Source organism: Equus asinus, chromosome 16, assembly GCF_041296235.1.
Source record: "Equus asinus isolate D_3611 breed Donkey chromosome 16, EquAss-T2T_v2, whole genome shotgun sequence".
NCBI lineage: Eukaryota > Metazoa > Chordata > Mammalia > Perissodactyla > Equidae > Equus > Equus asinus.
This window is the reverse complement of record NC_091805.1, coordinates 37,218,095-37,290,183: the sequence shown is the minus strand read 5'-3', so window position 1 is coordinate 37,290,183 and position 72,089 is coordinate 37,218,095.

The following is a 72,089-nucleotide window of genomic DNA, read 5'->3' as shown; positions in this document are numbered from 1 at the left end:
GCAGTAAAGGTACTACTACCTATAAGCATACTAGCTAGGAGTGGAAACATATTTTGCCAAGTTTAGAACCATATATAGCCCTAAAAAGATTTAAAATTCTTCTGACTGAATTTATTGCCAATTAATAGAAAATTCCTACTTTTAGACTAGAGTGCTTTAACATTTGATATGTTTAGCGCTTTAAAATAGCACTTTAAATATTAAAATGCTTTATTTGTATATATGTAATTACAATTTTTTTAATGCCCATAAATGTGTATAGAACTCCAGGTTGATAAAATAAAATGGCAGTGGATAATAGTCAAGTGTTTTAAATACATAAATAATATCTTTCTTTTCTTTTCTTTTTTTCTTTCCTTCTTGCTTTCTTTCTTTTTTTGACAAAGAAAGTATTTATGCATGGTAAAAAGTCAAGTGAATGAAGCTATAATTTTATTTCATTACTCTTAGTATATCCACAATGATTTCCACTTAGATAGATCTTTAAAATAAGCATACACAAGTATTTACTGTTTTCTACAAATATTTATTGTCGCATCTGAATAGAATTACAGGTTAGCATGATGTATTTATTATTAATGAATTGTATCTAATATGATATACTTTCATTAGAATTTAAAATAAGTATACCTAAAAGATTTTCCAACACTGCTGTTCTAATTTCATTTACCACTGATAACAGACGATATACATTGTTTTCATCTTTATGTATAAGAGATTCATATTATGGAGCACCAGAAAGTAATATCTTTTCGTATTGCAGCATAGATTTTTTTCTAAAACTGTAACTTTCTCTATGTGAGAGTCAATTAAAGATTTGGTTGAAAATTCACTAAAATTTAAAATATTTTCAAGTTAAGTTATTGAAAGAAATAAGCACATTTAGCTTTTATTATGTGAGAAGAAAAAGATTAGTCATTTATTTTTTATACTTAGCTTCAAGTTAGCATGTAACAATCTAAAAAAGCAATATGTGTTAGGGTTTTCCAAAGAAATAGTATTATCATTTTCTTATATCTTTTTACTTTATCTTTATTCCCAGGTCATTGGCTTATATGTCTTTTTCTTATCATAAAAGTCCCTTATATATTTGGAGGACTAGTTCTTTGTTAGTTATATATATTGGGAACCTTTTCCATTTACTGTATTTTCACTTTCAAAATTTCTTTTGTTGAGCAGATATTCTTAATGTCATCAACTTTATTAACCATTTGCTTTAAGGCTAGTGCTTTTAACTTCATTTAAGAAATTCTTCCTACACTGAGATCACAAGATATTTCTGCTATTTCTCAGAAGTTTTATAATTTGGCATCTTAAGTCATTAAACGTGTCATTGTTTTGATATGTAGCTTATTTGTTATTAATTTTTCTGTTGACACGTGATTTTTTTTTAAATATGCTTATCGGTTTCCAAATAGGTTAGATTTTTCTCCTTTGATTATTGGCTTAAAACCTAACTACCTTGTGAACAGAGATTATGAATCTTTTAAAATGTGTTGAAATGTTCTTCCTTGCCAGATTGTCATCAAGTTTCTTCTTATAGTTCTGTCAACTTTTGTCCTCATACATTTTGTGGATATGTGATCTGGTATATTCAAGTTTGTAATTTTTGCTTCACCTTGGTAAATTGAAATTTTTATCATGATGGAGTTTTCCTTTATATCTATAACAATGCTTTTTGCTTGGAAATTTTTTGTCTGATATTAATATAGCTGCACCAGCTTCACTTATTAGTCTGAACCTGGTTTATCTTTTTATCAGTTCGTTACTTTCAAACTTTCTGTGACCTTATTTTTTAGACGTAGTTTTCACAAGTAGCCTATATCTGAATTTAGTTTTTTAGCCCATTGTGATAAATTTTGACTTAATTGTAACATTTTCTCCATTTTATGTTTGCTTTAATCACTAATATTTGTCAATTTATTTCTACCATTTTATCCTTTTTATTTTTCCCAACTTTCCTTTCTTTTACTACCCGTTCTTGCTTCTTTTGAATTGATTAGTTTTTCTCTTTCTACACTGTTTGGTTTGCTTGAATAAATAGTCATAGGTTTTCTTTGGAAATGGATTGGGGGAATCATTACAATACACTTATGTGGTATTTAAGGGTTCTTCCACATGGGTGCCTGGCCTCTCCAGGATTCTGAGTCTAAGAAGTGATTCATATTCAGAAATTGAGCAAGGGATGATCATTTTACTGGAGAAGTTTCCACAGGCTCATGATCATTCATTCTTATTTTCTTTTGGTTGTTTAAATTGAGCACTATCCTTTTTGGCTGCTCATCTGTCTCATCTCTAGGAACATCTGGTTTCCACTCAGACCTTCCTGATAAATGTGCTCATCTTGCTCCTGACCTTTAGTCAATATCACCTTGACTCTATTGTTTCAGGATCCTATTATCTCTGTTGAAATTAGGATTCCAGATCGATAACAAACCTGGCTACAGATGACAGCTACCACTTAGGTTCTCAACAATGCTGATGCCTTCTCACTTTTATCGTTTCAATAAATGGAGCTCTCTTGTGGAACATAGATGGCTGTGAATTTCTGGTCTCATGCATTTTATCCATTCTACCATGCCGCTTCTCTAAGACTTTTGGTCCCTTCTTCCACCATCTACTATGGTAGTTCTAGCATTTCTACATAACTTAGTGTGGAGTATCACTTTTTTCAAGCTTCCAAGAGCCAACAAAGCAGTATGTTATCATAGTTTCACAAGGTTCTTGCCCAGATATTTTATCCTACATCTCAGAAAAATTTTCCCATTTCAAAAAGCTATGCTTTATCTAACTTTATATTCTTTCCTTGACCCAGCCCCCTCAGTATCCATTACATACATTGGCTTATTGTTCTCTTCTTCCTCCCTTAGTAGGCTCAGCACTTCCCCAGCTGGGTGACTTGACCAAAATGATTACGCTAATAGGCATAAGGAGAGGGGGGACAGATGCTCCTGTAGGTACATGTTGTTTTGCAAGCCAAAATTTCTGTATCTTCTTTAACATGGAAGAGGCTAGCTAGCCTTCCATGTGACCCAGGAGTGGGCCACTTCTGCAGAATGTTTCAGGGAAATCTGGAGATTCAGTATATTCAACTGTATCAATCCAGTTAGTTAATCTAAATCTCAGTGTCCTACATCTCTCCAATTAAGGACCTGAACTTGGCATAACGGACTAGCCAGACTTGACAATGCCAACTTGTCTTGAACTCTGCTACCCTTATAATTAAGTTTTAGGCTTCATCCACAACATTTTTCTGCATTTCCACAACTGGAAATAAGAGGCCCTTTATTTGATGCCAAGAAGACCCTCAACTCACACTTTGTCTTCAACTGGTGATTAATAACCCTTAGCCTTAGACAATAAAAGTCTTTCACTAGTGCATGAATATTGCTCAGCAGTATTCGTTGGATTTTATAGTCCTTGTGTTTATTATTCCTCATGCACCTCTCAAATACCTACGATACAGAAACCGCTGGAATATCCCCTTTTTCTGGTATCCATCCCAGTTCATCACTGGTAAAAGTGATGGCACTGATACAGCATAACAGGAGCTGTCAGTTGTCCACTCACCACTAGTTATGGTGTCTTCACTGCCTGTTACCTGATGGTTATCCAACTACAAACCCATTTTAGGGTCTGCTTCCTAGGATCGCTCCTTATATCAATTGTCTTACATTTTGTTTCTCAGGATATAGGCTCTGAATTGGTTATCAAGTATGATATATTTCTTTTGGAGTGTGGTTTGAGTTATCTATTGCAACATAACAAGACAGCTTAATGGCTTAAAAAAATAACCATTTTATTATATTTCACAATCATTTGGGTCAGGAACGTGGGCAGAGTTTAGCTGAGTGATTGTTCTTCTTCATGTGGAGTTGATAGTAGTAGGTTGGGGCTGTATTCACTTGGCAGCTGGACTGGTCTTCAGGCTACTCACGTGCCTGATGTCTTGGCAGAGATGACTATATAACTATGCTTATCTGGGCTCTTCCCTCTAGCCATATAATCTCAGGACCTCTTAAATTTCTCATTCCTCTTAAAGACTAGGCTTAAATTGGCCTAGTATCCCTTCTATAGTCTGATAGTTGATCAAAGTAGTCATAAAACATACCAGTTTCAAGAGGAAGAAACACAGACCTTACTGCTTGGTGGGAATAGTGTCAAAGAATTTGTGGCCATCTCTTATTAGCCACAAATACTCTCAGGAACAAAGTATATTAGGCAACAAGGGAAGCAGGATTGGAAAGAGGGAGAAGTTAAACTGCAATTCAGTTACAGTAAAGGTCTCAACCAATTCCATGGGGGATTTCTGAAGCTGCGATGACTGTTTGAAGTTGGCCTGAATCGTGACAAGAAGGCCAAGTGTGGGTGGCTCCCACAGGCCAGTCATTGGACATGGACTATCCCTGGGGGAAGGAGGCATGTAACTTTGGTTTAGGAAGCTCCCTTTGGCCCAAGGCAGTTCTCAGAGAGAAATTCACTTGTGAGCCATTGTCACTCAACACTCCTACCAACTGAGCACCTCTCTCATGAAGAGGCAATCAGGGTAGTGTATCATAGCATTCATTACACACATCAGGAAATAAATCGAGGCTACAAACAACATTATCATGGCCTAAATAAATGAATTGAAAACAGAAATATACAATATAAACAACATTGAAATTAAAATACTGATATAAAGGAAAGGGTTGATATAAATGCAATGCATACTTTTTTGTGTGTTTGTGTGAAGAAGATTGGCCCTGAGCTAACATCTATTGCCAATCTTCCTCTCTTTTTTTTTTCTCCCCAAAGCCCCAGTGCATAGTTGTGTATCCTAGTTGCAAGTCCTTCTAGTTCTTTTATGTGGAATGCTGCTGCATCATGGCTTGATGAGCAGTGTGTAGGTCTGTGCCCAGGATCTGAACCGGTGAACCCTGGGTCACTGAAGCTGAGTGTGCGAACTTAACCACTACACCGCTGGACTGGAGTCTACATTTTTTAAAATAGATAAATATGTTAAAGAAGAGATGTTTCAGTAAAGTATAATTAGTGTCCCTTAAGGAAGAACCCAATCAATGGAACAGAGTGATTTATAAAATATATATCAAGAAAAAATTAGGAAAAAAATAATTCTGAAGATGAAAAGAGCACATAGTACGCAAGGAGACTTTGTCACAGACTGCTGAACATAAAGACATATTCTTTTTACGCTATTGCATTTCAGAAGTAAAAATGGAATTTGTTACTTTTAGTAAATGGGTGGTTGAACTCTTTCCCACTTTTCTTTAGTACATCTTATAAAAACAACAAGGCAAATAGAAAAACTGCAATTTCCTTTTACATTGGAAGTTGAAAACAGATATGCCCCAAAGATTTTTTTTAAGTGTAAGGGCTGCTAAAAACAACTGAAATTGGCACAAAACTGAGTGGACTGAAAGGCAGCACAAGGCACCCAGGGGAAGGGAAATAGCAAAGTGATCCAGAAGCAACAGATCTCAGGAAGGCCAACATGGAACAAGAGCTGTAAGGACAAAGCAGAAACTGAAAAGACAAATAGGTCAAATGGAATGACAGAAATGTACAGGATAGAATAATGGATCAGTGGTGAAATGTCTTAGAAAATACCAGTAAAGATACACACCCTAAAGGAAACTCTTGTAATAGCCAGACAAGAAAAATCTAGCTTGTTTCACTGTTAGAAGTAAAATTGGGGCTGGCCCAGCATTGACACAAAACTATTAGAAGGAATAAAGTGAGAAAGACTTTCCCAAAGAATGCTTCACAAAATGGGAAAGAACAGATGAAAGTTCTTCCCTAATATTTTATCATGAACTAAAAAGTAAAAAAATAAAAATGAAATAATCACTTTTATGAAGGAAGATCCCAAAGTGAAAACATAAGATTTTAGGGAAAATATGGTGAGAAACAGGGAACAATGAAATGTACATTGGCAGAACTCAGGAAAAAAAGTGGAAAGAACAAAAAGAAAATCACAGAAATATAAGACAAAATTGGAAGGAGCACAGGGCAACACAAACATTGAAGATAACACAGGAAAGATTCTAGAGTATAGAATGCAAAAGTGACCAAAATAAAATAGAAATACAGAGGAGTTAAAAAGAATTAAAGGGAATAGTTAGATATACAAGAAAGGCAAAGGAGATCAAATGCACATAATTGGAGTTCCCCAAGAAGAAAGCCAAAAAAATGGAACAGAGTATAGAAACATATAATTTAAGAAAACATTCCTGAAATAAAAGAAGACTTGGATCTACATTTTTGAAAAGACATGTCAAATGCCAGGGCAATTTGACCAGAATGGTGAATAATGAGATACATTTGATAAAGTATTAGTCCTTAAAGTTAAAGAAGGAATCCTTTGCAAAGCTAAGCCAAAATATCAAGTCACTTAGAAGAGAAAAAACCAAATGAACCAGATTTCATATTTTCCTTAGCAATATTCAGCATCAGAAGACAATGGAGCAATATTTATATGACAGGCAAAGGAAAATGTATAAGCCAAGGATTATGTTTGTGCTTCCAGTGCAAATTCAACAGACAAATTGTTTGGAACACCCAAACACTCGGGGGTTCGTGCTCCCAAAAGTCATTGTTGAGGAAACTGCTTGCAGGTGATCCTCAATCGAACAAGGAGTAACTGGAAAGCAATGGCAAAGTCATGAACTTTGGGTATATCTTATTTAGAACCAAGGCTAAAGGAAATGAGGAACTGAGGGTGACAAATCAAATATAAATTTTATATGCTTTGACAATGGGAAATGTTAACTGCTTATAAAATGACACAGGAAAAGAGAAAGAAGATGAAAAATAGAGCAAGTCCATTACCACATCTGAAATATCTGGGAATCAAAGAATATCATGTCAAATTTATAAAATTAAATAATGGATAAATAAGCATATTGAATCACACAAATGTATACTGGATTATCTGTTGTCAAATTGGCATTACTGCTACTGTCTAAGCTGGAAACTGTTTCCTAGATTCTTCTTCATTCTATGGTACCTGGTTAGAGTTGATGAAAAACAGGAACTCCTGGAAGGTCTAGGGTGCAGAAAGGAAGGAGAAGCCATTTATTTTGAAAGGCCGTAGTGGTCAGACATGATAATGACCAAATGCAAACATACATGGTAGTCCTCAGCTTGTTCTTGTCCTCTTCCTGCTGAGTCAGAGTGTCTCCTAAATCCCTGGTCTCTTGACCACGGCTAGTTCAGAGCTCACCACCAGGGCCATGGCTGTGTACATGCAGAGGCAGCAGTTTCCTTTGACTTCCAGGAACATCCTCATTGCAGACCACATTTGTAGACGGATGTACATGGCTGCTTGGATTTTCTCATGAGTTCAGACGTTTTCGCTGATGCAGTGCTTCGGGCAGTTATGATTGGTGACTGTTTCTCTGATCCTTCAACTCCTCCTTTCTAGACCTTCACTATTTTACCTCCTGCCACATGGGCGTACATTCTAATTCCTAAATTAAACCTCTTACTGACATAATACTTATAATGGCTTTGGTTTTCACTGATACAAAGAGTGAATGCTTAGCAAGGTAATTTTATTGACTAACAAAAATAAACCAGGCAAAAAAATATTTTAAAGAAAAAGTAGAAGTTATGATCTTATGAAACAAATGGAATTCAGACCCAAAAGTGTTAAACTAGATAAGGAAGGAAAATTTCTTACACTGAAAGTTCTATTTATAATTAAAACAAATTTATGAATATATATATGCACAGAATAGCACAATAGCAACAGTAACTATTGGTGCTGATACTGGCATTTTAAATTTTTATTTTACTGATAGTGCTTCCTGTGAAGTGGCAGTATTTTCCCATTAAGCATGATAGTGGATTTGGACGAGAGATATACATCTTTTATTTTGAGGAGGTATTAATCTATTACTAATTTATTGTTGATTTTATTTTTAAAAACACAAATGGTTGCTGAATTTTTTCAAATGCCTCATTAGCATCTATGGAGATGATCATATGATTTTCTCCTTGGAGTTACTATAATTAATATTGATCCATCTGTGCATTTCTGGGATAAATCCACAGGGTCATAATTCTTTTATTGTGATGTGGGGTTCTTGTTGTGAGTATTTTAGTATCGAATTTTGCATCAATATTCATGACTATGTTTGGTCTGTATTTTTGATGTTGAGATTTCTGTTAAGTGTTAGGATCAATTTTATGCTTCTTTTATATAAGTATTTTAGAATTACAGAAAAATCTTGAAATTAAAAACTTTGTATTACCTAGTCTTTACAATTTTGAAACTGGATGGATCTTTTTCTCTTTGGAGGGGTAAGGAAAGCCTTTTCAATTATGGAACCTGATCATTTTATGTTTCTTTACTTTGGAATTTCTTTGGTAAAATTTTATTTTCCTGGAAAGTTGACAATTTCATCCATACTTTCAAATTTATATAATAGGAATTATAAAAGAAATATTGGAGAGAACAAGTTGACTCAGTTCTAACTCAGGCTGAAGATCTTAAACTTTGATATCATATAATAATCACTTCATTAATATTGGTTGAATGAATAAATATGTGAATAAATATGTGATATTACATAAGCCAGGATAAAAAGAGAATTGCAAGGAAGAAATGGTTAAAAAGTCAAACATCACAAACAGATTATATACAATGACTGCAAAGCACTCATTGGATTTCCTAGATAGAGACTGTTAACCATGGAGACAGCCATTTCAATGGATAAACCCAAGTTTCGGTGAGTTGAAAGTGAGGGTGCTGAGAAGGAAAGTAGAGAATAAAGAATAGAAATAAAGAACAGATTTTTGTTTATTTATGCTTTTGTTTTGGGGTTTGTGGTTGTTAATGTGGGAGAAACTGAGCACATTTTTAGACGGTAAAGAGAGAATTAGATGAAAGAACAGACTTAATGACATGATGACAGTAGGGCATGATGGAGACAAAAGAAAGAAAGGCAGACCTTGAACAGGAGCAGGGAAACCTCCTTTGAGAATGAGGTTAATAGTAGAGATGGCTGCAGCTAAATCTGGTGGTGGGTTAGCAAGAAAACTGATGAAATTCTGCTTAAGTGACCTCATTTTATTTTACAAAATGAGGAATGTAGACTGTGGCTGAAAAAGGGAAGAAAACTGTGCTGTTTGAGAATAATGAAGTTTGGATTAGATTACAGTGAAAACAAGAGTGAGCAAGCTGACTCAGTTCTAACTCAGTTTGAAGACCTTATTTTTTTTGGTGGCAGAGATATGGACGTGCAATTTTTCTGTAGTGATGTTTATACACTGAGGTAGAGAGTACATTGATGGAGGGTTTGGAGTTTTTAAATGAGTGTGCAGATGTAAAGTGAAAGACTAGTTGAAGCAGTGAAATTGGAGAAAAAGCCTTAGAGAAAGGCATTCGTGCCTGCAAAAGAGTAAGATGAAGCAGCATTCTATAAGAAATTGGAAATCTAGTGGAGAATGTTTAGAGTGGAAAGGAATTCCAGAAGGAAAAATATGAAGGACTAAGGGAGCAGTAGGAGGATGGGTAAGGAGAGAAGAAAGATGGAGCAGTATGAAGATGGAACTATGGGAAAAAGAGTAAATCAGAAAAGTAAGAAGAGTAAATCCACCTGGATGATAGAAGGGTGGTAGGCATGAGATAAGAGCATGGTGCAATGTACTCATTGGCCAGATGCTAAATGGACAGCAAAGTAAAATTACTTAAATGTCAGTGCTGGCTGATTCTTCTTTTGGTGATGAAAACTGGGGGATGCTAGAGGCATGAGGATGCCACATATATATGATTGAGACTGAAGATATGGAATATTTTAGACATTTTTAAATTGTTTTAGAACTGTTAGGATGGGTAAACTCAAATAACTAAAATTATATTTCAAATGTAAACATGAGTTTCTCAAAGCTGTTTTATTTACTTAAGTAACCTCGGAAGAAAACATAATTAAAATAGTGAAGAAACTTGCATGTTAGGTAGAGTAAAATATTTTCCTGAGATTTAAGTTGGCTGGCTAAATTTTCTCATAAACTTCCATTTACATTTTTAAAATAATGATCATGCCAAAATCTTGGGCATACGAAATTTGCATTTTAATGCTGAAATAATATTTAAAAGAGACTGAAAATAATGCAAGCATTGAAATATGTACTTTTTAGACAGTACTTAAGAATTTTAATTAGAACTCAGAGCTGACAGATTTTCTTTGTCAGCCTTGAAGAACTTGTAGGCAGCCGGCTGCATAGGATTCATCAATACATCTAGAGGCTTGCCCTTCGCCTGCCTGCTGCATGGGAGGCTTGATGACTGGCAGCTCCACAGGCATCAAAATGGAAACAATCGACTATCATCTGGATATCATAATCACGTATTAAAATCTCAGTCATTTGCATTCTTCTTAAAATATCATATTTAAGATATCCATTAATAGTTGGAACATAAATTTTTTAAGGCTTCTAAAATGATGTAAATAAACCGTAGTAATGATTAAATTGTTCATTTGGAAATTATTTTGTAACTAAGTAGGTAGTGGCATTAAAAAACCAGATTAATAGTGTCATTTATAATAACTTATACACTATAGATTTAGTAGATTAACCAAAAGTTTAAATGCAGTAGTTACTTAATGCTACTGGGAAATATATGCCCTCAAATTCGACAGATCAGTATTTACACCCTTCAAAACAGGGAAACTTTTTCATTTTGGTCTGACAGCCAGTAATTGGTTTAGGTTTCATATAAATTGGCATTTTCTGGGCTCACGGCAGCCACCTCATCTTGTAGACAGTACTGTTCTTTACTGCCACAGTGGAGAGCTAAGAGAACTGGGAGCAAGCACAAAGTGACCTGATATTTGGTTCAAAAACAGCAATTCCCAAACAGTTACGAAACTTTCCTTAACTTTTCTAAGTTACTAAACTTTTCCTTTTCAGAAGGTGTGAGGCTGGTCAGGACAATGAGCACTTAACCAACAAGGAATTGTTTTCTCCGTTTTATAGAAACCCTAGAAATTTCTCCCAGTAACATAACCCATCTCATAGAAGTCCACAAACAGTGCTGACTATCTTGTTAGAAACAAATGAGTACATCCATGAGAAGAAAGACAAAGATTGTACCACAAGAAGAAAGAATCATTTAGTTCAGCATTTCATAAATTTTTCATGGCACATCTATACAACTTTCTAGAATTCTCTGAAAAATATTTTGGATTAAGAAAGAGAGAGAAGATTGTTCTCTGTTCTTCATTTAGCTTTAATGGACAAACCATAAATAAACACACTCACCTGCCTATACATACCACGCCACACCATACAAGTGCCAGCCATTATGTATCTTTCCTTACTGTTACTCATTCTAACTTTATATTCCATATGTTTGCTCAAAAATTAACGCAGAGACCGTGATTCCAAGGACTTCAAAAAAGATATTCAGAAGTATTTTCAAATGCTAACTTCATCAGGACCGTAGGGCACCATCATCTCTCACTGGATTATGGCAATAGCTTCCTAACTTGTCTAGCTATGCCCATTCTTCCTCTCCTGTGGTTTCAAGCAGCGAGAGTGAGCATTTAAAAATGTCAAATCATGTCTCAAAATTCTCAAAGGAACTCTCATCTAACTCAGAGTAAAAGCCAAATCCTTACATGGCCTGTGGGTTCTACAGAGGACCTGCCCTTATCTCCACCTCTACCATTTTACTTGCCCTGCTCCAGGCATACTGGCAACTTTGATGTTTTTGAGTATTTCAGACACACTCACACCTAAGAATATTTGCACTGGCTGTTCCTTCTGTTGGGAACGTGCTCCCTCCAGATGTGGGTATGGCTTGCTCGCAGATCTCCAGATCTTGATGCTGACCTTCTCAATGAGCAATTATGTGAACACATACTTTAAAATTGCAGCCTATTACTCTGAAATTCCTTATCTTACTTAACTTTTCTCCATAGCACGTAGCATCTTCTAACAGACTTCTGATCCACTTATTTTGTTTTTTATCTGCCTCTCCCAACTATAATGAAAGCTCCACCAGGAAAAGTGCTTTGTTCCCGGTTCACCACTGTGCCTTTAACACCTGGAACAGTGCCTGGCACGTAGAGTGTGTCTAATAAATATTTGTAAAAAGTTGTTGGAATTGAGAGGCCTATTTTCAGGATTATAGTTATGAGAGAATTTCTCAAATTTCAGCTCTACTTAAATAATTTAAATTATTATAAAGTTTTTAATGATATGCTTATATTAAAAATGTATTTATTCACTCTCCTATTGATTAACATTTAGGTTGTTTCCAGTATTTTTCCTGTTATACAGTTATAATTTTTTGCACACCCATCATTGTGAACATGTGTGAGAATTTCTCTAATGTACCCAGAAATGGAATTTTTAAATCAAAGCTTACACATTTTCAGCTTCATTAGATACTACTAAATTAGCCTCCAAAGTGGTTATACCGATATATACACATAAAAGCAAAGTTGAGCTTTTTTACTCCAGATCCTCATCACTACTTGTTATTGTCAGATTTTATTTTTTTCCACTTTGACACATGTGAAATGGTGTCTAACAGTTGCTTTATTTGCATTTCCCTGATTAATCGTGAGGTTGAGAATCTTTTCATTGTTGATTGACAATACAAGTTTTCTCTTGAGTGAATTATTTGTTCAATAGCTTTACCCACAGTCCTCTAAGGTAGTCTTTTTTTTGTAGAGTTGTAAGTGTTCTTCATAAATTTGGTACATAAATTTTTGAAAGTTTTAGTTAGCGTGACCTTCTAAACCAGACAATTTTCAAGAATGGAAGGGTAAACTCTTAACAATTATGTCCAGATAACAGAAGAAAACAAGGATTATCCTGGGCAAACTGGGCTGTATGATTATCCTAGTTGTAAGCATGAACATCTGTAGCTTCTCTTTTAACTTTGTTTACAACATGTTACACTGAAAAGATGATTTTAACCTGGGTGTAATTAAATTTATCAATTTTTAAAGCCAGTCACAAAAAAACAAATGCTGTATGATTACACTTATATGAGGTACCTGGAATAGTTAAATTCATAAAGACTGAAAGTAAAATGGTGGTTGCCAAGGGCTGAAGAGGAGAGGCGAACGGGAGTTATTTTTTAATGGATACAGAGTTTCAGTTTTGCAAGATGAAAAGAGTTCTGGAGATGGATGGTGGTGATGGTGATTGACAACAATGTGAACATATTTAATGCCACAGAACTGCACCCTTAAAAATGTTTAAAATGGGTAAATTTTATTTTATGCATATTTTACTACAGCAAAAATATAAAATAAAAATCAGTAAATGAGTATAAAGAAAAAAGTCACTATTTTGTTTGTTAGTAGTTAATTACATTTATTGTATCTCATGCATTTCTTCCTTTAGTGAGTGAGAGATTTAAAAAGTAATCGTTTTGGGGGCTGGCCCCGTGGCCGAGTGGTTAAGTTCGCGCGCTCCGCTGCAGGCGGCCCAGTGTTTCGTTGGTTCGAATCCTGGGCGCGGACATGGCACTGCTCATCAAACCACGCTGAGGCAGCGTCCCACATGCCACAACTAGAAGGACCCACAACGAAGAATACACAACTATGTACCGGGGGGCTTTGGGGAGAAAAAGGAAAAAATAAAATCTTTGAAAGAAAAAAAAAAAAAAAGGTAATCGTTTTGGTTTGTTTTAGTGACTGAAGATCTTCATTTAGTCCTCTCACTTGGTAATTTAGCTGAATATAAATGTCTAGTGGATGATATTTTTCTTTAGCGCTTCCTTTGTGTTCAACCTGATGACCAGTTTTTTGCAGGAAATATTTTTCTCTTTGATAACTTTGTATTTTTTTTCACATTGCATCTTCTGCAGTTTCATGGCAACATTCATTAGCTTAGATTTAGCTTAATTTAATGTTCTTCATGATTAAATTTCAGTCTGAAGATTTGAGTCTTCTTGTAGTTTTGGAAAATATTCTGCCATTATTTTTTTTTTAAATTGTTTCTCCATTAGTTTTTATGCAATTCTATTTAGATCATTTGAATCTTCTTAATTGATCCTACAATTTTCATAATTGCATTTGTTTCTCTATGGTAAAAATCTGGGTAAATATTTTTAGATTAATCTTTTATTCAAATTTGCTCTTGAATATGTGGAGTTTATTACAGGTTTTGAGTTTTTCTCCCCCAAGAATATGACTTTCATTTCTAATATTTCTGCTTGGTTCATATTTTATTTTATATCTTCTGAGTTTTTAAAATTAGATTTTAATAGATGTTATTCTTTATTTTATTTCTCTGATCAACTAAGGCATTTTTTTGTAAACTTCTTAGGAGTACTCCGTGAGATTATTTTCATCTGGAGTGGGTTCATATTTTGACTCTTAACTTTCTTGTCCACCTTTCTTAGCATATAATTTTTTTATAGCTAATGGAATTTCGATATCTTGGTTTGTTGATCCATGAGGGGTGAAAGTTTTTGAGTTTGAGTTTTGTTTTGTTTTAATTTTCCTTCTCTTTCTTTCCATATAGAAGGTACTTGAGTTTTATGTTTGCCTGTACCTGTCCCCTGGGACCTTACTGAAGTATCATCTCATGTACTGTTGCTTTGTGTTTTCTGCTTTACTGTAATATGGAGGAATCTCAAGATCTGGTAATATAAATAGTGGGTAGTTGATTGAATTCCTGAATTGTGAGGCTGTGTCTTTTTCTTCTCACCATCCTAAATATAGAGATTCCCTTTAAAATCTAGCCCAAGGCACTGTATCAGCAGCTTTTTTCCCCCCAAGATCTTTTGTATGAATAAGGAGTCTCGTATTTGTCCTGGCCCAAGCAGGGAGTTTGGCTTTTGTCTTCTATTCTTTATGGAGAATTTTAATCTCTAATACCACATAATTACCAAACTGTTAAGCAACACTGCCTGCTTCCAGTTTTGAACCCAGTGAGCCTACGATTTTTTCCCAGGTCACTAATTTGTATTTCCATTTCAGGTCTGTGTTTCATTTGATTTTCCCTTATGTTTTATTGCTATTGCTGTGTTTTGAGTAGAAGCAGTACATCTAACCATACACTTAATATCTTGATGAGAATCATTTATTAAATAAGTCATAAGACATCATAGAAGGGAATGGAAACAAAGATTGTGATTTTATCTCCCAAGGTGTAAAATGTATTAAGCAATAGTTTAAGGGCTAAATAACCTTCTAAGTGAAGGGATCCATTGGCAGCTTTTCTTGACTATTTCATTGTTCTAATCATCATAGTTTTGTTCATTGTCCCATCTTTCTCTCTGGAGCATTTAGTCACAGTGGATACTAAGAGATGAGGAATAAAGTGAGGTAGACAGATGAGTGAACTTTTTTTAAAATATTTTTTTCCATTTAATTCATTGGAGATGGCTTTTAGTATTAGGTACCAGAGCCTATGCAAATTCACAAAATATGTTGTGTTTTGTTTGTATAAAGGGAAATGGAATATATATTGATTTTGAACAAAATATTTGGACATTTCTCAGACATTCCAAAATTCCCACAAGGTTTAGCTCTTAGGAAATCAAACCACTGTGACAATGAGCTAGTCTATTGTTCCCTTAACTGATCCAGTTTTCCTGTGGAGATATTCAACAGTCAAAATAGATGATGCTGCTTGAAAATTAAATACGAATTTTAGTGAAATAATGTGAATATAAAACGGAAAACTGTGTACTCAAAATTTAAAAGGTCAGTTGTGGGCCTCTAGTGATCCAAACTGGGTTTGTTGTTATTGTTGTTATTGTTTTTAGTGAATAAAAAACATATTCTTTGGCATAGAATGACTGTTAAAAGTCTGGTAGAAAAGATAGATGACATCAATACATAAAGGAGATAAAGAAGAGTATGTCTAAGTTCTTATTTTCTACTGACTATGCCATAGCTTGAAATGTTGTATAATTCTAAGATGGCTAACATTTATTAAGTACTTAATATCAAGTAATGTGCTAATGCTGTTCATGTTTTATCTTACTTAACCTTCCAAACCATCCAACGAGGTGGGTATGATATTTATTCCAATTTTAGAAATAAGAATATTGAGACTTAGAGAGGGTGGTTTACTCACCCATGAGTGTACACAGTTCGGTAGATTACAGATTCAACATTTAACTCAGGTTTGCTTGAGCTTAGCCATTATCCTAAATTGTGTCTCAATAATTTAATATATTAAGATTAGATAAAAGAACAAAAGTGATGATATAAATTTGTTTCATTCAAATATTAGGACCAGATTAAAAAATAAAACTTGAAAGCAGGAAATTCTCCAAAACTGATGGAAACACATTAAAAACAGAAGAGTCAGCTTTAGGTGGCTCCCACTAACCAAATGTGGGATCATTTGAGCATCAAGAATTATTATTATAGCTTTAAATAAAAAGGACAAAGGAAGGAAGGAAGGAAAGCTTTTTATAGAAGAATGTCAATTAATAAATGTCAAAGGAATGATAGAAAATCGCCATTTACAAGCATCATTGTAGTAATTTATTGAGGAAAGGGCTATTGATGAATACTAAAACCTTTGGGTGAAAGATGTTAGGAGCATCATATTTATAAGGATCAAAGAATTACTCAGGAGATTACTTATTAACTGGAGTAATGATGGAGTGATGGTGAAATTTGATAGACATGACCATGGACATGGCGATTTGATGGACATAACCTAATGATCAAATATACTATCACCAGTAGTTAGAAAATAACAATTTGTACCTCCTGATACAACACAGGGAAGTACACAATATCAATTATGAAATATTTTTGCCAAAAATGTTTAATGTGTACATAATCAAGAAGAACCAATTAGACAATTCTGGATTGTGGGATGATCTACTAAACAGCTTGAACTGACTGGGGGGAGGAGGAGGCCAGGGAGGGAAGAAGGAAGGAGAAAAAAAGGAAAACGAGTTGACAAACAGTTTTAGGAGACTAAGGAGACAGGATAACTTAAATGCAAAGTTATATTTGATTGGATCCCAGACTGAAGTTAAAATGACCTAATAATGATATTATTAGGACAACAGGGAGATTTGAATGTAAACTATACATTAGATAATATTTCTGAATCAATGCTAAATATTTTGGATGTGATAATGGTATTATCAATATATATAAAAATATTTCATTCTTAACAGATACGTGCTGAAATATTTAAGGGTGAAGTATGGTATCTGCATCTTACTTTTTGTATGTGTGTGTGAGGAAGATCCACCCTGAGCTAACATCCGTGCCAATCTTCCTCTGCTTTGCATGTGGGATGCCTCCACAGAATGGCTGATGAGCAGAGTAGATCCGCACCCAGGATCTGAACATGCGAACCCTGGGCCACCCAAGCAGAGCATGCAAAACTTCAACCACTTGGCCACAGGGCCAGCCCCCTGCATCTTACTTTTAAATGGATCAAAAAAGGTCCATCTAGATAAGGTGTATGTGTGTTCATTGTACTGTTTTTTTCAACTCTTCTATGGGTTTGAAATTTCGCAAAGTAAAAAAAGTTGGGAAAAAAATAAAACATTTATTTGTGTGATTGATTTCATCAATTTATTTGACTGTGTTAATGATTGAATGCAATAATGACTGAAGGTATGTGGTGAAAAACTCTGTTAGTAAAACTTCATCACCATTCATGGTCTGACTCTCTTCCAACAATTTTCTTTTTTATTTTTTTCTTTTCCTTCCCTTTCCCTTTCTTTCTTTCCTTCTTTCTCTCTCTCCTTCCTTCCTTCATTCTTTTATTTTATTTAGGAAGAAATGTAGACACATACTCACTGGCTCTAAGCAACATAATTCCAGGCTATGTAGCACCTTTTCTGTTGTGACTGCAGAAAGTTTCTTTCTACCTTATTAGTCAAACTTGGCTAATGCAAGGCAATCTTAAAATGTTGACATTTAGACTTGGCAAACACAGAATTCCCTTAAATATATACTTAGAAATAGCAGATGGAAACTTTACGGTTTCCTAGGTTTTTCAAGAAGCAGGTCATTTATCACTTAGGATTTAAATTTTAAAAAGCCACAGTAAACTATTGAAACAGTTCCACTTAAGTAATCACATATTTTGATTAAAAATATTTCTGCTTCATTCTAGTTTAGTTTATCTATGTTCCTAGTTTAAATCTTATGCTAAAGCAATAATTGCTATCACTTATTGAATGTGTATTATATGTCAAACTCTTTTTGGAACTTTATTTGTCATCTCTAATACAAAAATTTAATACCCAATATAGGTATTATTTCCCCACTTTAAAAATGAGGAAACAGACTCAGAGATGTTAAGTGTCTTGCCTAGGGCCCTGCAACTTGCCTAGTGTTCAAGTTGGGCTTCAAACCAGATCTGTCTTGTTCCAAAGCCCTTACCCTATCTACTACCACATACTACCTCCTTGATGAAATGTATCATTTCATATAATATAAAATGCACAATTGCCAAGAGTAAAAAATCACGTATTTGTGTATGTGTGTAGATATTCATGGCCTGCTACCTGGTGATATCAGGTAAATAAAAAAGTGAATCTATATTTTTTAATCAACACTTGTGCTCTTGCTTTATTCAAAGTAAATCACTAGACGGTAATGAAAAGATAAACAAGCCATGGCCTCCTCCTTTCATGAAACTTCCAGATAAAGAATTTAATTTTAAAATATTACCATGACACCAAAAGCAGAGATGGCTTCTCAACCAACACAAATTTTCTCTTTCTATTATATAGAATTGTCACTGGGAAATCGTGTCTAGCTAAAGGCTACATTTCTCAGACCCCTTTGCATCAAGGCATGGTTGAGTTCTCACTCACAAATGGAAAGCAAAAAATTGATGTGTTTTACTTTCAGGACATAGTTTTTAAAAAAGTCAATGTGTTTTTCCATACTTTTTTTCTTCTCCTGAAACCTTCTTCCATCTTTGTGTTAAGCAGGGAGAAAATAGATGTTGTAGACTGAAACTATGAAGACTCTATTATATGAATCAAAATCTTTGACAAATTATTTTCTTTTCTGATGACCAAGACAGACCTGGTACTTACAGAACCTATAGCTCTAAATGAAGAGATTAGAAAAATCGAGAAAGCTATTGTGTATTGATTATTTGTTGTGTTTACTAACAAGATACTAGATAAAGAGGTGAGCCCAGGTACTATTAACTGATGTAAGAAGGGAAGCGAAAGAGAATCAGGGAAATCCAGGGACTTTGATCTTGTAGGGTTGAAAAAAATCATCTGCATCTGGATTCCCAAACAGCAGAAAATAACCTTGAAAAAAGTATTGTCCTTTTTTCAAAGCCCGTTAAAAGGTCTCAGTTAAAGAGAGTTTCCACAGACCTGGAATAGAGATTGAAGTAAGGAGTTTCCTGCCAGTCCAAGTCTCTTGTTCAGAAGGCTAAAGCTGGTAGGTATCATAGAATTGAAAAGAGACAGTTAGGTGAAGAAGTAAGGAAAAAGTCAACTTGGAAATTATGTCTAAGAAATAATTTTTGGTGAGGTTACTGGCAAATGAAAGAAAATTAATTAGAAACCTACCAAGCTTTGCAATTGTATTGCTAGAGCTATGTGTCTGACCTGAAAAAGCCTTTGACTGAGATTTTGCCATAGAAGATAATGGATTGGGAAGAACCACTCAGAAGTTATGGTGGGGGTCCATGTAGAACATAGATGAGGGAGTTCCTCCCAGAGAGCAGGATACCTGTGAGGGCATTGGGAGGTCCCAAGAAAAGGACCTTTATGATACCTGACCAGCAAGATTCTATCATTCTTATGAGTCACTCAAAGCTGGAGGTTTCCCATTTTTTCTTTCCATAAGACAGCTTTCAACGCAGCTGTCCTAGCTTTGCTTCACCACTGTATTTTGGGTGAAGAGCAGGAGACAGATAACTTGTCTTTTTAATTTATACCATGGATCACAAGGAATAACATTTGGACCAGATGGATAGGAGGATAGAACTGTGCATGAGATCTTAGTATTTGAACTAGATAAGGTAATTGGACTTTGGGTTATCTCCCTTGAGAGAAACAAGTTTGTCCCATGTGTGAGAGGAAGGTGCAGAGAGGCCTAATGTTGCAAAGTATGTCAGGTATTTTCTAAATTTTGTGCCCTTCTTTCCATTGGGTAGAGCTGTCATTAGGAACATGACAACAGTAGTTGTCATTATTATACACCCATATCAACACTAGACATTGTCAGTCATTTTTTTTTGTGAAGAAGATTGGCCCTGAGCTAACATCCATTGCCAATCTTCCTCTTTTTGCTTGAGGAAGATAGTCACTCAGCTAACATCTGTGCCGGTCTTCCTCTATTTTGTATGTAGGACACCACCACAGCATGGCTTGATGAGTGGTGTGTAGGTCCTTGCCCAGTATCCAAACTGGCGGACCACCCAGCATCCACCAAAACAGTGTCCACAGAAACAGAATGCACAATCTTAACCAGTATACCACCAGTCTGGCCCCTTATCAGTCTTTTTATTTATTGCTTGGGAATCTGATTGATGATAAATGATATCCCATTATTCTTTTATAATATACCGTTCTGATTACTAGTGAACTTATATACATAACAAGATATGTTCATTAGCCATTTGTAGTTAGTTTCTGTAAATTGCCTGGTTGTATAGCAGATATCACTTGTGTGCCACTTCTGAGTCACTTTATCTAATATCTCCTGATAGCTTGGAAACTTGTTCCGTCCCAGCTACCACCGAGGTGACCAATTTTGTATGGGCTCTCGCTGCTTCATATGGACCCACTGTGACATTTCCTTACCTGATGCCTATTCCACATGCCCCTCAGCTCCCACTTCATGAAATCTGTTTGGAACTCATGCCGTAAAACCTAGTAGACTGTGGAAGTTAAAGTCCCCTGGGGCAAAACTTTCACTAATGTGAGACAGAGCCATAAATAAATACCAATGCTTGGAGTGGCCCTGCAACATAGAGCCTCAGAGTGGGCCTTTGGAGCTGGATAACTCACTATTCTGAAGGAAATAGGATCTCTACTGCGGGTAGCAAGTGGAGTGGCCATCCTTCCTAGGATGCAGTGGCCTCACAATTATTAAGGATTTCAACTGTGGTTAATTGATGGAAGGTAATGTTGGGATAGACAATATCTGGTAGACTAGAGTAGTATAGAGGCAATGAAAATTATAAAGATTGTAGCTTCTGTTATGAAAGCTATGAGAGATAGATGGATAGAGAAAGAGATAGCGGGAAAGAGAGAGAAAGAGAAGACAGTGCTGAAAATAAGGCCTAATGTCTAATTGTAAGTGTCAGAGCTGCAAAACAGATCGAACGTGCAGCTTCAAAAAGTCTCTTATGTAAAAGTCAGACCTCAATTAAGATAAGAGAGAGACCGTAGATCAGGGATGGGAGTATTTAAATGAATGAGGCTAGAACATTGAACACATAAATTCCTCTGAAATTTCTAGGCCAGGAGTAATATCTCCCTCCCTCTTGCCAGAAGAGAACTGTCTCTTCCTACATGAACTTACCTGAAAGCAAGTACTTGTAAAATGGTGCTTGTAGCTCACAACCCTTATTGCCTCCAGGCTGACAACCCGGATCAGGTCTCAGCATATTCTGAGTGTGAAAGAGCAGTCCCTACTCTCCAAGAAACAGCCTATACACAAACAACTTGAAGGGCCTGATTGATACAGGCCAGCAAGGAACAGGGGGAAGCATTTGGGGAAGGACATTGAGGAGACTGAACCAAGATGGTGGACTTTTAGGTTGGATAAAGGAGAGTTTATTGATTTGAGGATACTCACCTGCGATTCAAACGTCAATGGTTTGGCAAGAATACTTGGAGTTAGCCACAATACTGTATTGGGATGCTGCCTCGATGCTTGGACATATGCTAGCCATACACTTTTCTCACATACAATTCCCTGCACTACCAAATAAAGTAGGGGCATGTGAGCTTTCATTATTCTGATTTTGCCTCAGGCTTGCCTTCTGGGGAAATCAGGCTCAGATAAGTTGTTTCATGCTTTTTTATAGCTTTCTGAAACCTCTTTATATCATTGATTTATATTTTGCATTTATATGAGAGGGGAAAATCCTTCTTTATAGTGGAGAATGATTATATTAACACAGTACTGGATTGAAATGATTTCTGTGTTGTTAAGATTTTTGTGTACATAAGTATGATTGTTCATTGAGGGCATGGTAGGGGAGATCTGTCTTAAGGGGGTGAGTGTGTACGGATGTGTGTGACTATGTGTGGGTACATATATGTGTATTTATTGAAATACTTATGCAGTAGTGTTCAGGAAACAAGAACCAGAAGCTCTAGAGCCAGACTGCATGGGCTCAAATTTTAAGTCCATTACAATGTTTATATGATTTTACAACGGTAACTTAAGATTTCTCTCTCCATTTTGTCATCTGTAAAATCAAGATAAAGTAATAGCCACCTCAAAGTACTATTATTAGCATATTTATTATTTAATATATTTAAAGTGCTTAAACAGTGCATTTTATATAGTAAGTTCTCGATAAATGTGTTGCTCCTCTTTCTTCCTATTATGATTACTGTTACTGTTATTTTCATTATTATGATTATATAGGGATTACACATTCGAGTTGTTCACAGGCTCCACTGTAGTATACATGATCTGATTCAAGTATTTGTACATCTTCCTGGTCTGGATTAGGCATTTGTGTGGGAGACCCTTACTCTCTTTCTTCTACTCTATTTTCATAGTTGTTTCTATGTATTAAAAGCTCGTACATTGAACTGTGTAGTTTTCAAACTCCTTTCTGTATATTCTGACAAATTATATATTTCTCCCAGTGCTAATAAAATAAACTGAAATATTGGCCCTGGAGGCTTTGGGGGTTAGATGGGTAATTATTTGATGACTTTATCAGTTTTCTGTTCCTATGAGAATCAATTTGGTTATTTATAGGTTTCCTGAAAATCAGTATTTTCATATGTATTAGCATAAAGTAGTAACTATTATGCTCCTTTAATTAAAAAGCTCATGCAAATATGTTATAAATTCTGAAACAGGTTGGATTCTCTGGGAGACAGAGTTTACTATGCAGAATGTTTATTAGGGAGTGCCTTTGGGATCAACAGCTGTGGAAGGGAAGGGGAGAAAGTGGGGCTAGGTGGAAGGAGACGTCAAGCTATGATACTAGTCTGAGGGTCACAGCTGTCCTACGAGACACTCCTGAGATGAAAAGGTCCTTCAGATTATCCCACGTTAGATGGTGGAACTTTATACCTTCGCCTTGATCAGTCATTGCATGTGCGGGAAGGGCATGACCTTGAGGGAGGGGTCTGAAGGAGCTGAGAGCTAAAAGCCATCCAATGACAGCACTTCCAACAGCTGGACAGAGTCCTTCCTCGAAGGGGGATGTGGATGATGCATCTCCAAGCCTGTCACAGATCCTATTTATAATCATTTCGTTCTCTTTCTCATTACTTTAAGCAATATACCACGAGCTTTTCAGAGTGCATGTCTATACCATTTCAAAAGCTGCTCTCATTTGTGCTTTCCTTTTTATTTCCTAATTTATGTAATATTTTTGTTTTTATTCTCATTTTTATGTATTTATCCTTTCCTTGGGGTTTATTTTTTAAATAACTTTTCTAAGTTGACTATTTAAACTATATTAATTCTATTTCTTTGCATCTGAGTGTAGCTTTGCTTGCAACACAGATTTTGATATGGTAACATTTTCCTTTTCACAGATGTTGGAATAATCTGTTATGTGTTGTTTTCATTTAGTTTTTAGGAGTGATTGTTAGTCTCTAGACCCTTCTTAATCTTGCTGTTAGTTATCTTAATTTTTTCACATATGGTATAAGATAGAGGCCTATATAATGTCACTTTTGTAATTTTTTGAAGTTTTTTCAGTGGCATGTTGTGTAATAAATTTTTATGTGTTCTATAAATACTTGAAAAGAAGTTTTTTTTGGGGGGCGGAGAGAGGATAGGAGAGGAAGTTTGGGGAGTATCCTTTTTTAATCTTATTAATAAAACTTTTTTATGAGTCTTTTTTATTATTGACCTGAACTGATAATGGAATTAGAAAAGTGTCCAGTGAAAATGCTAATTTTTCCTTGTATATTCTGTAAATTTTTATAATATGAAGATTCAAGATTTTTATGGCTTTGATATGGATTTAATTTTTCTTAATATTAAAAATTCTATTCCCCGTTTAGTGCTTTTGGTTTGATTTCTGTTGAATCAGATGTTAATATGTTTTGTCCTGATTTTTTTGCTTGAATTTGCTTAAATAGCCAGCAGATAGTTAGATATGGATGAGAATAGAAATATGTATGATAAGGATGAAATTAGGTATTTTACCTTTAATATCTTATTTAGCAGAATTCAAATAAAAATCATTAGATAGTTCAAACAGGGTTATTTCATAATAATAACTGCTAATAAATTAAATCTATCTGAATATACACTGGTCTGAAAAGTTTTGAAACATAAAATGTTTGGATTTTTAACAGTAAAATAGTTGCATTTTTCATGATATGCTCAAAATATTTATGTTTAATTTCCGAACACATTTTCAGATGAAGTACCTTTAAATTTAAAGCAACAGGTTTATTTGTTAACCTGAAAAAAAATACAATAAAGAGTCCAAAAAGTTCGGTAACTCAGAGAAAAGAGTCAACTTTGATACAAATACCTTTATGTAGAGTGACTTTAATAGTGATGATTCATAGTTCAAGTAAGTGAATGGCTAGCTCCATTACTTCTTTTTCTTTACTTGTGGTAACATTGGTTTATAATATATAAATTTCAGGCATATGTCACTATATTTCATTTCCTGTGTAGACAACATCATGTTCGGCACACAAAGACTAATTACCTTTCATCACCGAACACGTGTGTCCTATCACCCCTTTCGCCCTCCTCCCTCCCCCATTTCTCTCTGGTAAACACCAATCCGATCTCTGTATCTATGTGTTTGTTGTTGTTGTTACTTCTTATCATAGGTGGCCTGTAGCTCACTGTCAGTGGTGATCATGCCCACCATATGTATAATAGTGTTTTCACTGATTTTATGATTTAGTTTTCTTCCTTAGGCAGATGATCTACCTCTTATTTAGGGCTTTTAGAATCATTATCTTAATTTTCTTGGTCAGCAGTAAAAGCTTAAATTTAGATTTCACAAAAGTTTTGAGTTAACTTGGTGTGCCTACTTGCTGCCAAGACAAATCACCTGGAATGGAAAGCAGATGACCTCGGTGGTTCTGTTGCTTCACTCCAAACTCTCCACTGAGTAATGAAGTTGGTGTTATTTTTGGCTTCAAATTTCTCATCAATACATGGATGTGTAACTGTAGTTTTTAACATCATTTTACTGTTTCCTATCTTGAGTGGCTCTCATTGGTTATCCCCTTGACCTAGTTTTCAATAATTATACTATCATTCTTTTCAACTCTATATTCAGCTCCTCTTCTTAGGGAGGTCTTTGCCACATCATGGCAGATAAGTCGATATTGAGTTTATGCCTTTGAAAGAACATGACACAATTAAAAAATCTCCAAAATGTGTCACGAGATAACTTTCCAGCATTACTTCCAGCATCTTAAAATCTATGACCTTAGAGCCAGATGTAGACTTGAAATGAGCCTGAATCCAACTGAATGTTGTTTAAGTATATCTGAAAATTTTGGACAGATAGAAGGAATTTGAATAGAATTAAACAGTAAATAGCAAACCCAGCTAAGCAGTGAAACAACCGGAGGTGAGGCTTGGGGGTTGAAGATTCAAATTAGAGAGAAATGATTAATTTATAACTTGAATCTGGATATGAGCTGTGAGATCAGCCTTTCTCTTAGTAAGGTATGAAGTTCTTGTAACATTAGCTATAAAAAGGGCCAGGAGAGGAATTAAAATCCTATTTCCTGACCAAATTTCCTTGGCCAAAATTTCATTTACCCAGCTAAGGCTATAACCCCAGTTCTCTTGGAAAGTAGTGATTGGCTCTTTGATGTTTAAATACCTGTAACCCATGAAAATTAGAAACAAGTATAGAAGGGATGAAGTAATTAAAACTTTAGGATCACTATTTTCATGTGTTTGTAATGCTTTAGAGAAGGTGACCACTAGAATATCTAACTGATTGATCAAGTGGATCTAATTTAAATGTGTAATTAAGTATTTGATCTTAGACACGTGATTATAAATTTAACATTGTAAAAGAATTTGTCAAAGTTTTAAACAGTATTGTAATACAGTCATGTTCTACATAATGATATTTCAGTCAATGATGGGCTACATATACTTTGTTGGTCCTATAAAAATAGTGCCATATAGCCTAGCTGTGTAGTAAACTATACCATCTAGGTTTGTGTAAGTACTGTAGAGGAGGAAGAAGTTTTCCTCTGCTGTTTTAGGTTTTTCTGGCTGGTCTAAGAATTAAATTGACATGACAGATTGACAGGAGAAAAACAAATAAAAGTTTAGTAACATGTATACATGGGAGAAACACAGGAAAATTGAGTAACTCACTAAAATGGATGAAGCCCTCACCTTAAATAGCATCCTTAGCTAAAGACAAAAGAAGATGTTGGGGGTCAGAAAAGTCAGGGGCTTCAAAGAGAAGGAAGGCAATTCACAAGTGAGAGAAAAGGAGCAAATATTTGGGAAACAAGTGTTTGGCCACACAGAAATAGAAGAACACAAAAGGGAGCCAAACAAACAAGCTTTTCTGGGTTCCTTACTGTCTACCACCTACTTCATGTTATGGTAAGGTGGTATCCTGCTTCCTGAGTCAGGTTTTTTAAATCTGAATTCTTTTAGGTGGACAAGAAAAACTTTCTGAAGCTTTGTTTCTTAAAAATAACCAGGCTCAGGGCCGGCCCCATGGCCAAGTGGTTAAGTTTGCACGCTCCACTTGGGCGGCTCAGGGTTTCGCCAGTTGGGATCCTGGGCACAAACACGGCACCACTTGTCAGACCACGTTGAGGCGGTGTCCCACATGCCACAACTAGAAGGACCTGCAACTAAGATATACAACTATATACTGGGGTGATTTGGGGAGGTAAAGCAGAAAAAGAAAGAAAAATCAGCCTAAAATAATCCTCACATTAAACAGACACATTTTGGGGTGGCAAATTTTCTTCCCCTTCAGTACATTCTATGATGTTCACACAATGATGAAATCACCTAACCGCACAGTTCTCAGAATGTATCCTTGTCATTAAGCTATGCATGACTGTATGTGAGAAAGCTTAATATCCACCATACTTTTAAGCTTAATTTGTTATATTTGGTGATATTTACTGGTGAGATTGTATTTATTTGTTAAATATTTTAAGTAGCTAAAAAGTAGAATATTTTGTATTTATTAATATGGTTGCACTTGTTTATAATAGTTTAATTAACTAATTTTGTAAATAGAGGATTTAAAGTTTCCATTGGATTAATCAAATGTTCTCTTGAAAGTGATACTTAAAATTTGCCAGATTAGTAAGATTTTAAAGTTAGCCTTTGCATTAGTTTTTTGTTGCTAGTGTAATGAATTACTATAAACTCAGTGGCTTAAAAGAATACAAATTTATTATCTTTCTGTTCTCCAGGTCAGAAGTCCAAAAGGTGTTTTAGAGGCTAAAAGCATGGCATTGGCAAGGCCGTGTTCTTTCTGGAGGCTGAGGGAAGATCTATTTCCTTGAGTTTTCTAGCTTCTAGAGGCCACCTGCATTCCTTGGCCTGCAGCTTGTGTCTCTGTCTTCAAGCCAGCAGCATGGCATCTTCAAATCTCCCTCTTTGGCTACAGTCCCTATTTCTGTCCTCACATCTCCTCCTCTGACTAACCCTCCTGCTTCCCTCCTATAAGGACCCTATGATGACTTTGGGCCCACTGAAAAATGCAGGATAATCTTTTAATTTTAAGATTTTTAATTTAATCACATCTGCAAAGACTCTTTTGCCATGTAAAATAACATAGTCATAGCTTCTTGGAATTATGATGTGAATATCTTTAGGGGGGGCAGAGGGCTTTATTTAACCTAACACAACCTTAAACATATGAAGGAGAAAGGCTTTTTTTTTTTGAATTTATAATTTCAATAAATTTAATATTAATTTTAGTAACTCAGTTAACTGCAAATCTATTTTCTGCACACAAAAACCATTCTCAAGACCACCAGAAAAACTCACCTTGATGGTGGCCCTTAGTTCACCAGACCATTTGTTTTTATTTGGCTGATTATCTATAATTATTTTCTTTTGCTGGTGCTGGTTGTTTATAATATGCTTTAGATTCCTTTTCTCTGAGTTCTGTGGTAACTGAAGTATAGGATCATCTTACCCAGTAGCTCATTGATAAGCAAACAATTACTCTTTTATGTTCACCTTGAGAAAAAATATATCTTACAGTAGGATTCCAAGGTCCTGTCAGCACTGAATTTAAGTTTATCAATATTTTTGTTTTTAACCTTTTGGCTTTGGTTTTGGTTGATATCAAAGCAGTAAAACAATTGAATTTAATTATCTCATTTTTTAAAACTAAGTAGGGAACAAATAAATAAAAACAAAGTAATTTTTTTAACTCAGTATGTGAGTTCTTTTAAAAATAGAGAATTTAATCTCTTGTATATGTTAAAAATAGAAGACTATGTTAAGTAGAAGAGTTAAGATTTACTTATATAAATTTACTTGATGTATTCTAATTTTTGTGCTTCTTTGATTCTGTTGATGTCTTTAGTTTTTACTATTTAGAATTGATTTTGCCATCTGATAGCCTAAAAGCAAAATCTGTTCCTTCTTATAATTAATTACAGAAGGTTGATGGGGGATTGGGTCTGTATTGTACTTTAAAAATTGGGAAATTTTACATCAAAAATTCAGAATTCTGGGGCTGGCCCCATGGTCTAGTGGTTAAGTTTGGCACACTCCACTTTGGTGGCCCCGGTTTGGTTTCTGGGCATGGACCTACACCACTTGTCAACAGCCATGCTGTGGTGGCAACACACACACAAAATAGAGGAAGACTGGCACAGATGTTAGCTCAGAGCAAATCTTCCTCAAGCTAAAAGAGGAAGATTGGCAGTAAATGTTAGCTCAAGGCCAATCTTCCACAGCAAAAAAAAGTTAATTAATTAAAAAATTCAGAACTCCATCTTCTCTTGATAAACAGTGAGATCTGGCAGTATACTGTATGAAGCTAAGTAATTTCTGCTGCTGTGGAGGGGCTGGAACACTGCCCAGTTCAACACAATCTGTACCCTTCCATCAACTAGCCTATAGTTGCCTAATATAACCCATTTTGCAATTATCTTAGCTCCTGTAGGCACTTGAAGATAGGACTCAAGTTTTGTCTACTTTTGTCTTCAATAGTTATTTGGAATTTAGGCAGTCTATTTTAAATTCTACTAGTGCTTATCTTTAAGGTTATCAAATGCCTACTTGAACGTATGTTTCTCTAACTACCAAAGTATAGTAAGCTTAACCTTCCTCAGACAAAGTAAGGAATTTTAAATGCCTATGTCTCACTTTTCGCTGTAAAACGCTTTATTCTTTGCTATATTAATATGAGAACATAGAGACAATTGCTGCAATAGCCTTGCAATTGATCTCCCAACACCTTATAGTTTATTACCCATCTAAACTGCAAAGTGGTCCTTTTCTTTTTCTCCCCAGTTTTACTGAGATGCAATTGACATATAACATTGTCTAAGTTTAAGGCATACAACATGATGATTTGATACACTTGTATATTGCAAAATGATTCCCACAGGAGAGTTAGTTAACATCTCCATCACCTCACATAATTACCATTTCTTGTTGGGAATGAGAACATTTTAGATCGAGTCTCTTAGCAGCTCAAGATATAATACGCTAAGTATTGTTAACTATAGTCATTATGTTGTGCATTAGATCCCCAGAACTTACTCACCTAGTAACTGGAAGTTTGCACCCTTTGACTAATATCTCTCCATTTTGCCCAACCCCAACCTCTGGCAAACACTGTTCTACTCTCTCTTTTTCAAAGTTAAGTTAGATCATATCACTCCCCTGCTTAAATCTCTGCCTTAATTTTCCAGCTGCCATCTAATAAAATCCAAAGTCCTGACATGACTAAATTACCCAGTGCTCTGTTGACTCTGAGTATTTCACCACCGCAGACTTCCATAATCCTCCCGCTCACTGACTTCTCTCACAATTGGTTCCCTGCTGTTGCTGGAACAAGGCAAGCTCTCTCTGACCTCCGGTACTTGAAACTTTCCAGAAACTCTTCTCTAAGATATTTAAAAGCCTTCTTCTCTCATTTCAGTCAGGTCCTCGCTCCTGAGAAAGACTTCCTTAGCCCACTCATTTGAAATTGCAGCTATGTCTTCTCTCGTGAACTTCTGTTTTCTCAGAGTGCTAATCACTATCTGACATGGGTAGTTTGTTTAACACCTCTCTCATCTGTCAGAACGTAGCTCCAGCAAAACAGGGCACAGCCTACCTTGCTTACTCTTATTTCTCCTATACAGTAGTCCCTGCTTATCCACGGTTTCACTTTCCTTGGTCAGCTGTGATTGGAAAATATTAAACGGAAAATTCCAGAAATAAACAATTCATAAGTTTTAAATTGCACGTCATTCTGAGTGCTTAATGAAATCTCGCACCATCACACTCCCTCCCGAATGGGATGTGAATCATCTCTTTGTCCAGAGCATCCATGCTGCATATGCTACTTGCCCGTTAGTCACTTAGTAGCCCTCTCAGTTATCAGATAGACTGTTGTGGTATTTCAGTGCTTGTGTTCAAGTAATTGTTATTTTACTCAACAATGGCCCCAAAGTGTAAGAGTAATGATGCTGGCCATTTGGATAAGCCAAGAGAAGCCATAAAGTGCTTCCTTTAAGTGAAAATGTGAAAGTTAAGGAAAGGAAAAAAGCATTTGCTGAGGTTGCTAAGATCTATGGTAACTTTTATTACAATATATTGTTAAAATTCTTTTATTTTATTATTAGTTATTGTTGTTAATCTTTTATGGTGCCTAATTTATAAATTAAACTTGATCATAGGTATGTATTTATGTATAGGAAAAAGCATAGTATACATAGGGTTCAGTATTATCTGTGGTTTCAGGCCTCCACTGGGGGTCTTGGAATGTATTCCCCAAAGATAAGAGGGGACTGCTGTACTTAGAGGAGTTGCTGCACACAGTAGGTCCTCAGAAAATTTTTGTTGAGATTATTTGGCTTTGTATTCAATTGTGTTAACTAACATCTTTAAGTAGTCTCAGTGCTCATCACCAGTATTTCTATTTTCATTCATATTATCACTTGAATTGTATCATTGATTCTCTTTCTTTTCCAAGAAGAGTGCTTGGCTGCAATATTTTCCGAGGCCTTATAATCTGGGAATGTCTCCTATTACTTTCTTATTTGAACAGCAAATTGGTTGATGTGGAATTTTTGGTTCACAAAATTTTTCCATTAAAATTCTGTGTTGTTTTCTGGCATTCATTTATGCAGAAGAGAAATCTGAGGACAGCCCAACTTTTGTTCTTTCATAGGTAACCTTCTTTTTTCTGCCTGAGTGCTAATACTTCATCTTGGGTTATTTTTTTCATTGCTTTTCTTGGGTTCATGAAGTTAGTCCTTTTGACTTACAGACTTAAATAACATTTCAGTTCAGAAAAATATTTTCTTTTTTCTTTTAACTTTTTTTTAGTGCGAACTCTTACGGTCTACTCTCAGCAGATTTTAAGTAGACAATGCTTACTATAGTTACCATGCTGTACATAGCATCCTCAGAACTTATTCATCTTATAACAGCAAGTTTGTACCCTTTGGCCAGTGTCTTCACATTTTCATTTCTCCCAACCCCCAATCCCCAGCAATCCCTTTTCTACTCACCGTAGCTATGAATTTGACTTTTTTTTAGAGTACACATATAAGTGATATCATATTGTATTTGTCTTTCTCTTTCTAAGTTATTTCACCTAGCAATAATTCCCTCCAAGTTCATCCATGTTGTCACAAATGACAGCCTTTTCTTCTTTTTGATGGCTGAAAAATACTCCATTGTATGCATATATATATATACCACATTTTCTTTATCCATTCATCCATTAACAGACACTTTGGTTGTTTCCCTATCTTGGCTATTGAGAATAATGCTGTAATGAACATGAGAGTGTAGATATCTCTTGAAGATATGATTTTATTGCCTTTGGATATATACCAGAAGTGGGATGGCTGGATTATATGATAGTTTTATTTTTAATTTTGAGCTGATCTCCATAGTGTTTCCATGATGACTGTAAAAGTTTACATTGCCACCAGCAGAGCACAAGGATTCCCTTTTCACCACATTCTTGCCAACATTTATTCTCTCTTGACTTTTTGAGAATAGACACCCTAAAAGGTATGAAGTAATATATGATTGTCCTCTTGTTTGTTTGTTTGTTTGGGTCTTTTTGGGTTTTTTTGAGGAAGATTAGCCCTGAGCTAACATCTGCCACCAATCCTCCTCTTTTTGCTGAGGAAGACTGGCCCTGAGCTAACATCCGTGCCTATCTTCCTCTACCTTATATTTGGGATGCCTGCCACAGCATGGCTTGACAAGAAGTTCATAGGGCCATACCAGAGATCCGAACTGGCGAATACTGGGCCACTGAAGTAGAATGTGCAAACTTTACCGTTGTGCCACCAGTCTAGCCCTGATTGTGCTTTTAATTTGCATTTCTCTGGTGATTAGTGAGGGTGAGCATCTTTATATATATGTATTGGTCATTTGTGTGTCTTCTTTGGAAAAATATCTATTCAGGTTCTTTGCTCATTTTTTAATTGAGTTTTTTTTTTTTTTTTTGCCATTGACTTATAAGAGTTTCTTATATATTTTGGATATTAATCCCTTATTGGATATACGGTTTACAAATAATTTCTCCCATTCCGTAGGTTGCTTTTTCATTTTGTTGATTGTTTCCTTTGCTGTGCACAAACTTTTTAGTTTTGATTTAGTCTTACTTGTTTATTTTTGCTTTTGTTGCGTGTGCTTTTGATGTAACATAGAAAAAGACTGATGTCAAGGAGGTTACTGCCTATGTTTTCTTCTAGGAGTTTTATGGTTTCAAGTCTTATATTTAAGTCTTTAATCAATTTTGAGTTTATTTTTATGTGTGTTGTAAGACAAGGGTCTGATTTCATTCTTTTGCATGTGGACATTCAGTTTTCCCGCAACCATTTGTTGAGGTTACAATCTTTTCTCCATTGTGTATTTTTGGCATCTTTGTCAATAGTTGATTGTATATGCATGAGTTTATTTCGGGGCTCTCTATTCTGCTCCATTGGTCTATGTGTCTGTTCTTATGCCAATACTACACTGTTCTGATTACCAAAGGTTTGTAATATTATTTGAAATCAGGAGCTGTGATGTCTCCAGCTTTCCTCTTCTTACTCAAGATTGCCAAAGCTCTTTGGGGTCTTTCATGATTCCATACAAATTTTAGGATTGTTTTTTCTATTTCTGTGATAAGTGCCTTTGGAATTTTGATAGAAATTACATTGAATCTGTAGACCACTTATGGACATATTTAACAAAATTAATCTAATCCACGAACATGGGGTATATCTTCATTTATTTTTATCTTCTTTAATTTCTTTCATCAATGTCTTATAATTTTCAGTGTTCAGATTTTTACCTCCTTGGTTAAAATTATTCCTAAATATTTCGTTCTTTTTGATGCTATTGTAAATGGATTGTTTTCTTTATTTCTTTTTCAGATAGTTCATTGTTAGTATATAGTAATACAACTGATTTTTGTATGTTGATTTTGCATACCGCAATTTTACTGAATTTGCTTATTAGTTCTAAAGGTTTTCTGGTGGAGTCTTTAGAGTTTTCTATATATAACATCATGTTATCTGCAAAGAATTTTAGTCATTGTTTCCAATTCGATGCCTTTTATTTACTTGTTCTTGCCTAATTGCTCTGGCCAGACCTCCAGTAGTATGTTGAATAGAAGTGTCAGAGGTGGACACTCTTGTCTTGTTCCTAATCTTAGAAGAAAAGCTTTTAGTTTTTCTCCATTGAGTATGATGTTAGCTGTGGGCTTGTCACATCTGGCCTTTATTACGTTGAGGTACATTTCTTCTGTATCTAATTTATTGAGAGTTTTTGTTATGAAATGATGTTGAATTTTGTCAAATGTCCGTTCTACATCTATTGCAATGACTGCATGATTTTTGTCTTCCGTTTTGTTATGTGGTATGTCACATTCATTGATTTGCACATGTTGAACTATCCATGCAACCCAGGGATAAATATCACTTGATCATGGTGTATAATCCTTTTAATGTGCTATTGAATTCAGTTTGCTAACATTTTGTTGAGGATTTTTGCATCTATATTCAATGGGGATATTAGGCTGTAATTTTTTTTTCTTGCAGTATTCTTGTCTGGCTTTGGTATCAGGGTAGTGCCGATCTCATAAAATGAATTTGGAAGTATTCCCTCTTCTTCAATTTTTTGAAAGAGTTTGACAAGGATTGCTATTAATTCTTCTTTTAATGTTTGGTAGAGTTTTCCAATTAAGCCTTCTGGTCCTGGACGTTTCTTTGTTGAGACAACTGATTCAATCTCCATACTCATTACTGAGCTGTTCAGATTTTCTATTTCTTCATGATTCAGTCTTGGTAGGTTGTGTTTCTAGGAATTTATCCATTTCCTCTAAGTTTTCCAATTTGGTAACATATAATTATTCATAGTAGTGTCTTGTAATCCTTTGTATTTCTGTGATATCAGTTGCAACTTTTAGTTAGACTAAAAAACAAAGAGAGAATACTCAAATAAAATCAGATTTTTTTTTTCTATTTAATATTGGGTTGTTGCTTACTCTCAGTTTTTCAGAATTTTTGCCAGAGTATACTCATAATTCTCAGGCTAAGTAACTAATCTGTTCACTGCAGTACCTTTCTTTTTTTTTTTTAAGATTTTATTTTTTTTCCTTTTTCTCCCCAAAGCCCCCCCAGTACATAGTTGTATATTCTTCGTTGTGGGTCCTTCTAGCTGTGGTGTGTGGGATGCTGCCTCAGTGTGGTTTGATGAGCAGTGCCATGTCGGCGCCCAGGATCTGAACCAATGAAACACTGGGGCGCCTGCAGCGGAGCGCGTGAACCTAATCACTCGGCCACGGGGCCAGCCCCTGTAGTACCTTTTCTTTTATAATTCTATCATTTTTTTTAAATTCCGGGGCCATCCTGATGGCACAGCAGTTAAGTTCACACGTTCTGCTTCAGTGGCCCAGGGTACACGGGTTTGGATCCTGGGTGTGGACCTATGCACTGCTTGTCAAGCCATGCTATGGCAGGCGTCCCACATGTAAAGTAGAAGAGGATAGGCACAGATGTTAGCTCAGGGCTAATCTTCCTCAAAAAAGAAGAAACCAACAAATTTCATTTGGAGAAAGCTACTGTTTCAGTTTTCTGCGGCATCAATTTTACTTTTGTCTCCATGTAGTCTTTAACTTACCTATTTAATTTTTAAATTGTCTTTAAATTTGACATTATTTTTATCAATTCTACTTTTGATCTTTGTCAAAATTAGTTTTTTCTTATGAATCCCATTATCTCTTTAATAGATGTATATTTTTCAGATATTTTCAGTGGACTGAATATTTTCTGAAATCATTTTTATTTTCTATAGTTTATAATTTTCAGAAATATGTATTTATTTGGAATGTTTAGGATAATGTTCCTTTTCTAGAATGCTACAAAAACTTTTACAAGGCATTTTTCTTTCTTTTTTAATTCAGGCTTTTATAGAGAAAGGTATGTCAAGAAAAATAGTCTCTACTATTCGTTCAATGTAAGTGTGACTTTATACCCTTTTACCATACTAGAAGGTTTTTTTTTTTGTTTTTTGCTTTGCAGGGAAGGATTCACCCTGAGCTAACATCTGTTGCCAATCTTCCTCTTTTTTTTTCTCCCCAAAGAACCATTACATGGTCGTATATCCTAGTTGTAAGTTGTTTTAGTTCTTCTGTGTGAGCCACCGCCACAGCATGGCAACGGACAGACAAGTGGTGTGCTTCTGTGGCTGGGAAGCAAACCCTGGCTGTCAAAGCAGTGAGAGCACCAAACCTTAACCACTAGACCATCAGGGCTGGCTCTAGAAGCTGTTTTGTTTTTGTTTTTGTCCTTTTTCTTTTAGACCCACAGCTGGAGGACAAGTTGACAGGCATATGTCCCACTTAAATAACTAGTTCCTAGCATGAGTTTTCCTAAGTGGCTTCTCTACATTGAGGTGGAATTATTTTTTTTGCTAAATTTAAAGTTCCTCGCTTATGATACAACTTCAGATGCAATAGCAGCAGTTCTTCATATAAGTAAATACTATATTCATATAATATAAATTTCCTGACACTAACACATTTCCCCCTAGCCCTTCTCTTCTGAGTAAATGGCAGTTCCTTAAGCCCAAAATCCAGGAGTTGTCACTGATTCTTTTCTTTACCTCACACTCAATCTACTTTCCTCTTTATTCATTTTGCCAGAGCTTCCTTGGCCTTCTTTCTGTTTCTTGACCTGGCTAAGCCCATTCCTTAGAACTTTAGGGATGGAAAGCTAATGTCCTAACACAAAAGAAGATTTTAAGAAATGTAGTTAAGGTATAACAAACACAGAAAAATCTGAAGGACGAGATTTGAGAAGAAAGATCACATCTTTATTATTTAATATCCGTTAACTTACACAGTCATATACAAAGGATAGTAATTAGCAGGCCGATTTACGATTATTGCATACAGTAATTTCCAAACCAATGGAGGGATAAGACTATGAAACCATATGGTATGTATATTATAAGGTAACCTGTTCCATTCTTTCAAGTTGCTATTACTGCTTTTGACACAGCTACAGGAAATAAAAAGGCTACTGGAATGCAGACCAGGAAAAAGTATTCCCACAAGGCTTTGCAAAATGAAAGTTAGATTCCTTGAGTAGAAACAGATTTCTAAAAAATAAGCTCTCTAGTCTTTATAGCTAAGATAGTTCTGTTAAAAGTGAAATACATTATGCATTTGATCATATTTTTGTAGTTGTTTTTTTGAAAAAAATATGTTATAGGAAAAGAATATTGGCACAGAAGATATAATGCACTAGCTGAAGTTCAATGTGAAAAACAAGAGTATCATCACAATATAATGTAGTGTTGGTGCTCAAGACAAAAGTGTTTAATTATATTGCACTCAAAGTACACCATATTAGCTTCCTTATTATTATTATAAAGGGGAAAACATTCCTAGGTATTTTGGTTATCTATTACTGGAAAACAAACTACCCCAAAATGTAATGACTTAAAACAACAACCAGTTTATTTGTGCATGGTTCTGTGGGTCAGGAATTCAGACATGGCATAGCAAGGAAAATATGTCTCCACCCCATGTGATATCTGCTAGAGTTAGGAGATCCAGGCTGACTTCTCCAGTCACCTGTCCTAACTTCAGCTGGAAAAGCTTGAAAATCTTGGACTGGCCAGAAGAGTTCAAGTAGAATCACATCTAGGGTCTGTGTACTGGCCATCATCAGGTTTCTTGATTCATCACTGTGAGTTTCAAGGCCTCTCCCTTGCCACATGGCCTCTCTATGATCCCCATTATCTTTCTAACAGAGTGTTTGAACTTGATGACAAGTGCAAAAGCAGAAGCTACAATGCTTAAGGTTTATGCCTGACTGGCACAGCATCACTTTCACTGTATTCTGATGGTTAAAGCAATAGAAAAGTCAGTGGCTCCAGATTTGAAGGTAAGGAACATCAGAAGAATATGTCTATCGGGAGGTATGATTTTGTTAGAGGGCCATGAAAGAAATAGTCTTTCACAATTCACCTTCTTGCTCCTGATAACTCACAATCAATACACAACTAAAATACACTCTCCCAGGATACCCAGAGACTCATCCAACTATGGCCTCAGGCTCAGTCTTGTAGTCTAAGACCTTGTCATCTAAGGCAGGTCTAGGTGTGAATGAAAGGCTGTTGGCATAGCTTCTCTCATTCTGAAGACCTGTGAATTAAAGAGACACGTTATCTGCCTCCACATTCCTGATAAACAATGAGGAATTTGGGATGGTAACATGGCAATATTCATTCCCATTTAAAAAGAGAGTTAAATAGAACTAAAATCATAAGTAGAATTTAAACTGTAGTGGATGCTAAAAGTACCCCTTTGAGATCCTTTTTACCAAGCTAGTGCCTCCGTCTTCAACCTGCTGTGAGTGTTGACTCACAGCTATCCAACACTATCAGGCTGGCACCTCTGGATGGTACAGTATATATCACAACCAGAGGATCCCATGGGTATGTGTTTTGGGGGAATTTGTGCTTCCTGTCTCTGCAATAATAGGCTTTATAGTTTTACACTTGGTTCCTAGAAGAGGGACACTTTTATCAGGAGACACAGTAATAGTGCATTGCACTTAAAACTATGGCTTCCCCCTTTTGACTTTGAGCTCCTGATGCTGATAGAATAAAAGGAACAAAAAGAGATTATTATCATCAGAAGTAATTGAACCTACTCATCCTGGGGAGGTAGGACTGCTGCAAAATATGGAGGCAGAAAGGAATACATTTGACACTCAGTTGATCCATTTGGTATCTATTCCCAGTTTTAATTGTTAATATATAAATATAGCAACTAAGATCTGGTAAGGGCGTGGTAACCGGGTCCGCAAATCCCTCAGAAAGGAGGGAGAGGTCTTTGTCACTGTAACGGATGCTGTTATTGTCTTTCCCAAATCCTGCTGCCCTCACTTCCCATTTTCCCACGAATGTCCCATTCTAAGTCTCTATTTTTAGAATAAACAAGCTAAGAGGCAGACAAATCTTGGGTTTAGTCCCAATTTTACCAGTTATTAGTTGGATAATTATGTATAATATGCTAGATCTCCCTAAGCCTGTTTTCTCCTCTTCAATTTCAGAAGTAATTTTCTCATAGGGTTTTTGTGAAGATTAAAGAAATTAATTAAACTAATTTTGCTGGCACAATGGTACAGTTGGAGAAATGGCTGATAGAATAGGTATTCAAAATTTTTACCTAATATCTTTTCTCGCTTCTTCTCCCCAGCATACGTTCGGCCCTGACTCTTTTGAGGGGTACACATCAAACATTAATTTCACATAGAATTGTTTTTACAAGGAAATGTGATAAGGCTGATTCTCTTTCTATACCCAACCAAAACACTAATCAACAAATGGAAACTATATATGTATGTTCTTGAGAAATATAATTATATTGTTTTTATTGATATACGCTATTGTCTCTTTCATTAGGTTATAAGCTTCCTTCCTTAAGGACTATATGTTATTGACCATTTTAGTTCTAATATGTTTGTTTGAAATAAAAAGATTCATATATGTCATATTTAGCTTTTGTACTTTGCTTTTTATGTATATCTCTCTGGCATATATTTCTATATGGTTGGGGATCTTATAGATGAGCTTGTTTTTTGAATTATCTGATTATCTTTTGTATTATCATAATTTTATCTATCTGAGCTTGAATCAATCTATCTGTCTAATAGCTATGTCAAAAAAGACTCATACTTGGGGCTGGCCCCATGGCCGAGTGGTTAAGTTCACACGCTCCACTGCAGGCGGCCCAGTGTTTCGTTGGTTCGAATCCTGGGCGCGGACATGGCACTGCTCATCAAACCACGCTGAGGCAGTGTCCCACATGCCACAACTAGAAGGACCCACAACGAGGAATATACAACTATGTACCGGGGGGGCTTTGGGAAGAAAAAGGAAAAAAAATAAAATCTTAAAAAAAAAAAGACATACTTTTAAATCTCAACTGCCTCATTATTCTTGAAAAACTTGATAGTAATGATTTGACATGTCCCATGTGAAACGTTACTACTTAGTAGGTAAATTTTGAGCATAAATGGTTTTGTAGATCACTCTGAAATCACCTTGAATATTAAAAACAGAAATCTTTAGCTAAATAATGGAAACATGACATTATTATTCAGCTCATAACTACCACAAGGCAGAATTTGGATAAACTTTTATAGTAATTAACTTAGCCACTACTTTTACATTCCAGTTTAAACAAAATATTATTTTTTAATAAATAGGGAAATCTTGAAGTTATAGTACAGTGAGTGAATCACAAACTATTAAAACTACGTACTAGAATTATAGTAGTTTATATAAAATGGTCAATTTTTCCCGGCGTCTAAGCCAATTCTTGAGAGTGTCATTAGATTCTTTTGGAAGTTGCAGTTGACTTAATATTAAATCATCACTTTACTGGAGCAAATGATATTTGCTGTGGTAATTTTTTAAAATTACACCAAAAGGGTCTCATATTATTTATTTTAAAAGTAACACATAAACCAGAAGAAATTGCTCAATAGTTAATATTTATTGATTACAGATAATGCACAGTGTTACATACAATATATGGTATTTACTTATAATTCATTTGGTAAATAAATACACATGAATGCATTAAAGAAAACTATGCATTATAAACTAAATACATATTTTGAAAATTTGGAGATAATGGACTATTCAAAATAAAGTTGGTTAAATTGTTAGAAAGCAATTGGAATCCTATAAATGGATAAGAAAAAGATAAACAATAGAAAATGGGCAAAGTATAGGAGCCAGTAATACAGAATAAAGAAAAAGGGTAACAAAAAGATGTTTCAGTTGTTAGGGAAATGCAAATTAGAATAAAGTAACACAAGATTTTTGCATGTTGATTTTGCTAAAAATCTTTTTAAAAGAATAAATAATCTTTATGACTAGAGAATTTTCTAAAAATACACATTTTCATACATCACTGATGGGAATGTGAATTGCTTTCTTCTTTGGGAAAGTAAACTGCAATATCATTAAAATTGAAATTGCTGGACTTCCATTCCCAACTAATATAGTTAATTGATAAAAGACTAAACTCCCCCCATAAAGTATAAACTGAATGATATATATTTAGCAACTATTTATAAACATTGTAAATCAGACAACTAATACTTTGATCCCTAAAGAAGCAAAACACATAGGCTATAAACTTATAACTGCTGTCTAGAAGCAGTCTTTTAGACTATGAGACACAAAAGTGAAGCCCATGAAGAGCACGGAGTTCTTGCTGGGGCAGAGATTGTATTTCAGAGCTTCTGAGCAGCTGGAATTTGTGGCGTAGAAAGGAGGGATCTGCAAAGAGAAGAACCTCCAAAAATCTGTCCCCTAAGTGTTTGGCTGAATGCTGAAACAGACATTGTGATAATAGAGATGTTGGAGTAAACAGACGAGGACTTTAAAATAGCTATAAAGAATATGCTTAAGGATTTAAGGGAGAAGTGGACATAATGAGTGAAGAGATGAGGAATATCAGTAAAGGAATGGAATCTATAAAACAAACAGAAGGAAAATCTGGAACTGAAAACATAACAATATCTGAAATGAAAAAACCATGAATGGGTTAAAAACCTGTGGGGCTTTGCAAAAAACAAAAACAGTGACTTTGAAGATAATGCAGTAAAAACTGTCCAAAGTGTAATCGTACAAAATATTTGTAATTTTAAAACACCCTGTCTATTTTTATTTCTATCTACCATTACACATTTTTCCCTTGTCTTCTCAGAGAAACTTACTTATGTTTCAAGACACAGTTATAAATATTGAGGTCAAGTAATATTTGGTGACTCAACATGTTTTCATCAGTTGCACTAGTAAGGTAAAATTTATTAAAAATGTGCTCCTGTCTATAAAGATCAATAATTGGCATTTTTGTAGATGAAAAATTTGCAGACGGTCATTAATACAGGATCTTGGTAAAAAAGTGGCTGTAGTGGGGTGGGGAAAGCCATGGGTCCATTGGAAGTAATTAGCTCTTTTAAATGCAGCTTGCCTGCTTTATTACGGGTTAATTACTCACTTGGTCAGAATGAGGAAAGAAAAACTGAAAATGATAAACAAAATAAAGTTAAATTTAGAGAAAAGACCTAGTACCGAATCAAAGTTAGGGAAAGCCTAAAGCTTTCATTTCCTTTTAAAAAAAATAAATAATTATAAACTCAATCAAGAAATACCTACATATATTTAAGTAAGAACACTTTTAGAAAATGTTACTTCAGGTCTTAGAATCATTTGATAACACATACTGAATTTATCCAGGCTTTTAGAAAAAAAAGTTCAGAATCTTGTGGAATCGTTGTACTATGGTATATAACATTCCTCCCCATTCTGCAAAAATTCCAAAATATTGACAACAAATGAATTTTCACAAGAAAGAAAAAACCTGGCCCAGTTTTAAGAGTCTTGAAACCATATATTCAAATGAATGAACTATGAATTCAACTGTCAGTTCAACTCTCTCAATTGCTGCTTTTAGCTTGTCTGGGAATGTGCTAACTGTGCTGTTTATTTTCATATGAAGGGCAAGCTAAACATTCAAACTACTATCATTTCCCAGAAAAAAAATGAATATGAAATGGTGAATAATGAATAAGAGTCTAAATGCAGTAAACCTTAGGACAGAAACATTTGCTCTCCACAAATAAAGACAGTAAATGTGGTAGAATATGTATATATGGAACAACAGTTCTTTCAAAGTTTGCACAGGTCCCTCTCTCTACTCTCATGAATAGTTCCATTCATTTCAGTGTGACCTGTTTGTATGTGTGCATGTGTGTGTGAGTTCTGGAAAGCTAGTCTGTTCTACCCGAGGCCAGCTGCATGTAGCAAATGTTTGGAGATGTCTAAATTTGTATAATTCCATTCAGTAGTTTGTAATGAAATAATTCAGCCCAATGTGTGAAAACAGGAATAGAGAGAGAAAAAAAGGAGCAAATAAATTATGTTAGGAATTTTATTCAAAGTAAAATATAAAATGGCAAGTGAGAGACACATTAAAGTTTTATTCTTGTTTTAGTGAAAAATATAAAATATCACATTTTAACACTTCTGACCAGAAAGGTATGCAGATAAATCAGATATTTCTCAGCTTAGATATTCTATCATGAGACTAATGCTCGAGTTTAAAGAACCTGATTTGTTTCTTCTTTATACTGTGATGCATTTGCCATCATATTAAGGTTTGAAATTGCATTTTAATTTTATGGTTATATAAACAATAGCAAACCATGTGAAGATTAATAGAAAAAATAGATTCAATAAATTGTATGGTTTAGTATTAATAATATTTTAGCTATTTAAAATTTTATTAGGTTTATATGACAATGATAATATTAAAAACTAAAATCTATAAGCAAGAATTTTTTTTTAAGTTAAGTAACAGAATTTTGAAGCTTAGATGAGTAGAACTAAGAGTCAGATCCCCTATGTTCTAGTCATGACAGTCACTTATTAATGTCATGGTCTTCATGAGGCTCTTCTCATGGCTGGAACTCAGCTTTTCATTTGTAAATTGATGCTATTGGGCCATATTATTTCATGATCCTTTTCTTTGCTATTTTATGTACCACGATTTATTTCTAATCATTTTATGGGAAATATACAAAAATGTATTTAAAAATAGACTTTCAAAAGAAATGGTCAAAGTTTCAAATACTTAGTTCATTTAAATTAAACTATGTATGCAGTAATTTAACCAGATTTTTTTTAACAAAATCTGAGAGAGAATTCTATTCTCCAGTTGTTCCAAACTATTTAATAGAGGTTCTCTCCCATACTTATCTTGGATGCTAATATGAGAAAACAGCAGCACAAAGTTGAATAGATAAGGCAAATTAAGAAATGCATGTAGCATCAAAGTTTGATGCCCTAAAAGATACTCTCTTTGAAATTTATAAACTCATCATATCAGTGTAGGTGTGGCTAGATAGGTAGATGCCAGATTTTACGGGGGGATATCTAGGATAAAATTGTATTAGAATTCATTCTAAGGTAAGAGAAACTAGGGTCAGAGGGGATGTTTTCAAATTTTTTTTACTATAACTCACAGTAAGAAATATGCTTTACATTATAATATATCATACATATGTTGTTTGTTTATGTTTGTGTGTGTGTATCTCTCTCTCTATGTATCACGTAGCTTATTCCACTAACTCTAACATGCACTTTTTAAAAACATATTTTAACAGCTCTGAAATCAGAAAATCTTTTACAGGATAGACCATGCAGCAATTGTGACATTGTTGTCATTGCCAAAGAATGAGTATCAAAGCTTGCTGATTGTGTATCAATGGCTTGGAAGAACGTTCTAAAGATAATAGTGGAGGGTCCTTTATGTGATGTTACATCAACAATGTTCTTGAAGGTACAGAAGATGGTGTTTATATGGGAAAATAGAGACATCCATCACTCTCAGTTGAAAGCTAATTAATAAGATTAGGACTTTGAAATCATATGCAAGAAACCTTAGAACATAAATACAATACAATCAATTCTTCAGATAGGGTTTCTTTTACATGGCTGTTAATAAGGTAGCCACTAGCCACATGTGGCTATTGAGCTCTTGAAATGTGGCCAGCATGATTTAGGATGTGCTCTAAGTGTAAAATATACATTGATTTCAGAGACTTAGTATTTAAAAAGTGTAAAATATCTCAATTTTTAAATATGATTTCATATTGAAATGATAATATTTTTGCATTACATAAAATATATTATTAAAATTAATTCCACTTGCTTTTTAATTGTTTGAATGTGGCTACTGTAAAATTTTAAATTGCATATATGGCTTGCATTCCATTGTGTTGGATGGTGCTGGCTGCAAGGTTTGGATTACAACAGCCAGAAGGGCTCATGAACTATTTGTGCTTTTGAATATGTCTGGTCTTCCCCTGAGATAATTACTGTAGATGAGAATCTGCTTTTTGTGGAGAAAAGAACAGGAAAAATAATAGATTAATTATCTCAGAGTCATTAGTTCCTCCTACTGTTCACACGTTGGTAAGTATCCAACGCTAATGTGACACTTAGTACACAAAAAGAAAGCCTATGCAGAGAGGTTGCATGATGGGAAAATCAGCCTGGAATCTTGGAGGGCTGTGCTCACTTATATTTGAAAGCTGATACTGGAAATTGATAAATTTGCATAGGAAAATAAAATAACAGTAGGCAAAAGGATAAATAAAATTTGATACGTTGTGTGGATCTTGGGATATACCTGATTCCATTTTGTGCAGATGTTTAGAAATAAAATAGAATTCAAAATTAGAACTTTGTGAAATAGTTCTCATTCTAAAGAAGTATTGATGAATTAGTAATTCTGGCAAAATAATTTTTCCATATGGTGCTAAAGTATTAAATTTTGGAAGTTGTTTCAGGACGTGGAAGGAAATGGATTGCAGAAAAAAGTGTCACAGATAATTCCTTCACAGGAAAAGTACACTTTATGTTTTAGGAAAATAGTACCTTCAAAACTTATACCCTAGTTTTTCCTGAATGTTTGTATATCTTGATACTGGTCTAGTCAATGGCAAGAAACCCAAATTGTGCAGTACAGATCCACAATTAAGATAAATGGACTTAAAGTGACTTAGTTGCTATTTTTTTTCCAGTTTATCATAATCATGAAATATAATGAAACTATGTAGAAAGCACCAATCGAGTATAAGAGAAACAACTTCACAGTTTTCCCACTTTCTTTTGCAAAATTAATAGCCTATTCCATGAAAATTTAAATGTCATATTTAATTTTAGCAATTATTTTAATATAACTTTGGTTTGGAACAACATCATTTTGTTCTAGTGTGCATGGAACTTCTTAAAAACAAATTAACTTAGTGAAGTTGTTGCATTAATGGACGGAATCGCTTACACCATACTGTAATTCTCTATTTTATCTCTACTCTGCAAAACACTCCTTTACAGAAACTGCAAATCCTTCTCGTTACCTTACCATTGAAATAGCAAAGTCTTCTCTCCTTAGAAATATCAACTTCCTTGAACAGATAAATATGTCATACATCCAGAGGAGAAGAGAGTATTTGGACAAATGAAAAACTGTTGTAATATTATATTTATATCTAATGAACATTTGCATACCTCCTGCTATCTTTAATTTCCTTGGTAAGTTATTTAAATATTTCTTCTTAAAAGAAAACATTCAGTTTTACTCTACTGAATATAAAATTATATTCATATTTCAAAGAAAAATATACTTTTAAAAAGTTCAGCAAGTCTAAAAGTAATAAAAACACTTTGATATTTCCTACAGTATGCTTACAGTACAGGAAGAATTTTATTGGAGCAATGATGAATCAAAGCACTGTAATTCCTGAAATAATGCACATTTTTAAAATATGGAAAGCTACTCAACTTACGATAGAATCCAGCATTTACATATCACTTACTCTTTTCATTATTTAAATAAAATAGTTATTCTTATATTTGCCTTTTGCAGGACTGAATTTTCATTTTGTAGATGAAAAGCTGAGGCCTAGATAAGAACTCATCCAAAATTATACAGTGCTCATAGCAAAATCAAGAATATATACTACTCTACTCTTTTTTGTTGAGATTTTTCAATATACAGTACAAAATTACTCTTTATGTATTTTTTTATACTGAATGAATATAAAATAATTGAATAAAAGCTAATCAACTTTAAATAATTATTTAAGTGAATATGATACTTTTTAGTTTACCACCTGCAAATTAATTTGCATAGCTAACACTCTGAGCATACAAATATCCACAGCTATCAGTAAATGTGGAATTACTGAATCTGCTTCTTAATAGTGACATATGTATCACAATAAAATTTTAGCCTATCAGAATTAGATTGTAAATAGACATCTAAATTACTGAAAATGAAATGAATCATTTGTGGATTTTATGAACTAATTAAAATTCTAAGGCCATTTTCAGAAAATTGGAGTATTAAAGTGCATTAAAAAGCTTAATTTCAAGCAAGATAAGCAATAGAAAATTATTTTCACATCAAATAACTAACTATATGAATCTGTTTTTTTCAGTTTATTAAGGTCATTTCTATATCTATTGTAAAGGCAATACTAAGGCTTTCCTCAAAGATCTCAGTTTCCCAAAAATGTACAGTGATGGAAGTAATCTTTTCAACTCCCATTTCATTTTTGCCCAATCTATCATTGGCTAATTTTACCAAAAAATAAAAAATAAAGCAATTGTAGTTATCTTCTAATCCAAATTAGAATTAGAAGGTATGCTGGAAAATCTGAGTATATGTCTTAGCTCATTCCTATTTCATAGCATAGCTACATGACTTGAAGAAGAAACGCTATGTCAAGGAGACCAGCACACTCTCTGGTGCACAGTCGAATTTTTAATAAGCATTTATTTTTTCCTTTGTTACTTCATTCACTATCCTACAATAGTTAATAATAATTTACTCTACCAGGTTGTGTGTTAGACTTTAGGAATAAAGGGGGTTTTGGCATAAACTCCAAGATATCAAAGATCTTGCTTTTCTTCAGTTATTCTATACTCTCAAAGCCCATAGCAGTGTCTGGTATATGGTAGGAGCTCCTGAATGCAGGAGGTATGGAAGAACGTTTGCAATCAGGTTACCGCATTAAATGAGATAATGCACTTAAAATGCATAGAAGAGTGCCTGGAACATAGCATAAATACTTTCTAATTATTAGCAATTATGATTATTCTCACTTTTGCTCTCCATAGTAAATGGCCCCTCTTCATATGTCTTCTGAGTACCTTCTATTTACTCTTTAGTTTCTGTTCAATCATAATTTTTCCCCTGGCCTGCCATAACCCCTCTTGCCACCTGAACTCTTGCATGCATCCTTGTAGCACCAGTTCCTATAGTGATTTATGTATATTTATTTATATTTTGTGATTTAAATTCCTAAAAAGACTATTACTGGCTAAGCTGTTTGGCCAAAACCTCTCCATTTCAGGCCATCTCAAGACTGAGCCTGTTTAGGACAGATGCTCATCCTTGTCTAATGATCAGAATTCAGGGAGTTATGTGGTCTGTGTTATATAGAATATTCTGTCTCTACCCTTCGTTATGATTCCCTCTATGTCAGTTACATTCTATGGCATGCATGTGGCAGCAGAAATATTCCCTGAAAACTCTGAGTTTATATGATCCTTATAGCCCCAAAGAACTCACAGCTACCAGCACTAATGAAAGAAAGTCTTTTTTCTCATCCTGCCTGCTGAAATCTCAGGGAGAGTTTGACTGAGCAACCTTGAGTCACTGCCCATTCCTGAATCAATGAGCAATTGAGGCTGGAGTGGGGGTGGGCATGGAGTACCCTGATGGGAAAAATCTGCATCTTGTGCTCAACCCTTGAGCCAGGAGATCAGGTCAGATCACCTGAACCACGTAGACTGGAATAGAATGAGAGCTGTCCTTCAAGAGCAACTGGCAAGATTAATACCTGACGTAGTAAATTTCACATAGAAACGCATACTCTTTTTAGAGAAATATTGTTTGTCATACTTCAAAACATAATCTTACTGACACTTGGTTTACTGGTTTTTGATATAGTTTACAAAATAATTCCTCAATTACTTATAAAACCAAATAATCTTCCAGAGGTAGTTTAAATTCAATGAACTTTTAGGGAAAACCTACTACATGACTGAAACTCTATTGCTCATTGTGTGAGGGATACAAAAATGAGTCATATATAAGCCCTCACTTCAAGTAGTGAACAGACTAAAGGGAAATACAGAATAGCATGGTAAATTCAATACAGTGGGATGAATTCAATGACAGAGGTCCACTTACATTTGGACAGGGAGATGGTGCCATGCAATGCAGCAAGCAGGTAAAGATGGATCTCTCTGGTGGGAGAGGGCATGGGGGGGGGGGGTCAGGGAAGGATTTATGACAAAAAGGCCTCATGAGCTAGGTGGTACTTAAAGGATAAACAGGAGATGTTTACAGAAAAAAAAAGAAATTCAGCTGAAGAAAATCAGGGGATGAGAAACAGTTGTTGTTCAGGTGTGAAGTGTGCCTCCATGAGTGGAGAGAGGAGGCTAGAGGGGACAGGGCTCTGTGATGCATCCTGTACAAAAGAAGCCGTGCTTTGTGCAAATACGTGACTGGAATATTTTTAAATGGTTTTTCACAGGGCAGTGTAACTTTTTTAATTCCCTTGAGCTGAAAAACAGCTGTGATGTTTCAAGGAAGTTACAGTTTCTTGGGACTTGTTACAGAATCTTGAAAGAACACTTTTATCACATTAAAAAGTAATAGATCAATTATGGGCTATTAGACTTTTCAGTGTCATATGAACTTACTGTGTGATAAAAAGAGATAAAAATTCAACATATAGGATTTATAAAACTTAGCAGAATCTTCATTACCTATTTTTTTTTTTTTTGAGGAAGATTAGCCCTGAGCTAACATCTGCCACCAATCCTCCTGTTTTTGCTGAGGAAGATTGGCCCTGAGCTAACATCTGTGCCCATCTTCCTCTACTTTATATGTGGGACACCTGCCACAGGATGGCTTGACACACGGTGTGTATGTCCACACCCAGGATCTGAACTGGTGAACCCCGGGCCACCGAAGTGGAATGTGTGAACTTAACTGCTGTGCCACCAGGCTGGCCCCTTGTAATTTTTTTTTCAAAGAATCCGCAGATATTAAGTAATTATTGCTCAAAAGAGTAATATGATTTTGCAGTAAATGAGATGAGTACTCTTGATGGACCCTTTCTCTCCGTGATGCTCAGGGGTGATTTTGACAATGGTCTCCAAGGCCCATATATATTTTTTTAATATGTGAAGCACAAATGACAGATCTAGCTAACAAAACAAAATCTTATTGTTTCTTTCAATCAGGGTTCGAGTAAAAGGCTAGAAAGCTCTTAATTTGGCATATGCTTGTTACGGAAATGTTGTCAAATGCCAACTATAGAAGCCATGTGCACACTGCTAATGATAATAGTTTGTCCTTTACGAGATCAATTATTGTTTTATGTTTACTGTAATCACTTGACTCGATGCTTTTTCTTGATAAATCAGAAAAATTTTGTTCCCAGTAAGTAGAACATTAAAACAATTTTTTGTATTGAGTGATTTAATATTTGTAGTTATGATGCATTATTCACTATTTCCAACTGTCAATGATATTCTTCAAAATAGTCTCCTGAAATATAAAGGAGATGTGTTTTCTTAAAATTTTTTTTTATAGTAGCTAAAGTTGTTGTAGGGAATTTAATTAGCAAAGGATATAATCAGCTTGTACAATAGAGTTGGCTGTGTCCATTCACGTGAGATTGAACAAGCTGTAGCAACAGTGTTTATTTATCAGTAATTGCATAATAGAAATCTGGACATGCCAACATAGTTCAACTGAAGCAAGATTTATAGACTTTACAAATAGTATTGTAGAAAACACAAATGTGCACAGAAAGTATGTAGCTTATCTTCAGATGTAGCTTATGGCAGGAAGCATGTCTCAATTATAGACTATTTTCAATTATTTAATATACACACACATATATACAATTAATGATGGCATAATATTCTACTGTCATGGATATGTTAATTAGCTTGATTGTGGTTATCATTTCACAATGTATACATATATCCAGTCATCAAGTTTATAGCTTAAATATATACAATTCCTATTTATTGAGGCATCAATTGTACCTCAACAAAGCTGAAAAAGAGATTAATAACTCATAATTTTAAGTTTTCAATGATTTCCCAAACTTTTACATTTCATATGCATAAGCTGTGCTTCTCTAAGCCTTAACTGTCTGGTAAAAATGAAATCATACTAATGGCAATAATCAAAATTTAACTGTCACTTACTCAATGCCCATTGCAAAAAGCAGGATTTCCTGATCGCATCCAAATTTTAATTCTCTTTGTCAATCTTCTGGGTGAATAAATAATCACAACTTAGTCCCTCATTTTCTTTCATTCTGGTCCACAACTGATGTCTACTGCTCTCAAAACCACTTGAATGTGGCACCTTATCAATGTGGCTATTGACATGCAGTTACAACATCACTGCCCAAGCCAAGAGTGCTGCCTCTTGAGACTTGAAAAGGGCAAACAATTGCCAAAGCCAAAAGCAAAAATTCCTGCCAAAGCAGGAATTCTTTTTCTTTTAATTTTTTTTCAGATTACTTTTGCTATATTTTCATGAGATCTTTTTTTATTGCAGTAACTTTGGATTATAACATTATATAGCTTTCATATGTACATTGTAATATATTTCTAATTCTGTGTAGATTACATCATGTTTACCACCCAAAAACTAATTATAGTCCATCCCCTCACATGTGAGCCTAATCACCCCTTTTGCCCTCTCACTCCCCCCTTCCCTGATGGTAACCACCAATCCAATCTCTGTTGTTTTGTTTTTTTTTTAAAGATTGGCACCTGGGCTAACAACTGTTGCCAATCTTTTTTTTTTTCTGCTTTATCTCCCAAACCCCTCCCTGTACACAGTTGTATATCTTAGTTGCATGTCCTTCTAGTTGTGGGATGTGGGACACCACCTCAACGTGGCCTGATGAGCGGTGCCGTGTCCTCGCCCAGGATCCCAACCCTGAGCCACCTCAGCGGAGCGCGCGAACTTAACCACTCGGCCACGGAGCCGGCCCCCCAATCTCTGTTAAAGCAGGAATTCTTGATGCATCATAGCCTAGCTGTTTTCAACATAAATTTTGGGGAAGATTACCCCTCTCTCCCATGTTGTGTTACATTTCCATCTATGCTTCTTGTTTGTGCCCCCTTGACCACAGAACCACATAAGATTAGCAAATTTAGAATCTCTTTGCAGCTTTTGTCTCCATATGGCCCAGACAAGAGTACATGGGTATATTGTGGGATTGGAAGTTTAGACAAACTCATATTGTCCACTTGTTTCCCCTTTCTCACCAAGCATTCAAAATTTAGAGCAAAATAAAAATTCCAAAGAAACAGATGAAATCCATCCTTCTGTTCCTTAGGCAACTCTCAAAACCCTCTTGGAATTTGATCCCTCATGCACCTTAGCAACAGTTATGTAAAAATGCCAAAACATACTAAATTATAGAATCAAAATTATGGAATTATAGCCTCCTTGAAAGCACTTACCATGTCCATTTTAACCTTCTTAGTTTCTAGGAAAAGGTCAAGAATGTAGTAGCTGTTAAATAAATGTGTAATGAATTAAATGTAAAAAGATTCTCAGATATTATCAAAAGCTAGAAGTTTTGGTGGTTGATTCATAGTTTTAGTTTGCTCTGGCAGTCAGCACAGCTACTTAATTGATTACTATATGACTGATCTAATTAAAGAATAAAGATGACTATAAAATTAGATACATTTTAGTTATTCATCTTCTTCATGACCAAACAAGACAGATGCTTAGTTGTCAGACATTTGCATTGCCCTTGAATTTTGTGATGAATAAATTCATAAACTGTTAATTTAGCAACAACCTAAATAACGTATATACATTTGTACAGCCATAGATGTGCATACATAGATAACCTGTTACCATCATGATTTATATGGATACTCAAATTGTCCCAGATTTGGTCAATGGAAGCCCTTTGAAGCAGGCAATTATATCCTTTTGACATGCATCGTCATTATATGAGTGATTCTTTATATTCTTGCCTAACAAGATTTTCCAGGCTCATGTTGTGCTTTATCTGCCAAAGCTCTGGAATCAGCCATTTCTCCAAAGAGTCCTGGTTCATTTATTGGAGAATGGTATTTAAAACCCAAGACATAGTTACTAGATGTGCCCATTATTGTTGTGGTGTTGATGTTCACCAGCTTTCTCACTATTAGGGAAATATATGAATGTATACACATACATACACGCATATGAATTTCCTACATATATGTATATATCACATCTACATCTATATTTCTACAACTGTCTATATGCATTAAAACCAGGAGTTCATAGCAATATCTCTAATTCAAATCCAATAGCAGCATGGGGTCTTTTATAGTTGTCTTCGCTTTCTTATTTATAACTTCTGTCTCCAACAGTGAGAAACCTGGCTCCTTATTTCCACAATATTCTTCTTTATATGATCAAGCTTTCTACGTGTAAGACAATTTGTTAGGTGTCATGATTCTTATGAGGATGTTTAAGGCATGTTTTGTGGTCTCCAGGAATTTACCATCTAGAAAAGAAAATAATTGAGATAAGAGGCAGAACGTGTTGGGTGGGACAGGCAACAAGTACTTTTGGAGTACAGAGGGGAGAAAGAGCACCTCTAAATTCAGTGATGTGAGAAGTCTACCTGGCAAATGTGGGATTGAAGCTTGGCTTAAATTGTTGATTTCTTTTTTAAAATAATACATGTTATAGAAATAAATATATTTTTGGAATGAGACAAATAAAAGTAAAGAGATTATAAATTAAACAGCCATTCAAAATTTGTAATGGTACTGTTCAAACAATTATTTTGTGGTAAAAAATTTCTAATATAGTAATTTGCTAAAAGAATACTTTGTAACTCTTTTATTTTTAAAACTATATGTTTATGTGTATAGTATTAAAAAGAACCACTCACACCAATAGACCTGAGATTCCTCTATTAAATCTTTACTATTGCTTTTCCTGCCCAAATTGTTTAGGTGTAGCTTGTCGGTAGTTGGCCATAAACGCTCAGAGACTGATCCACTGGGATACGTAGTGTGTCACTCTGTGGATCCAGAAGGAGAATGAGATCTGGATGAATAATTACTTTAATCTGACCCATAAAAACATGCAGGATTATGAACAAACGTTTGTCCTGTATGCATGGCTGGCTTCATGGATATGTGACCTGTGCAGTTGCATAAAGCCCAAGCTCAGCAAGGCCTCATGCTTGGTTTATTATTCTGCTATCTTATTAATAATTTTTGAACAAGGAGCCCTGCATTTTATTTTGAACTGGGCTCCAAACATTATGTAGATGATCTTACCTGTATGTCTATTAAAAATTTAGTCTCTAATGCTGTATTGAATAATTGAAATTTGTAGGAGATTAGAACTTAAATATTCTCACCAAAAAAAAAGAGTAAATATATGAGATGATGGATGTGTTAATTAACTCAATCAAAGGAATCCTTTCACAATCTATACATATATCAAATCATCACATTGTATACTTTAAACATCTTACAATTTTGTTAATTATAGTTCAATAAAGTTGAAAAATTTGTCTCATTAAATTGATTATTGAATTGTTAAAATAACAATATATACATTTTTACAAGTCTGTCATTCTGTTCTTATAGCTTAGTCTCTTTCTTCCTGCACCCCCATCTGTGTCTATATGTATATATGAATGTGTGTATGTATGTGTGAATATATATCTCCAACTAGATTGCTAGACCAAAAGCTTCCACCAGGATGATTGCTTATAAAAGATGATCATCTTCAAAACAAGGAAAATAGACACAATGAAAGAAATATTATTGGACAGTTTTTATGCATGCGACAATATGTATAACATGATTTAGGCAGCATAATTTTTTTTATTGAGGTAGCATAGGTTTATAATATTATATAAATTTCAGGTGTACATCATATTTCGATTTTTGTGTAGTTTACATCATATTCACCACCCAAAGACTAGTTACCATCCATCACCATACACATGGACAGCATATTTACACATTAGTTAGGCAGCTAATTGTACATTTCAAGAAAATAACTGGTGTCATTAGATTCTCTTAGGACATTCCTGAGAGGATTAACTTAAACATTCCAAATAAGTTAAAGTGAAACCAGCCCTCTTTAGCACATTTAATTACCCAACCAAACTTTATGATCTTCATGCCCTCATGATCTTTTGAAGTTCAGTGATACTAAAAAATGGTGTTTATTATATGATGAAAACCTATTCTGCCATCTGATTATGGTAAGTGATACATCAATCTTTTCTTTTTCCTATGCCCACAGTCATTATTTTTAATTGTTGCAATGTTTTCATCTTCTTTAACCCTTTTAACTTGGTTTAGTTACAGCCATAACTAACTTTCTTATCTGACACTAATATAATTTCCGTTAGACTCTTTTTCTCTATTATGGTATGGATTAATCTTAATTTTTTAGTCAATATTTCAGAGGCATATGAAATGATTAGCTGCAGGATCATGGCTTACACGTATGTGTGTGTGTGTATGCGAATGCAATACTTTTGCTGGTAGGAAAGACAGATTAAAAGAATAGTGAACAATTTGATCAGAATAAAACAGAAAGAAGGAAGGAAGGAAAGGAGGGAGGAAGGAAGGAAGGCTGACATGACTGTTTTAATTGTTAACCGCTATTCTTTTTTTCTGCTTAAAATATCCATTCATGTTAAAATGACATTAATTAAGTATGAGAAATTTCAACATGTATTATCACGGTATAGGGCATTAATTTCCACAGTATAACACATGAGACAATACAATCGTGTAATTGTATAAGTCCCAAAAAATTACAGCGGCAATCTTACTGTTGTTATCTATATTAAAAAAATGAATAAAAATTTAACTTTCAAATTTTTCCATGATATATGACGAAATTTAGTAAAAATCTTTTTAATGTTGTATAAGGAGCTGTACTAATTTAATAGGGATTTTTCTTACAAACTTTTTTCTTAAGGTGAGAACTTTTGTGTTTGACTCACTTGGCAATTTTCAAGTATACAATACAGTAGTATTAATTATAATCATGATTTATTTATCTTATACTGCAGGTTTGTACCTTTTGACCACCTTCACCCATTTCACCCACACCCCACGTCTAGCTTCTGCCAACTACTAATATGTTCTCTGTATCTATGGGTTCATTTTCCTTTTCTTTACAGTATTTGTCTTTCTCTCTCTGTTTATTTCACTTAGCACAATGCCTTCAAGATCCATCTATGTTGTTGCAAATGGCAGTATTTCCTTCCTTTTTATGGCTGAATAATACTCCAGTGTGTGTGTGTGTGTGTGTGTGTGTGTGTGTGTGTATACATATATATATACACCATTTTTGTAACCTATCCATCTGTTGATGGACACTGAGGTTGTTTGCATATTTTGGTGATTATATATAATGCTGCTATGATCATCAGGGTGCAGATATCTCTTCAAGATAATGATTTCATTTCCTTCTGATAAATACCCTGAAGTGGGATTGCTGGATCATGTGGTAGTTTTATTTTTAATTTTTTGAGGAGCACCCATGCTGTTTTCCGTAGTGGCTGCACCAGTGTACATTCCCACCAACAATGCACAAGGGTTCCCTTTTCTCTACTTCCTTACCAACACTAGTTATTTGTTGTCTTTTTGATAACAGCTATTCTAATAGGTGTCAGGTGATACTCATTGTGGTTTTGATTTACATTTCCCTGATAATTAGGGATGTTCAGCACCTTTTCATGTACCTGTTGGCTATTTCTATGTCTTCTTTGAAAAAAGTCTATTCTGTTACTCTGATCATTTTTTAATCAGATTATTCATTTTTTTGCAATTGAGTTATATGGGTTAATTATATATTTTGGGTATTAACTGCTTATCAGAAATGTGATTTGCAAATATTTTCTCCCATTCCATAGGTAGCCTTTTCATTTTGTTGATGGTTTCCTTTGTTGTGCAGAAGCTTTTTAGTTTGATGTAGTTCACTCATATATTTTGTCTTTTTTCTGCCTTTGTTTTTGGTGTCCAATCCAAAAAATCATTGCCAACACCAATGTCAAGGTGGTTCCTCTCTCTATATTCCTGTAGGAGTTTTATGGTTTCAGGTCTTAATTCAAGTTTTTAATCCATTTTGAGTTAATTTCTGTGCATGGTGTATGACAGTGGTCCAGTTTTATTCTTCTGCTTGTGGATATCTGGTTTTCTCAACATCATTTATTGAAGAGACTATCCTTTCTCAATTATATATTCTTGGCTCCTTTGTCATAAATTAATTGACTATATATGTGTGCGTTTATTTTTGGGCTTTCTATTCATTGATCTATGTGTCTGTCTTTATGCCAATACCATGTAATTTTGATTACTATTAAATAGAATTTTGTAAAAAAATTGAAATACAGAAACTTGATGTCTCTGGCTTTGTTCTTGTTCCTCAAGATTTCTTTGAATTTTCAGGGCCTTTTGTGGTTCCATAAAAATTTTAGGCAATATGTTTACTGAGGTAAAAATGTCATTGTTGATGTCCTCAACATTGGTCTAAAAAAAAGAAAAATCTTGAAAATTATCTTGAAGTATATCGCTAGGGGAATCTTTATTTGTACAAATTTAGTTGTGAGAGTCTTGAGTTATCTCTGTTTCACTTTATCATTAAGAAAAAGTATTTTCAATTTCAGCCTCAGTAGCTCTTCTGGTTACATTTGGCCCAAGTGCAAAAGGCAGCATAATTTCTACCATTACAAAGCAACATACAAAGTAAGAAACTCATTATCTTAAACATAAAACTGGCTCCTAACTCTACATTCCTTGGTTTGATTACCAATCATCATTTTTCTAATCACTCTGCTTTTATTTTTGACGTTACATTTCAGTTCAAGTAAATTCATTTATTTATATCTTATGTAACCTATATTCTGTGATGAAAAAAGTACTGTCAGAAGTATGCTGACTACCTATCTGACTGTGAGTTAGCGAATGTAGAACAAAGGAATGCCAGTCAGTGCTCTTTGGATTACTTTGGAGTTAGCTGTATGTTTGAAAATTTTAATACACATTTATTAATTTCTGTTAAATTTTGGATGTAATATCTAATGTTAACTAGCTTAATAAAAAGATCAAAATTTGGGTGCCAGCCTGGTGGCGTAGTGGTTAAGTTTGCATGCTCCGCTTCAGTAGCCTGGACTTCACAGGTTCAGATCCCAGGCGCAGACCTAGCACCCCTTGTCAAGCAACGCTGTGGTGGCATCCCACATAAAACAGAAGAGGATTAGCACAGATGTTAGCTCAGGGACAATCTTTCTCGAGCAAAAAAGAGGAAGAGTGACAACAGATGTTAGCTCAGGGCCAATCTTCCTCACACACATATACACAAAAATGATGAAAATCAGTTATTTGATGGTTAACAATTATTTTTTTAGGCAGTCTGTTTCCATACTGGTTGGATGCTTTCAAAAGAAGCAAGCTACACTGGAGCTAATCTGTGGGTTAGGATGGGAATCCAAGAGCTATGGGTTCAAATATTACCTGTTACCTACCAGCTATGTGTCTCTGCATAAATTAACTTCTTTCTTTCCTTTTCCTTCCTTTCACTTCTTTTCTTCCATCCTTCCTATGGCAGATCCTGGATAGCAGTTCACTCAACCTTTTGGGATGTGGTCAAAAGTGATGTGTATCACTTCCAGGATTGCATCATAGAAACTTTTCTCATGCAGTTCTCCACAGAAACCACTTGCTAAAGATGGCAGGGGGAAGATGGAAAATGTCTGGATTCTTGAAGTACCTCTAGGGCCAAAGCCTTTTGCTGATAAAAAGCATCCATTTGGAACTTTATATGAGAGAAAAACAAACTTTTCTTGTGTAAGCCAGTAAGATTTTGAAGTATATCTGTTTTAGCAGCTACCATTACCCTAATCAGTTAATATCTTTCCTTCTTCCTTCCTTTCTTCTCTCATTCCTTCCTTCCTTTTTTCCCTTTTCTCCCTTTCCTTGATTCTCTCCTTTTTCTTCTTTTGTTTCATTTGATAAATATTTATTCAGCACCTCCTAAGTGTAGGGGATATAATCATTAACACGAATGTGCTCCTTTTCCTTTTGAGCCTCAGTTTTTGGTCTCTAAAATGGAAATTAAATCAATATTGCTAGTAGCTTGAGAATGTATACTATTTTTATGTAAATTTTATTTTTGAACATAACTAAGTTATTTTACATTTTAAATGGCTGTTTACCAAATCATGTAAAACAAAACAAAACATTTTAAATCAGTTGCATGCAACAACGAAGGCAGTTGATCTCAATATTATGTTGCATTTATAAGCATCATCTAAATATGACTGTAAATACACAAGAAAGCAGGCCATTTTAGGCTGCATAGCATAAAAGAAAGACATTTGAAATATAACCACCAAACAAAAAACATGGACTCATGTATATTTTATATATTAATCTAGTGACGTAAGGATTTATTTTCATTATTTTGGACAATAATAATACATTAGTAGAATTAATGTCGCCGATTTAAAAGTAATAAAAACTATGACAATGTCATGTTTTATCTTTGAAGATGAGAGAAAAATTAAAGATTTTATGTTGAGTCAACAAATATTTGTGTGGACACAGTATTTAAGGTATTGAGATATAATGACTCACACAGGGGATATAAGGATGAATGTTACAAATCTCAGTGAGACTGGAGGATCTAGTGAATTAAGCTCACAGATAATTAGATATCAGTCATAAAAAATAAAAGAAAATTCAGATAGGAACAAAATTTCCATGAAGATTCAATGTTCCAATGAATTATGAAATTTCAAGGAATCGCTAAGACTCTTTTTATCTCTTCCTCATATTAAACTACTTAGCATATAATGTTTTTTGCGTAAATCTAGGGTTTTTGGGGACGTATAGCTTATGTCTCCAATAAAACTATAAATTTCTTAGGGACTTGGACTTAACCCTTTTTCTATCATGCTGGGTTTAAATATAGAAGTGGTTAACATCTTTTTTTAACTGTATGGATTGTATAATATAAGTTATATAACATGAATGAAGGTTAGATTCATCACTTTTAGCCCTTTTAAGGTATCTGGATTTATCAAATATATATTATGGGATATTAGATAGAGTACAAATGTTAGATGTCATCTAGTCAATTTCCTACATAATGGTGCGTTTACTCTAAAACCTTCCTAACATCTTTTTCACCATTGGTGTAAATAATTTTATAAATACAGGAAACAGATTTAATCAAGGCCAATTATTATCATTAACATTATTAAATTACCATTTAGTAACTGCATTTTGGAGTGTTGTGCTGGGAATATAACAACAGGTAAGACATGGGCCATACTATGAAAGGATTTTAAAGCTATTCAGATATACAAAACATAAATGTAAAAATAAAATTATAGAAAGCAACATTTGTTAGGTGCTAAATAAGTGAGTAATGGAATAATCGAAAGAAAGTCAGAGGATGAAAAAATTCATGGTGACTGGCACTCTCAGGGAAGACTTCAGGATGAGCTGACACTTGAAGTGAAGTGATGGGATTTAAATCAGTGAATAACTTATTAAGGTTTTTGGAATTTTGTTTGGGTGGGGTGAGATGGTGTATTGACCAATTTGACTAGAATGAGGGATTGTTTTAGGTGAGCAGGAAGAGTTCTCCTCATAGGATGCTGAATTTGGATTTATTCTCTGCACGTTAGGGAACAATTGAAGTTTTTTGAGCAAGGACTCTACACTATATAAATTGCAGATTTCAGAGTATTAATTCATTAGTGTTGTATAGGTTGTACTGAAGAGAAAGAAAACTTGAGGCAGGAAGAGTCATTAAGATACTGAACAAATCCTAAGGTGTTATGGAAGAAAGGATTTACCAGGGACTTTGATAGTCGACTGGAAGCTCGGGGAGATGAAGATCAAGTCATGGAAGGAAGACTCCAAAATTCTAGAAACTGGTTCCTTGAGAAATCATACTATGATTAGTAACAAATAAAGAACAAAAAGGCTTTGAGATGCTATGCCTTTGACATTCTCTATTTGAAAACTTTTTGTAAACCACACACTGAGCAGCTTCCATAGTATCCTTTATGTACTTATAGACTACTGCACACAGTTGTGACAATTCACTTTGAAGTTATTCTCAGTGGTGTACGGGTTGATGAAAGAAAGTCCTGTAATCTTTCTGAGCAGGTTTGGGATGTAGTAAAGCAAAGAGGAATCATGGGGAATAGGCCTGACCGGGTCTTCAAAAGATCTTTTCTCTCCCTGTTAAAAAGTGTTCATTCTTAGTTACCGCCCTCTTAGAAAAAATTGGGACCCTCAAGAGTTTTATTTGGAGCAACATGAATGGTTTTACTTTCAATAGTCACAAGGCAAATGACAGGTTATATTTAATTTTTTATATATCTTTATTTACATAAACTGTAGTGATATCCCTGCTTGCTGTATAATTTGATTTATTTTGGGACATCAGAAAGAATCCATTGAAGTTGCACATGGCAACTGTCTACTTAGGCAGCAAACCACGTAGCACAGAACAGAATAGTAAATAAAATTCGGTTAAAAAAATCACAGATTACTTTAAAAGGGAATTGTGGGTGTTTTCATAAAAGTATACTTTATCCAAATACAAAAATATTAGTTTAAGAGTAAGCAAATCAGTGTTTGAGAATATGTTGCCTCTAACTTGCATATAAGAACTACAAAAGGTACAATGGATTTAAATTCCTTAAATCTGATGATGATGGATACAGAAATGTGAACATGGGGTAAATCACACAAATTATTATAAAATGTAACCACAGAATTTAGAAATAGAAGATGAGCTTTTGTTTTGCTAACTTTCTTAATCCAATATTTTAAATAATTATGTTTCCTTTGAATGTTAAGTCTGTGGCATAAAGCTTATTAAATAAAACAGATTTGAGTTCAAATTCTGGTTCTACAACCTACATACCATCTCTAAGCTTCAGATTGTTCTTCTAAAGAATGAGGATAATAATAATAATGGGGATGCCTATTTAATATCTAATATCTAATAAGTTAGAGCTTGGATTCTGTATGCTGGATTCCAACCCTGGTATTATACTTTTGAGCTGTGAAACCATAGGGAAGTTACTTAACCTGTCTGTGCTGTGGTTTTCTCAACTGTAAATTGAAAGTAATAATGATATACATATTTTATAGAATTGTGAAGCTTAAAGCCTTAGTATGCGTAAAGAAATCCTAGAAGATTTAGCATATAGTGTATGTGTATTACTATTATTTTTTGTCTACTGCTATTTCTATGAGATTTGTATAAGATAATAAATATAAATATGATAGACAATGCCTGGAATATTCAAGTACCTAATAATTAATAGTCATTTTAAAAAATAGAAGTAAATATATCTAATAATTTATTGAGGAGAAATTATTGTTATTACTGATTAAAACAAATCATCAATTATTTTACTTTAGATGATTTTTATTATTTCCGTAGACAATATTCTTCAATTTTAACAATGAGTAAAGATTGCTCTTTATGGTTTTCCAAAGAGATTCCAACAAATATGAACCTATAACTAGTGCTATGTGATCAAATTCCTGGTTTACTACATGCCCTCTTCATGGCTATTTTGTACTTATACGTACAGCTTTAAAAGAAGAGTATTTCCCTCCATAGTTCTGATTAAAAGAACTTTCAGATGAAATCTTCAAACAAAAACACTAAATCCTCAATTTTATTTCATCTTTCTTAACCAAGTTACATGTAGTACTAGTATAAGTAATTTAAAACAATGAGAGCAATGTCTTAAAAATAGAGAAGAATTGCCTGTCAAATTTCGATTGAATTCAACATAGCCATGAAGTGGCTAATATATATTTCAGTGCTTTGTTAGTTAGTGCAAGGGATGCAAAATAAGTAACACAACCTCAATATTTGAGCAGTTTAGAATGAGGAGAATATACAAAAGAATATGAGATGAGATAAAGTAAGTGCAGTAAGAGTTTGCTGGGGTTCACGAGAGGAAAAGCTTCTCTATGGTTGAGGGAGAAAAATAAAGCAGCATTGAGACAGGATTTGAAGGATTGCTAGAATTTTGACAGATGAAGAAGGAATGATTTTATGGAAGTGATTGAGGGCATCTTTGGGTACAGCAAATAATCTCATGTGCTTGAATATTAGGGTACATTTTTGAAGCTGTGGTAGATTTGGTTGGAAAGGTAAGCTGAGATTGTTTTTTTTTTTTTTAAAGATTTTATTTTTTCCTTTTCTCTCCAACGCCCCCCGGTACATAGTTGTGTATTCTTCGTTGTGGGTTCTTCTAGTTGTGGCATGTGGGACGCTGCCTCAGCGTGGTCTGATGAGCAGTGCCATGTCCGCGCCCAGGATTCGAACCAACGAAACACTGGGCCGCCTGCAGCGGAGCGCGCGAACTTAACCACTCGGCCACGGGGCCAGCCCCAAGCTGAGATTGTTTTTAAAGTCTAACATCAGGATAAAGAATTTGTTCTCAATTTTATAGGCATTTCTTTTCCTTCTCATCCTTTAAAATGCTAGAACTCTTAACTATGCTCCCCAAAATCTTTGAAATTGTTCCTTCACTCTTTTTAATTAAAATTTTATTTTAATTAAAGTAATATAGTTGCATAGTTTAATGAGTCATATTGGATTTAAGGGCTTATAGTGAAAATAGTAGTCCCTGCTCTATCCACTGCCCAACCCCAAGGCCCACTACACAAAACAACTTTTAACTTTTAGTCATTGAGACTAGACCTCCTGATGTAAAATAAATACATTTTACTGCTATTTTTCAATTTTTCAATTTTTGACTATATCTGCTGATTTCCTATTGTGAAGATGAGAATTTAGCTCGCCAACACATACTAATAATCTACCCAAAAAACTCTGTCTCCCACTCTCTCTCTCCTCTCTGTCTCCCGTCTGCACATACACGTGCACACACTTCCTGTCGACTCAACAGAATTTATCAAAATTTTTGTTTAAATATGTGTTCAGTGTTTATATGCCTATGAATGTATAAACATTGTTTAAGCTGCACCTCGTAGTGACATTTCTTTCCTTGAATAGGTTTTATTTTTCCTAGAATTTTTAATTACTTCATTATTGAATTTGCTTAGGTTCAATGTACTAACTAGTAATCTTCCTCTAAATCTGAAAGAATCATGAAACGTCACTAAATGGTCAAACGCATCAAAGAATCTATCAGTGCATCTGTCTATGTATCTATCACCTATATGTCTTTCTTGCTATCTATCTATCTATCATCTATTTTTCTTTAATCTACAATACCAATGCTCCTGGAGATTCCAACCCTCCTTATTGTACTAAGATTGCTTGCTCTCTAAAACTGTTCACTAATGTCCTGGGATTTCCTTTCATCATCATTCTAAGAATCTTATCTACCAGTCTCCCATGATGAAGTTCTGGTTCCTTGACCACTTTACTGCTGTTGTTTACTTTTTCATTCTATTTACTCTTTCATTAAAAACAACCGTTTATTCCTATAAAGGAATTTTAGTGGGTTTTTGTAAGCAAGAGCAATTAAACTCCTATGTTCCATTCACCATGTTTAACTGAAAACCCCTCTTACTTATAACAGATGATCTTCTAGTTCACAGAGGAAAGAGATGATATTAGGCATAAACTTTGTCAAGTAATTGCCTCCGTGCCTAAAGGTTATGTATATTGGTACTAAATCCTCTCTTTTCCCTTCAGATTTGAAAAATGACTAATTCCCATCTTGATCCCCTGTCTTCCCAGGTCTAGCTACTAATCTATTGTTCTTCCTTCGCAGTCATACTTACTGAAAATTTGTTTACATTTGCTGGTTCTGGCCCCTCAACTCTCATTCTGCAATTCATGGCAATCAGGTTTTCTTCTCTACTAGATCTGAAAGTTTGTGTTCAGGTTACTCATGGCCCAAAATGATACAATTTTCAACATTTTCTTTTCCATCCATAATGTCTTTGATGCATTTAATACTTCGAGTCTCTCCTTTTTAAAGAGTCTCTCCTTGTGTTGCTTCCACTGTACGCTCACATTTTATTCTATGGGCTGTTCTCCATTGGGATTGCACATTTTAATCAAAACTTTATTTAATATAATTAAATGAAACAGAGCAAAAAGCCTTAGTCAGTCAGTTACTTAGTTAGTTAGTTAGTTTGAGGGCATAGGGCAAAGATAGCCTGATGGGTCCATCTCCTCCATAGAAGATGATCAAAATCCATGGAAAACTATTCCCACACAGTCTTTACCATTGACAAAATTTACTTCTCAGCTCTCCTTTTCATTGATTCTTTGACTACAAACGCTCTTCTGATTAATTAGTTCTTTCTTCAAATAGTTAATAAAACTTTAGATATGTTAATAGACTTTCTTTATGTGGGTGAACATTCTGTCTGTTAAAAGTGATTTTGCTTATCTCTGCTCTTAGGGATTATAGGACAATTTTAACATTTAACTTTCATAGGGAAATCTTCCTTTTCTTGTTTTGTAGTTCTTAGAGGGACGCCTCAAATTCATCTCTGTTGTGACCACACCAAATATTTCTCTGGCTAGGTAGAAATTTTTTTTTTTTTTTTTTGAGGAAAATTAGCCCTGAGATAACTGCTGTCAGTCCTCCTCTTTTTGCTGAGGAAGACTGGCCCTGAGCTAACATCCGTGCCCATCCTCCTCTACTTTATATGTGGGACCCCCTACCACAGCATGGCTTGCCAAGCGGTGCCTTGTCCGCACCCGGGATCCAAACCAGCGAACCCCGGGCCTCTGAAGCAGAATGTGAGCACTTAACTGCTGCACCACTGGGCTGGCCCTAGGTAGAAATTTTTATTTTGTCTTTTGTCCCTCCCTCCCTCCTTCTCTCCTTCTTTTCATTCCCTTCCCTTCATCCCTCCCTCCTGAATTTAGTGTGCTAGTCCCTGTGATAGAAGCTAAGCTTCTGCATTTCTGTTTCAATTTTTGACCAGATTGATAAAAGCTGAAACAATGGAAAGTAAGGGACTATTGGGACTACATTGTGTGCGTACTTGATTTCTATTGTCTAGATTATGGAGCTCATTTATGAGCTCCAAACACATTTATAGGTCATGTTTTAGTTTGAAAAAAGTGCACAGAAGGCCACCTTTGATGCCTTAACTGATATATATGATATACACTTCCAGAAATAGCTTTTGCCCTGGGAAAGTCTTATGAGCGCTGACATTTTGAAGTGAGCTGAATTCTGAACTCTTAGCTTTTGCTCTGTGGTAAGCTGGTGTCCAGAGAGTTAAAAGAAGCTACTCAAATGAGATGGAATATTCCCAATAAGTTACAAAAAACAGCTGAATCCTTGGCGGGACTCTGGTTTAATCACCCATCATTTAATCAACCCTATCAGCTCCAAAGTTTCTATAGCATAGGAAATGTATTTGTTGTTGTTGATATTTTTGTTATGATTATTATTTTTGTTGTTGTTTAGTGAGAGACTTATTTTGGGTGATAAGAAAACAGAAGGACAATGGCCCCACTGCTCATGTTTCTCCAAAGTGTAAATCAGAAAAGACTGACCATATTCTGTCATCACATTCACTTGTAATGGATGAAACTTGTGATGGATTTGACTGCATTTTTTTACAATAATAGTTTTTAATTTCTATTTCTAGAGGACATGTGTACATCAAACTAAGGGTGCGTTCATGACATTTACTTTCATTAAGAGAAATCTGTTGTCATTTATGATCCATTGTTATCCTTCTGCATGTCTGCATTGAGTTTACTGCATGTTTTATGAGTTATTTGAAAATTGCTGCACATTTCTTTATGAGTAAAAATCACTGTTCTCTTTTACATAATCCTCAAACATTTTGCATGATCTACTATATTTTTTCCATGTAAAACGGGGGGGCTTGCCTCTTATAATTATTTTACTTCTTAGGCTGGAGATTTGTACATTAAATTGTTAGTTACTAAATACTAAGTCTGGAACAAGATATGACACTTCAGATATAGCAAAGGTAAATTATGGCATACAGCACTATTATAAGGTGTGCTACTATTTTTATAGTAACTTTACCCACTCTATAACCACAAATAAGTATTTGTCTAGTATGTGTGTCGTTTTAAGGAAATTATGTTGCAGCTTGTAATTACTTGCACTGAAATGCATCTGCTCAAACTTAGACCTTGCACTGCCTCAAATGCACTTGAGGCAGGGGGAGGAGGGGAGTGCTGGGCATGTTTTCTTAGAGCTGATTAAAGCCATGATATTTACTTTGGTCCTTTAAGAATAAATTTGCTTTACTGTGGGATCAATGAGTCTAACTGTGTTTCCTTGAAAAGTGAAGTACTCATGATGTGGCAATTTAGAGAGAGAAAATGTGAACAAGCTCTTGGGTTTCCTTCATGAATACTTCCATGTGTACAATGACTACTAAGTCTGTATATCACACACACACACACACACACACACACACACAAAAGGCTTTTGGAAGTAGGATTAATTGCCTGAACTGTTAGAAGGACTTTTCTTTGCCCACCATTTATTTTTCTCATTAAACTGAGATTTCTCAGTAAATTAACTGGACATACAATAACACTATTAAAACTCTATATTTTTGTACACATTCGTTTTTACCATGTACTCTCCATGCATTTCTGCTTCTGAGCCATTTGCTCTTTCACAGAACCATGCCCACACTTAGATTGTTTCTCTCCTTGGAATGTCCATACATTTTTCCCTATTAATCAAAATCCTGATTGTCTTTCAGATTCATATATCACCTACTTTGTAAAATATTCTATGTCCCACTAAAAAATGACTCTTTCCTTTCTGTTTGCTTCCAAGTATTTTGTTGAGTTTCTTTTATAATATTTGCCACAGTTGGCCCTAGAGGATGATTAAATGTCTCCTCATCTTTCTTTCCATCTAAGCTATAAAACTATAAATTCCTTTCCATTAAGAATCATGCCTTACATACATATTTGGAATGCACGTAGCATTAGCTGGTGCCCGCTACCCAGTACTCTATGCACATTTATTAACTCAGAGTCAGTGCTGTCATTCCTTTGGGAATGCTTTCATCTTGCCTCTCTGCTTATCAAAATTTTCTGTTCTTCAGAAATCAGCTCTTCTTTGTCCTAATTTCTGGTGACCCCAACCCTCAATGATGTGTCTTTTTCCTAATTGGAAAGTTGTTTGGAGGATCAAAGATGCTAACATACAAGGAGAGTGTCTGGCACAGAGTTCAGCGCTATGAGAGCATTAGCTCTGCGAGTTTCATTTATAGTCTGTAATGCACAGAGAGGTGATGTACTCAAGGGTACTTGGTGGGTAAGTGACAAAGTGAAATGGAGACTTGCAGCCTGTGGCTCTCCATCAGAGTTTCTGATAGAGGTGTATGAATCGTTGAATTGTCCCAAGGTCCCTGTGACCCTGGCTGCATGGCTAAGGAAATATGCATAAAGAATACTTTGGAAAAAGGATCATTTATTATCAGCTAGGGCCTAGCTCTGCTCTTTGGGAAACAATTTTGACTTTCTGGCTAAGTTCTAAACTAAAATTGAATAAACAAGTTTCTTGACCCCTTACATTGAGCCCCAAACTTATTCCCACATGTCTTTTAAGGGCAGAGAGACATTCCATAAGGATTGAGCTTGCTTGAGATGTCTCTTACTGCAACTGTCATATGGGAGAGAAGGACTAGAATATTATTTCATTTAATGACTGCCTATCATTTGCCAGTAAAATATTACAAATATTTGTAATATTACAGTTATTTGCCAGGCAAATAATACAAATATTATCTCTGCTTCTTATCAGAATAATGCTTGGAAGCCATTGGTATCCCCATTTAACTGATGAGAGAAAAGAAGCTTGTGGAGTATAAATGACTTGCCCAAAGGTACTCAGTAAGGGTAGCATGGCAGAGTGTTAAAAACTCCTGGCTCTGGCCTCAAATAACATGAGTTCAAATTCCGAGTTTATCACTTATCAATTATGTGATCTTGCTAAATTTGTTTTAGTTACTTGTTGTGTCTTAGTTTTCTCATGTGTAAAAGGATTGATAATATTATCCACCATATATTGCTGCTGTAATGACTAAATATGTAAAACTTTGTAAAATGTTAAAAAATGTCAGATTTAATTGAGAGGCAAGATAATTTGGCTCAAAATCTATGCTTTAGTCTCTAAGACATTACACAATATTCATTCAATTAATTCAAAAAAATATTTATTGGGCATCAGTTCTAGGTTATGGAAATAAGTCAGTGAATAAAACAGGCAAGGACTCTTGCCCTTGTGGAGCTTACATTAGAGCAGGGAGAGACAGTCAATAAACAAAATAAACAGGTAGTTTATATAGCATTTTTAAAGAAGATGATAAGCATTATGGGAAAATAAAAGATAGGGGAAGGTGGATTGAATATCCGGAGGTGCAGTTTTAACTAGACAGATCACCATTGAAAAATGACTTGAAGAATATGACAGGGATGGGGAGCTTTCCAGAAAGTGAGAAGCTTTGCACAAAATTCCTAGGTGTATTGTTACCTGATATATTTGAGCAATAGCAAAGAGACCACTGTGGTCAGGGGGAGAGTAAAGAGCAGGCAAGGTCAGAACCATGGCAGGTCCTGTAGAGCATTATAAGCCCTCATGAGGACTTTGATTTTTATTGTGCAGAGAAGTCAAATTATCTAATGTGTTTTATAAGGATAACTGGCTACTGCATTGAGAACAGAATATGAAGGAACAAGGGCAGAAGCAAAATGACCACTTAGGAGGTGACTTCAGTAACACATATGAGACATATGGTGGCTCAGACCATGGTGGGAGCAAAAGAGTGAAGAAAAGTGATCAAAATCTGGAGATAATTTGAAGGCAGATCCAACAGGTTTTCCTTTCAGATTAGTTGTGGATATGAGAGAAAGAATGCATTTGTAGATGAGATGGCACTAGGAATTTTAGTCTGAGAAAATGGACTGATGAGTAGTTGACATAGCAAAGGTGGCAGTGAAGGCAGATTTTGTTGGGAGGGGGCACTAGAGGGAAGACCAGGAATTCTGTTTTTCCCATGCAGAGTCTGAGATGCCAGTAGGAAGGGTTAAAAAGTTGCCAGTCTTGATCTTGCCTGTTACAGCTTATGTATTTCCGATGCCTTTCCTTCAGCTTAACTTTTCCTCCTTAATTCTGCCATTTATTCTCTATCACTAACTAGAGTTTGAATTCTGTAATAAAGGGGCTTTATGATATATTTATTCCGAATATCTTGTAATACTGAACAACTGGGGCTTAATAAGTACTTTTTTTCTAAGTATTTAGTGCTATTTTGCATTAAAAACAAGAAAAGAAAGATAATTGTATTAACAAGCAATCAAACTGTACCCATTGTCATTCTTTTATTTGCTAAGTATAATTCGATAAACAAGAAAATCTGTTTCAGTATAAAGTATATATTGATGGCAGACCATATATATATATATATATATATATATATATATGCAGAATATTTCCTTAACACAGGTTTTTCTTCATTAATTCATTCTGGGAGACATATATATAGATATTTGATCTCAAGCAAATAATTTATTTAAGCAAGAATAATTAATTAATTAATTAATTAAAAGAATACCAGTAGTTTATAAAAGTAAAAGAGCAGATCAGCCCCTGCAAAGAACAAGAACCAGTCATTTTAGTAAAAAAATGTATGCTTTGGTTTTCCTTTTCAAAGAAAGTATCAAATGAAGCATAACATATGCCCAGCTACTCAAGCATTCATCATTCTACTCATGATTCTGGGGTTTCATTCCCTGGAATTCTAATGGAAAAGGCAGGACACAAATAAAGACATAACACTCTTTCGAGATGCCGAAACTCCAAAGAGGGAATATACTATTACTCTTCCAGTAGTAATTTGTGGGTTTATGAGAGAACACATGTCAAAAGAAGGACTTGCTTATGGATTTGGAGGGAGATTACAATATAAAATAAATGTAATGATATAGTGTAACACATGCCCACAGAACTGTGACATGCACTTAGAGAGATGAGAAAAAGATTGAAAAACATCTCAACAGATGTTCACCTTTAAAAAATGGGCAAATATGTATTTGTACTTCTCATCATAGATAAGATTTTAGATTTCTGGGAAGCTCTTATTTTCTTTCTTTTTTTCCCCTCTCTCTTTCTTCCTGATTTTTTTGTGTGTGTTTGAGGAAGATTGGCCCTGAGCTAACATTTGTACCAATCTTCCTCTATTTTTTTGTACGTGGGACACCAGCACAGCATGGCTTGATGAGCCATGTGTGGATCTGCACCTGGCATCCAAACCTGGGAGCCCCGGGCCACCAAAGTGGACCTTGCAAGTGGCCTAACCACTATATCACAGGGCTGGCCACTTGATTTTCTTTTTTAAGGTAAGGAGCCCTATTTTTGTGTATTGATTTTATAGAGCAATTATTGTGGCTTTTTAAATTGTCAAACAAGAGCTTCTACCCAACTTTTGTAATGCCAAAGAGAATTTGTTGTCTCACGTACTGAAAATGCAGGAGATTTGAATTAAGGGTTCAAAGGATATCAACAGGAAAGAGGCTCACTCCACTTTTAGCATTGCCTTTTGCTGGCTTGCTTCATTCTCACCAGCCACACCATGCTGACTGCTGGGAAGCCAGTGAAAAAAGCACTTGTTTCTCTTCCAACTGTTATAACTAAATCTCATTTTGTAATATTGCCTCCAACCGGGTCATGTGTGCCCTTGAATTAATCACTGGGTCCAAGGAAATATAATGCTTTCACTGAAAGACTGGTGGCCCATCCTGTAGCTGGAGGAGGAGTCAGCTGAGGATGAAGGAGCTGTGGTTTGCCAAAGAAAAATGTATATATTGTTATCATGTAAATAGTGAATGTTAACAAAAGAACAAACGCCCAGTCCGGGAATCTTTAACGTCTTAGAAATGGAACACATCATTCTTTCTCAAGAAACTTCAACAAACTTATTTCTCTTTTTGATTTTCTTATTCTCATTATAACACATATCATTAGTCTCCCAGAACCAAAACCTCAAAATAGTTTTTACATATCCCTCTCCCTTGGCTCAGTCATCAAGTTCTGTAAATTTATCTTTTATAATGTCTTTTGCATCTGCACTTTTCTTTCCATTTTCATTGCCACCATTCAAATTTGGGCTATTATTCATTCTTGCCTAGATAACTGCCTTACCCTCCTAATTGATCTTACAGCCTTCAATTTCCCATTTTTTCAATCATTTGTACCAAATTTTATTTCATTTTGTTTCTCATTTGTCTTTCTACAATTGCTCAAAATTTTTATTTTATTCCTCAGTGCTATAACATAAAGACCATTAACCTTCCCACAATTTCTATCTAGCATCCAGGAATTTTAATTTTTATCCATCTCCTGCCTATTACTTGTTAGTCTTATTTGTAAGGAAAAGTTATCCAAAATTAAGTTGAATTCAGTGCAAAGTCTTTAAGCTTCCCAAAAGCTCTATCAGTAAATAAACATTATCCTGTTACAATTTTGGAGCCATAGAGTACTTTTTTCCTTAAGAAAAATGATACAGTGCAAAAATTCTTTTATAAAAGTTAGTCTGACTGGGTGTTAGTTGAAGGAAACATTGTAGGCCGAAAGACCAATTGGAAGGCTACTG